This window comes from Heteronotia binoei, chromosome 6 (genome assembly GCF_032191835.1).
Source record: "Heteronotia binoei isolate CCM8104 ecotype False Entrance Well chromosome 6, APGP_CSIRO_Hbin_v1, whole genome shotgun sequence".
Classification (NCBI taxonomy): domain Eukaryota; kingdom Metazoa; phylum Chordata; class Lepidosauria; order Squamata; family Gekkonidae; genus Heteronotia; species Heteronotia binoei.
Window position 1 is genome coordinate 2,417,826 of NC_083228.1, and position 69,712 is coordinate 2,487,537.

Below are 69,712 nucleotides of genomic sequence, written 5' to 3' on the forward strand. Positions count from 1 at the left end.
ACTGTTTATTGTGCTTGTGCTAATTTGCTGCTCACCCTCTGCCTATATGTATGGACTGGGAACTCCCATTTCAATGTATCCGAAGAAGCGTGCATGCACACGAAAGCTTATCCCCAGCATTAAGCTTTGTTGGTCTTCAAGATGCCTGGCTGCACTCGAACTTTATTCTATTGCTTCGGCCCAACACAGAGACCCCACCTGAATTAATTAATTACCTATGCTGCTTATAAGGTGAAGTGAAATATTCTAAATACTCTAAATATTTCACTTCACCCTATAAGGTGAAGTCCTCCTCCCTCCCGCCCTGGAAACGCAAAGCGTTTGACTCAGGCAAGATATAAATAGAACAGACTCTGTGCTTGGAAGGCAGAATTAGCACAAGCAGCGCATACCATAGCATCCATGGCAGAAAGGCAAGAGACCCAAGAAATGATTATCGGACCATCTGAAGCAAAGACCAAAGAGAAGCATTATCCCATTAATCAGAGAGGACATAAAAATCACAGGACACCAGAAACAATTAACTGCCAGCTTCAGGAACCCCATTCAAGGCCTTGAGCACAGTTGACTCCAAGACTGGCGGTCCCTGACTGGACTCCAACTTTGTTCTGTTGCTTCAAATCAACACAGAGACCCAATTGTTATGTTTGGCATAAATTGGACATCAGAGCCACTCTAGTAAAGGACTGAGTAAAGTGTCTAATTGCAGGTGCTTTAACTCACAGGACATTTCCCTTCAACACAGGCTTTGGGTGTGTCCAGTCATTCAGCTTTTCTGGGAGGAAATAATTACTCATATCAATTTTGTATTAGAATGTTCACTGATTTTTGGAGATTTTAAACTATCTGCCTGTTTCTTGGAGGCTAACCAACGATCCACAAAAATGGAACCTCCATGCCCTTACTACAGCTAAAAGAAGTGTATTACAACATTTGGAACAATAAGTGCCCGTCTGCGATAAATCAATGGATTGAGGACCTTAGAACTCCTATCAGTATTTGAATTCATGGCTTATAGATGACAATTGCCTATGGACTTGGTTTTAGATACTTGGGAACCTTTTATAGAAATGTATGTGCAGATCTGCTACCACATTACATTTTTGTGCCCATTTTATACACACACACACACGGTTCAAATTACTTACTGGATTTTGAGTCATTTTTCCTTCTTGTTCTTTTTATCTGGGTTGTTTTTCAGGAGGTGGTGGGGTTGAAGGAAAGACATTTTTAAAATAGTGTCTCGACTTAAATGATTCTATACACTTGTCAGGGATGCTCCAGTCTAGGCTGATCCTGCATTGAGCAGGGGGCGTGGCCCCTTCCATTTTTGGGATTCTATACACAATACATCCTGCCCCAGGTGCTGACCAAAAGACATGTGCAGGGATCCCCAGGTAAAGTTTACCTTTCTGGCTTCTGGATCTGAAACAGCCTCAGAGAGGGGCAACTGGTGCCCAGGTGGGAAAACTGCCATGAATCTTCCATCTCTCCTCCTTTCCGTGTACCAGCAGGCATAAGGCATGTCTGACATGCTAAACATACATGCTGAATAGTTTCAGGCAGTAGGAAAGCTTCTAAATGGAAAGAGAAGATTGTCCTTAGGCCCAAACTTCCCTTTCTGTGGAGATTTCCTTCTCTTTGAAACTACTGGGGTGAATTATTACCATTTGCAGAATATGCATACACTAATCCAATTCACAGTTCCACTAAGCACTCACCCAAATTGTGCATGGCTTTGAAAGCAAACCACTACCTACCTTATCAGGGGGCACTACACAGAAACCTACAGAAAGCTTCTCTTCAGGAGAACGGCCACTCTTAGGGCAGCCATGAGACATCCTGGAGGATTAAAAAGTTCTCCCACTGGTTTCTCAGTATTCCAAATCTTAATGTCAGATTTATGTCCATTTATTCTTTTGCGTAATGTCTGGCCTGTTGGTACCAAGTGAAGACTTAGGATTTTTACCCCATTATAGATACCAATTTTCTGCATTTCCACTTCTGTGTGTAGCTCCTTGTTCTAACCAAGTGGATTACATGGTACCTCCACATCTGGATTCCAACTGCCCTTCTTGATAACCTGGAAAATTGAGTGGCCTCAAGGTGCTGCTGGATTTGAATGTTGTCCATCCTCTGGAAAGGCTCATCGCCAGAAAGTTCCTTTGCCGTAGCTGGCGAAAAAGGCCAAGATTATAGAACATAGAATTTGTTTCCTGGTCGCAGAATTCAGAATCCTTCTTATGTCGTTCAGTGGTTGAGCATCTGCTTGGCAGGCAGGAGATCCCAGCTTCAGTCCCCAGCAGCAGCATCTCCAGTGAAAAGGACCAGGCAGGAGATGATGGGAGAGGCCTTCCTCTGCCTGAGACCCTGGAGAGCAGCTGCCAGTCTGAGGAGACCAGACTGACCTTGATGGACCAGTGGCCTGGTTCAGTACAAGGCAGCTTCATATTCTGGGATAGCCCAGAATCAACCAGTGCCTGGGATCGCTCAGGGTGGTGTTTTTAACACACACAAGCCCAATAGGCTCAGGGGACAAATGTGAAGGAAGCAGATGCCAAAATGTGCCAAAATTGCAGCCACTGTAGCAGGAACTGCTCCCTGGGGCATCACAGCTGCTCTCCAGCTGCCACTCTTTTGGCAGGCCACTTTTTGCAGGTTGCCCACGTCTCTCTCTCTCTCTCTGCCCAAAGGAGATTGCTGGACTTGTGAGGAAGTAAGGGATGGCTCTGCTCGAGGAAAGAGAGGTGATTCTGCCTGCCGTAGGTGAAATATACCCAGCCAAGTTCCAAGGCTCAGCAGCACAATTTAAATTATTTTTTTCTGCACCACTCAACACTGTCTTATTATGGCCCATTAAACAGTGATAATTAAAACAAAATATATTGGAATTGTTTATCCTGGACTTTGTAAGGAAATGAGGTCCATAATAATGCTGAAGGGGAGAAAAAAAATTACACCAGGACTTGTAATTAGAATAACAATTAAGCAAAAGTCAGCTTTGGGGAGGGGAGAGACAGAGAAAGTGCTGCTTGCCAGTCACCTGATACACAAAAGCTAAAAATGAGCAGTTGTCAGTTCCTGGTGACATGCAAAGACTGAATGGGCCGCTGTATCTAGCAGGCTGCATGGAGAAGATCTGAAGCCAAGATTTGGGCTCTTGCTTGTCCCCAAGATCATTTCAACCGAACAAACTGGGACTGTCAGGCGTTTCCTCTGCTGTGTTGCCCCCCGCACCCCCCCCAACCTTTGCCTGACCTCAGAGACTGTCCCAGGTGATTGCTTTCATTGGAAAGTGCACCTTCAGACTTCTGGCCCTCCTCCAGTCTATATTGGAACTTAGGCATGTTACCTGGCAGAAAGTGGATGAGTGGAGAGTGAGCTGAGGATGGAAGTGTGGAGTAGTGGTTAGCGAGGAGACCCAGGTTCGAGTCCTCTCTTGAGGCCATCTAGGGCCAGCCACTCTCTCTCCTCATGGGCAGGGAGCCTTGAGCTTGATGGGGGAGGAGGGGTGGCAGCTGGAAAGCCTCTGGCAACAACTGTCTTGTGAACTCTTTTCTCTTCCACTTGCCAGAGCGGAGAGTCCTGCAGAAGCGTCAAGCTTGCCCTTATGGTGGGGGAAGAGGAAGGGGGGGGGAATCACATGGCCTTCTTTTTGTTCCTTATTCTGGGGGACCAAAGTATCGAGAAGAGCACTTGTGCCGGTCAGCATCCGGGCAGCCTGAAAGCATCTTCTTCACCTCCTGAATTGCTGCCTGAGAAAGTTCTTAGGGGGGGAGCAAACTGCCTATTTCTACAGCCCCCAATTTGAAGCAATGTGGCCACTGCCAAAACTCCACAGACCTGGATCTGGGGTGGGGGGAACCTCCGTCCACTGCCTGGCTGGAATCCCACAATGAAAGCTGCAATAGCCCCTAAATGCAGTTCTGCTGCAGACCTTTCTTACCTGCCTCTCCAGAAGCCAGACTGTGGTGCAGCATGAACCTCATGCACAAGGGTCCCTTCCGGGGGGGGGGGGTGTCTGTTCTTCTGTCTCATGTGTAACAGGGTGCACCCCAGAATATACTGTGCACTTTTTAAGAGGCAAAGCTTTTGCAAACATTCTGGTATGATGTGCAAAGCAGGCAATGCAAACATTGCTCAAGAATGCCATCCCCCCCTCCCCCCACAGGGCACCCTGTAAAGAAACACCCCCCCCACACACACCTGTTTTCTAAAGGTGCCTCTTGCCAGTTTTCAGCAGGTTAACCTGTATGGGGAAAGTGTTTTTGGGGCAGGGCTTCAATCTCAGAAAATGTGGTGGGGGGAGGTTTAAACTAGCCTGATGCTGAAGTTTCTGCCTGTCCAAAGGCCCAGCTACTCCTGGTGCCCATGACCCCACGGCCTGTGGTGCTTCATGGGGGAGGGGGCATCCCATTGAAAAGAAAGAAGAAGATAGAAGATATTGGATTTATATCCTGCCCTCCACTCCGAAGAGTGTCAGAGAAGTTCACAATCTCCTTTATCTTCTTCCCCCAAAACAGACACCCTGTGGGATGGGTGGGGCCTAGAGAGCTCTCACAGCAGCTGCCCTTTCAAGAACAGAGTCTCAGAACAGCTCACAATCTCTTTTATCTTCTTCGCCCACAACAGACATCCTGTGAGGTGGGTGGGGCTGAGAGAGCTCTCACAGCAGCTGCTCTTTCAAGGACAGAGTCTCAGAGCAGTTCACAATCTCCTTTATCTTCCTCCCCCACAACAGACACCCTGTGAGGTAGGTGGGGCTGAGAGGCTCTCACAGCAGCTGCCCTTTCAAGGACAATCTCTGCTAGAGCTATGGCTGACCCAAGGCCATTCCAGCAGGTGCAAGTGGAGGAGTGGAGAGTCAAACCCGGTTCTCCCAGATAAGAGTCCACACACTTAACCACGACACCAAACTGATTCTCCTAAAACTTCACCCCACCTTCATTTTCATTTCAGTCTTTCTGGGATTCCAAATGGCTTTTAGAACATTGTTCTCCCCTCCTCCATGTTCTAACAACAGCCTTGTGAGGCAGGCCAAGAGTTTTGTGAAGGAGCCATGGTCTCCTGACAAGCCTCCATGGTTGAGGTGGGGATTCAAACTCAGCTCGCCCTGGTCCTCGAGAGCCACTGTCTCCATGACACCACACTGGCTCTCATCTGAGCATGGGAGCATGAGAGGAACAAAGCCACATCCTCACTCTCTCCTTTTAATCCAGCAGGAGGCTGAAGCTCCAGGCCCAGAGGGAAAACTGCCCTGGGGGCTGCCCCCAAAGGAAAGTGGTTTCCCTTTTGCCTCAGAAACACCTCCTCCACTTTCAGGCATTCCAGGCCCTGTATTGCTTGGAGGTGGTGGGCAAGACGCGCCAGGCTTGTGGGGTGGGCTGGGAGCCTGAGCAACCCACTTCTCCCCTGGAAGCTCTCCGAGTGCCCGTGCCCCCCCCCGCCTGCAGGGTTGTTGCGGGGCAATGGGGGAAGGGAGAAGACTGCTCAGGCCACTTTGGGGCCCAGCTGGAGAGCAAGAGAGGCATCAGTGAGGGGGAGGGGAAGAGCCTTGTGCCCTCTTGTGCTCCAGGGAGTGAGCAGGAGGCTCAGCCCAGGCCAGGCAGGGCCTCCCTCTCAGGCAGCCTCCTCCGGCCTGGCTGGGGGGGGGAGCAGTTCTCGGCCTGGTTTGAATTTGGGGAAGGGGAGAGATCAGGGCTTTCTTCTTTTTTTTGTAGCAGGAGCTCCTTTGCATCTGAGGCCAGAGCCCCCTGCTGCAGCCGGCCCTCCAAGAGCTGAGAGCGGGCCCTGCAAGAAGAGCCCTGGAAGCAAATTCTCTGCTGCAGCTCAGGGGAGTCTCTTGGGAAGGCCACACCTTCCTTCCCGCCAAGACCCAGAGCCGCCTCTGGCCAAGAAAACGTTGCTGTGGAGGCCAGCAGTTACAACCGGGTCCATTGCAAGAGCCTTTCTTCTCCGCTTGAAACTCGGCTGGGCAGCCGGCAGCTGGATTCCCTGCCCCCAGGTATGCCAATAGAGGACAGGCTGCTTGTAGGCGAAATCTGCCCCCTGCCCAGTGGCTGCTGGCCCAGGGGGCAAGAGGGGAGACTGGAGAAAGCTTAGCCCCATTTGCCCTCTGCTCCTCAGCAGGGGCGGCCATGCTCCGTCCTGGGATGGGAGACGGGTTGCTAGGCACAGGAAGGAGCAGCCCACCACCTCTGCTCAGCTCTAGCATGGAACTCCCATGGGAAGAGTTGCCCGGGGTCAGGTGGCAGTCGGAAACATGTTCTACCAGGAAGAGGAAGGGGAAGGCAAAGGGAGGGGGGGAGGGAGGTTGGTTCCCATTGAGGTGGGCGGAGGAATCCCTAGAGAGGGGGGGGGGGGAGGCCATAAGTGCCCCGTCTTCCAGCCCCGGGGTCGTGAGGCCCACTCCCCCAGCCTTGGGTCTCTTGCCTGCCCGGCAGGTTCCTGCGAGGGAGCGGGAGTGTTGCGGGAGTTCTGCGGGCGGCAGGTGTGACGGGGCGGCCTCTGGGCTTGGGCCGCGCCTCCTGCAGTCCCCCGCTTGCTGCCCCGGCCGCCGGGCCTTTCTGCTCCCCTGGCGGGCACAGCTGCCGCTAGCCGGGAGGCGCTTCCAGGGCGGCCGCCGGGATGCAGCAGGTGGTGCAGGCCCGCGTCGCTCGGGGGGCAGCTGCAGAGGGGGTCCCCGCGCTCCTTGCAGGGCTGCTGTGGAGAGGGGAAGCGCTTGCTGCTGCCTGGAGCGCGGAGGCCCGGCCCGGCCCGGCGCTTCCCCGTCCCCCCGCAGCTCCCCCCCCCCCCAACCCTCGCCGGGGGCTGCTCCGGGAAGGTTCCCCGGGCGGGAGGGGCGGGCTGGGCTGGGGGCTGCCGGGAGGGCCCTTCTGCTTCGCCCTGCTCCCTCCTCCCCCCCGGGCTCAGGCGCAGGGTCAGACCGGGAGCGCGCAGCCCGCGAAAGGGGAGGGCAGCCGCCCTGTGGCCCCACCGATGCCCGTGCGGGGGGGGGGGGAGCCTGGCCTCCGGGGCCCCCACCAGGGACTGCTGCCTGCACGGCCGTCGGCGCGAGGGGTCCCCCGGGCTCTGGGCCTGGGCGGCTGCCCGCGAGGAGTGGGGCATTTGGGGCAGGGCGGGAGAAGGCGCCTTCTGGGGGGGGGGGACGTGGGGCTGCTTGCCCAAGAGGCGCATTCGGAAGCCCCCCCGTCTCTTTCGGGGCTGCGTGAGCGGCGGAGAGGGGGCCGGGCGGGGGGGGCCAGCTTTCGCCTCAGGCCAGCCCGGGTTCCCCTGGAGGTGGGAGGGGGGGAGTCCTTTCTGGTTAGCTCTGCGAAGTCCCGCAGCCGCGTCGGTACCTCGACGGGGCGCCCTCTGCGGGCCCCTGGCCAAGGCTGGTGTGCGGCTCCTTCCCTACCTCCCGGGGCCGGCGGGGGCGTGGGGGGAAGGCGGCGTCGGAGCGAGAGATGGGCCGGATCCCGCCCCCTTCTCTGCCCGGCCGCCAGCCGGCTCCGCTCGCCTCCTCTTGGGGGGAGGGCTGGGGGGCAACATCCTTCTCCTGCACTGACTGCCCACATCTCCCCCCAGCTCGAGGCAGGACACCTCCTCTGCTTTCGCAAGGGCCTTCCTTCCTTACAAATGACTCGCAGATGATGATATTGGATTTATACCTCGCCCTCCACCCTGAAGCTCAGCGTCTCAGAGCGGCTCACAAGCTCCTTTCCCTTCCTCCCCCACAACAGACATCCTGTGAGGTGGGTGGGGCTGAGAGAGCTCTCACAGCAGCTGCCCTTTCTAGGACAACTCTTGCTAACCCAAGGCCATTCCAGCAGGTGCAAGTGGAGGAGTGGGGAATGAAACCCGGTTCCCCCGGATAAGAGTCCGCACACTTCACCACTACACCAAGCTGGCTCTTTTCGGTGCCCTTTTTCGGTGCTGCAAGAAGGAATTCCTTGTAACTTCGCCACTCCGCATCCCGTTGGGGCTCTGAGGAAATCTGCACCCCCAACCAAGGTTCCCTCTCAGCTGCAGAGGCCTGGGAGCAGAAACTCTACTTTGCGAGCTCCTGGCGTTAGAGCTGGGAGCTGCTGCACCAATGAGTGCGCCCCGGGGCCATCCTTCTTGAACTAAGACAAAAATGTGTGAACTGGAGGCTACAAATCTGTGAGCATCCGGCTCACACTAACTCCGCTTAGAGGGAACACTGTCCCCAGCCCCACAGCCCCAGCCCAGGCTCCGGGGGTCGGCGCTTCCTGGCCCCGCTGGGGCTCTGGGCGGCCAACGAAGGTGGCGGGACTTGGTTTCCAAACCTCTTCAGGAGGCGCAGCAGCGCTCCGTCGGCTCGCTCCGGTTCTCAGGCTGCTGGAGGCCGGCCGCGCTTGCCCTCCGCTGCCCCACCCCGCGCCTCCTTTGCACTCAGGACCGCGCCTCCCCTGCTGGCAAGCGCCCGCGCGACAAACCCCCAGGCCCGGGGAGGGGGGGCACCTGCCTTCCCCCCTTCAGAGCCAGCCAGGCCTTCTCCCTCCCCTCCCCTCCCCACCCCGCCCGTCGGGGATGCCGCTTGGGACAAGTGGGGGCTTCTTGCTCCCTGGCTCTCCACCCGCCCCCCTGCAGCGCCTTTCCGGCCGCCCCGCCCCAGCTCGGCTCTCTCACCTCGGGGTCGCCCACATGCAGCGGTGTGTGTGTGTGTGGGGGGGGGAATTCCCGCCTGGGGGCCCCGCTCTTGCCTCGCCTTTCCCCCTCCCAGTGTGGCCCCCCCGCCGGCCCGCCTTCTCCCTCGGGTCAAAAGGGGCCTTTGGTCGGTGCCCCCCCCACCACCACCTTGCCGCCAGAAATGCCGGGCGACTCATTGGCCGCACCTCAGTAGTCAGAGAGCCAGTTTGGTGTAGTGGTGAACTGCGCGGACTCTTATCTGGGAGAACCGGGTTTGATTCCCCACTCCTCCACCCGCACCTGCTGGAATGGCCTTGGGTCAGCCGTAGCTCTCTTATCTGGGAGAACTGGGTTTGATTCCACACTCCTCTACTTGCACCTGCTAGCATGGCCTTGGGTCAGCCAGAGCTCTGGCAGAGGTTGTCCTTGAAAGGGCAGCCCTCTCCAGCCCCACCCACCTCACAGGGTGTCTGTTGTGGGGGAGGAAGGGAAAGGAGATTGTGAGCCGCTCTGAGATTCGGAGAGGAGGGCGAGTTATAAATCCAATATCATCATCTTCTTCTTCTTCTTCTTCTTCTTCTTCTTCTTCTTCTTCTTCTTCTTCTTCTTCTTCTTCTTCTTCTTCTTCTTCTTCTTCTTCTTCTTCTTCTTCTACCATCAGTCACCCCAAAATCAAAGACAGCTCCCCCAGGCACACCCCCACTCCGCATTGCAAAGTAGTGAAGGGGGCAGCTGGAGAGAGTTGGGGGGGAGGGAATGGCGCGACTTCTCCTCACGGGTGGGGGTCTTGGGAGCCCCCCCGCCTGGAGAGGGCTGCTTGGCAGGGAAGGGCGGGGGGGATGCGAGGTGGGGAGGCTTCCAGGCGAGGCCGGGAGGGTCCCTCCGGGGCCGCAGAAAAAAGCCAGTTGTGAGGGATCTCCCGCCGGGAGCGGCGGGAGTGAAGAGGGCCGAGTTCTCCTCCTCGGGCTGGTGGGGGGGCGGCCCATTCTGCAGGCGAGCGCGGGCTGCGGACACGGAGGGCCATAAAGAACCCAGCGGCGGATTTATTCCTCCATGAAACTGCTGATCCGTGGGGGAAGCCAATTAAGGGGACGAGGCCTGCTGGGAGCCTGGGAGGGGGCTGCGGCGCAGTCACCTTGGGCTCCCCCGGGCGGGACTCGCCTTCCACCGCCATCCATTAGCGGCCTCTCCAAGCGGGACGGAGTGGGAAAGACATTGGACTGCAAAACGGCTTAAGGGGGAAGAGGAGCGACCCTGGAGACTGGAGGGGCCGCTTGAACCGCTCCCACCCGGCCGGGCCAGCCACCGGCTCCCCCCCCCGCCCCCCGCTCTCCGGCTCCGGGCCTCCCGCCCTGCCGCGCCTTCTCCCGCCCGGCTCCTTCTTGCGCGCAGAAAGTGGAGCCCTTTCGTGCATTAAAGTGGGAGACACGAAGACCCCCACCCCCCTGACGAACTCGGATGCAGTAGGGAGAGACGGGGGCTCAGTGGCAGAGCACCTGCTTGGTAAGCAGAAGGTCCCAGGTTCAATCCCCGGCATCTCCAACTCAAAAGGGTCCAAGCAAAAAGGTGTGAAAAACCTCAGCTGGAGACCCTGGGGAGCCGCTGCGAGCCTGAGCAGACAAGAGTGACTTTGGTGGACCCAGGGCGGCCTGACTCAGTGGGGCAGCTGCAGATGCTCCTGTGCCGCCAGACGGAATTCTTTCTGAGGCCCCGCCGGGACCTAATCCAAGGAGCGCCCAGTCGCTCGCCTTCCCTTGCGTTGCCCCCAGACCCCCTGCCCTCCGCTGCCGGCCCCCACCCTCTTCCTCCCGCTCTCCCGCGGGAGGCTGTTCGGCCTCTGGAAAGGGCCCTGATGCCACTTCTCCCGAGGGGCCGGGAAATTCTTCCAGCAGGGGACTTTCCCGCCAGGATTAGCGCTCTTTCCCTCCCTGGTCCTCTGCCTGCCTGCCTGTCTGCCTGTCTGCCTGTCTGCCTGCCTGCCTGTCTGTCTGTCTGTCCCTGCGAAGAAGGCTCCCGGCGGCTTACAACAATAAATAGATAATAAGCAATTTCGTTAAAAACCAAGTCCAGATTTTTAAAAAGCAAAGCAACAAAAACCACCACTCCTTGGGAGTCAGCCAGTCTCAGGGTGCGCATAGCTAACGGCTCCGATCCTGAGCTGCAAGGGGACCGGCCTGGCTGCCTGGAGAGCCCGCAGGTGCGGAGAAGCAGCGGCTGGCGGTGCCCAGGGGCGGGGGGAGGGGACCGCGGCGTGACTCCCGCGGAAGCAGCACCCCAAGCAGGCAGCTCCGGCTTCCTCGGGAGCCAGACCTCTTGTTTGGCGCGGCAGGGCTGCGGCTTCCTTCCGAGTGCGGGCTCCGAGCTTTGCGCGCGGGAAGCCCTGCTGCTGTCCGCGGTGCTGAAGCTGAAGGCTGGGTTGGGAAGAGGGACCCGATCCCGCGCTCGCTTCTGGGGGGGGGGGGTAGCCCCGGAAGCCTCAGAAGGGCCGTCTCCTGCTGGAGGGGACCTCTGGCGCCCCAGTCCCAGGAGGGGGAGGCGGGTGGGGTGGGGGGCGAAGTGGCCATTCTGCTCTGAGGCTTCCGAGGCCGAGGTCTCCTCGCTGCCCGACGGAGGGGGGGCGGGGGGGCTGCTTCCAGGCAAGGGGGGGCTGGGCCCAGCAGGGAGGGGGGAGTCTCGGGCCGGAGGCGCTGGGCGTTGCCACTTCTTCGCTTGCGGATCGCGCTGAGGAGCCCTCCTCGTCGTCCTCCGTTTTCCTGCTGCAGGCGTCCTGCGGGTCTCGGAGGGTCCCTGCCGCCCCTGCCAATCTCTGCGCCCCCTCCCGCCCCCCTGCTGTGCTTGGCCAGGGAGTCAAGAGCCGCCTCTCTTCCCAGGGCAGCTTTGGGGGGACCGGCGGCAAAGACGCGAAGGGAGGCAGGGACCCGCAGGCCGGCCAGTCTCCGTCCGAAGCACTCGGGAGGACCACGGGGAGCCGGAGTCCTTGCTCCCCATTTCTGCAGAAGGGAAGGGAAGGGAAGGGAAGGGAAGGCCTTTCTGCAGCGAGGCTCCGGCTCTCTCTCTGCCTGCCACGGGCCGGTTCTCCCCCCGGGGCAGCAGGGCGAGGGGCTTCACCGGGAAGGGGAGGGCTCCAAAGCGGGTCCTCGTGGCAACAGTTGGGCGCTTCGCCCCTGCCGCCGCCGCCGCCTCCGGAGTGGGTCCCAATCCCGACTTCATTTGCAGCGGCGCATAAATTAATTACACGCATTTAATAACCCCAATATTCCCCCTTTAATATCGGCGAGGCTTGGCGGGCTCTCGGGCAGCCCCTGCCTGAGGGCCGCGGGGGGAGGGGGCTGCTGCGGGGCTGGCCCGCCCGTCTCCGATGCGCTTTAAAAGTAATTGCGCCGGTCCCAGCGCATCTCATTTGCAGACGGGAAGCGAGCGGCAGCCCGAGACCCCCCGCCGCGAACAAAATCAAACTTCGCCTCGGCAAGGCGAGGCGGCCCATTAGCGGGCGGGGGGGGCGGGGCGGGCAGGCAGCCAGACGGGACCCAGCGCCAGCGGCAGCGCCTCCCTCCCCTCCCCTCCCCTCCCCACTCGGCGCGGGGCAGGCAGCGGCGGGGCTTGGTGCTGCAGCCTGCTCTGGCCCGGGGCGCGGGGCGCGGGCTGGTCCCCCCGGACGGGAGGCGCACCACGTGGCTGCGGGCGGGGCGGGCCCAGCAGACCTATCCAAGTTCCCCGCCGCAGCCGGCGCGGCAAATAATCCGATTAAGGCCAATTACGCGTGAGATTATAAAAGGCAGCGCGGCGCGGGCGACAGAGAGGCTGGCCAAGGCGGGCCCGGCGGCACCGGCGAGGGGGGAAGGAGAGCGGCCGCTTCGCCTGCAGCTGCCGGTTGGGCGCGGCGCTTGGCCGGAGGCGGCTGGAGCCAGGCGGGCCCAGCGGGGCTGGAAACTTTCGGGCTGCCACGTGCCCAGCCCCGGCCCGCCCTTCCGCAGGCGACGTGCCCGGAGACTCTGCCCGGCTCTCTCGGCCGCCCTCCCCAGCCCCACCAGCCCTTGCCGGAGCTGCCCTCCGCGGCCTCCTGCCGCCGCCGCCGCCGCCGCCATGTTCTACTTCCACTGCCCGCCGCAGCTGGAGGGTGAGTGTCGCCGGGTGGGCGGGAGGCTCCCGCCGGGACTTGGGCTGGCTGGCTGGAGCAGGCGGGGAGGAGGGGCTTGGCCTCGGGGTCGCCGCTGCCTCCTCCCCGGGCCCCTCGGCCACCTGCCTCTGCTCTTGGGCTGGCAGCGCCGCGGGCGCGCAGATGGTCCCGTTCCGCCTCTAATCGGCCCCCTCGCCCGGGGGCAGCGGCAGCCCCTTCCCTTCCCTTCCCTTCCCCAGCGGGGCTGGCCGAGGGGAGCGGGGGAGCCGCCCAGGCAGAGGCCTGCAGGCTGCAGGGCTGCGCCTGGCTCCGTCCCGTCGGTCGAGGCAGTTTCAGAAAGTTTGGGTCACTTTCCGCCAGCCGCTGAGCGGGCCTGGCAGCGAGAAGTGCCAACGGGGGCACCAAAACCCACCCGAGCCGGCGGCCAGCGGCTCCGCACCGCCAAGCAGCTGCGGGCGGGCGGCGGCGGCGGGTGCTTGCTCGGGAGCGGGGCTGCTGCGCTCGTCCTCACCCGGTTGGAGGCTGCAGGGGAGAAGCCAGGAGTTCGGGGGCGGGGGGGGGATCTGGGCCCTGCTTCCCTCCCCCGGCCATCCACCCCCCCCCCACCCACCGAGGTAGCGCCGGGCCCGATTCGCCTGGGGAGCCAGCCCTGGAGGTCCCGGAGCCTGAAGCCGCCGCAGCTCCGGCGAAGCCACAACCGCTCTTCAGCGCTGAGAGGTGTCAAGCGGGAGTCGAGCCCGCTGCCCCGAGCGCCCTTTCCTGCCGAGCAAGCAGCCGCTCCCCCGCGCCGGACCGTCAAGGGCTCCTTCTGTTTCCAGGGCACCGGGCGCCTTACTCCCAAGTAGCAGGCGTGGATCGGGACGGCGGGCCTTGTGAATTCGTTGTTGGATACCGAAGGCAGCGGCCCGCGAAGGCTTCTGCCCGCCAGCCCGCGCTCCTGTCCCCGAAGGCGCCTTCTTGGCGGAAGGCTGCTCTGGGCAGGTTCCTCGTGCGGGGCGGCCCGCCGCACACCTTGGATTGGGCTACTCTGGAGTCAGTGGCGGGGCCTCGCACTTAAGATTCGCGGCAGTTTGCGGGGAACCTTCTGCAGCGGGTGGAGCCCCGGAAACAGCAGAGGGCCTCCGTTTTGTGCCGGTGCAGGAAAGGAGGGGGCGAGCCAGGCGCGCCCCGAGCCCCGCCCAAGACCTGCCCGGGCCTGGCAAATGCAACGGGCTTCTCCCTTCTGCTCGCAGCAATGGCTCCCCCCCCCCCCCGCGAGCGCGCCCCTTCGGGTCCAGGCGGGCGGCTGAGGCTTGTGCGCCCTGCTGGAGTCGAGGGGACCGGAGCAGTGGGGTGGGGGCGCCGGGGCCGGGCGGATCTCTCTGCCCCCCTTCCCGCCTGGGCTCCAGCCGCGAGGGCAGCCCTCCTCCTCCCCGCACCGTCCTGACTGACACCTTCGGGGCTTCCTCGCTCTTTTGGAGGGCCGCGGACGGACGTGCCCGCCTCGATCTGTGGCGGGGGCGGGGGGGGGATCCTGGCAGTCGTTTGGATTGGGGGGCGGCGAGGAGCGAAGGGCCCCCCCTCGTCCACCAGGCCGCTCCGGCAAAAGGGCTTCGGCTGGAAGCTGCGCTGGAGGCCGCGGGGCTGGCGAGGGGCTCCGCTCCCTGCCTGCGGGTCCCCTGGGTGGGCGGCCCTCGCTGCCTTCGAAGCCCTGGGGCCTCCGCTTCGGCTCTTGGGGGGGGGCACAAAAGGGCCGGAGTCGGGAGTGCAGATCCTCGCCAGGCTCGAGGCCTTTGCTGTTCCGAGAAGGCCGCGGGAGGCCAGGCGGGCCCTGCTGCTCCCAGCCCCGGTGCGGAGCGGCCCAGATGCGCCTGTTGCCGAAGGCCCCCCCAGCCCGCGAAGGGCGAGGAGGGGGAGGGAGGGAGGCCGGGAGCGCCTGCCGGGCTGGGGCCGTCGGGGCTGGGCCTGGGCCTTGACTTGAGGTACTGCTGCTTCTCCGCCTGGCCGCAGGTGCCGCGCCCTTCGGGGGCCCTTCGACGACCGACTTCGACGACGGCTTCTTGCGCAGGAAGCAGCGGCGGAACCGAACCACCTTCACCCTGCAGCAGGTACCTCCGCCCCCCGCCCCTTCCCCCCCCAGCGGCTCCTGGCTTCCTCACCCCCCCATGCCTGAAGCTGCCCGGGGCTGGAGAAGATGGCTGGGCCGCGGGAGGGGTTCTGCGGCCTTCTGGGGGCCCTTCCTCCCTCCCCAAATCCCCCGGACTGCCCCCGCCTGGAGTTGGCCACCCTCCCCCTAGGAAGCCTGCCCTCCCTCGGCCTCCCGGCTGATTCCCGCCCCCTCGCGCAGCTGGAAGCGCTGGAGGCCGTCTTCGCGCAGACCCACTACCCGGACGTCTTCACCCGCGAGGAGCTGGCCATGAAGATCAACCTGACCGAGGCCCGCGTCCAGGTGAGGGCCCCCCCCCCCCCCGCCCTGCTTGCTGGCCCCGCCTCCCGGGAGCGGGGGGGGGCGGGAGGCTTTTTGCACATTTGGCCCCAGCCGGCAAATGAAGCCGATCTGTCATTTTCATGATGCACTTTAATAACATCAACATAATGTGGAATATTAGATTAGGTTGATTAATCGGTCATTCATAATTAACCAGTGATAATGTTCTACACTAATTTGTCCGCGTCTCTACGGTCCTAAATTACATCAATGCGCATCCATTTCCTTGGGCCGGGGAGGGGGGGGGGGAGGGGGGAGGAAGCCCAGCCAGCAGGCAGGCCGGCCGAGGGGGGGAGGGGGCGCTGGGAAGGGCTGCGGCTCCGGCCCGGCCTGGCAAGAGGGCGAGGGGGGGGGGTTGCCCCGCTGCCAGGAAGGAAGGAAGGAAGTGAAGCCCCCCTCCCCCACTGCGGCGCTGCTGCTTCTCCTGCCTCGCGGGGGCGGCCCTTAGGCCGGCCCGACTCCTCTGGCTCCTGGGGGGCACAGGCAATCTGGCATCCGGGGGGAGGGGGGGTCCTTCTGCCGCGAGGGGAGGCATCTCCCGCCGACAGGCCCGGGGCTTCCTCGGGAAAGAAGACGGCGGCGGGAAGCGATTCTTCCATTTGGCAGTCTGATGACCGAAGCTGACTTCCAAGCCCGCCCGCCCGCCTCTGGGCTCCACCGGGACCAGCAGCCTTGCCCAGATTGCGGGCGCCCCCTCCCTTCTGCAGGGCCCCTCCCGCTGCCGGGCCCTCGGCTCCTCCTTCTCCGGCCGCCTCTCCAGCGGGGCGGAGGGGAAGGCCTGGCTCCGTCCTCCCCCGGCCCAGCCGACAGCCCTCGACGCCCGCACTGGCGCGGACTCCCCCTCCCCGACTGCTGCAGCCGCCCCCGCGCCCCACCCGTCGGACCCCGGGAGAGAGAGGCCTGCTGCTGTGGAGGGGCGGCCAGCCTGCCCTGTTTCTGCCCCTCGGACTGCGGCAGCAGCGGAGAGGGCGGGGCGGGGCGGGGGGGCAGCCGGCTTCCCTCCAGGCTGAGTGAGTGTGAGCCTCCCGGCAGCTCACACATTTCTGTCTCAGCTCAGGAAGGAGGGCCCCGACCACCCTCTGGCACGGCGGCAGCAGCAGCTTCCCCAGCAGGGTTTTTGCTCCGCAGGCGCTGCAGCTGAGAGGGGATGGGGGCAGGCAGCCCCTCCCCCACACGGGCGGGCTGGGGTCCCGGGGGGGGCGGGCCTCGGCGGCGGGAAGCGCGGGGGTGGGGTGGGGGCTCCAGGCACCGAGCCCCCCTTGGGCAGAGCTAGCCGCGGGAGGGATTCTCGGGGTTGTGGGGGGCGGGGGGGGCGCCTTTTCTCGCCCGCCGCTCCGGTCTCCTTTTTCTGGGGTTAAGACGATGCAAAGATCTAATTGTTGGAAATACAATCGCGGGCCCTTTTCTTCCCCTGGGTCATGTTAGCATCTCTTAAAACCCAGCGGCTAAAGAGAGATAATGGAATTCACCGCAGTAAATTGGGGATTGTAAACAAATTATTCCTTCTCTAATCAGATTATGCAAGCCTGATTATTAAATCTGAACATGAATCATTGGTCATGTGCAGGGGAAATTAAACTGATTATTATTATTGTTATTATGGTTATGATTATTGGGACATTCAAATCTCCTTTTTGCCTGCGCGCAGGAGGTGAGCGCTGGGGGGTTTCTGCCCCCCTCCCGCCGCCTGCCTTAAAATGCCATTTTAGCAATTGGTGCCTAAAGACTGAGCTGCAAATTGAGATAAATGGGACAATTATTGGGCATTCAGAAGTGGGAGATCATAACTTCTCGCGGAAAGGTGCAAGGGCGAGATAGGGGTGGGCAGAATGGGCGCCTTCGGCCTATTATGCGGGCAGACAATGGGTGCGGGGGGGGGAGGCTGCTTGGGCGGCTTTCCTGCCGGGCCGGGGGGGGCGGGGGCCCGTGTTTACACTGCTGCCCCTTCCTCATTCAAATATGATTAATGTGCCGGGAAGCTGCGTCTTAATCGAAGATGATGTTGTCAAACAAAAACTAAATAGGGAAATAAACGACTTCATCAGGCTGCCTTCCTCAGAAGCCGGGAAACTGTCATGACGAAGTCATTAAAATATGATAATGAAAAATAGCTCAATTAAATGTTGTTATAGCTGTGACCTTCATTCAATTAAGACACAAGGAAGGCTCAGCAATTGGCTTTGCATTTCACTCTCCTAAATTTAGAATGCAGATACGATCGTTATTCAGCCTTTGCTGATACGTGCAATTAAAAGCCCGCGAAATAATAATAATAATCATACAAAAACCCCAAATGGTAAATTGCCGAAATGACAATGCAGAGCAACGTTGTAATCCTCTCTTCGACGGGCCTTTGCTCCACCGCCGCTCTCTCTGCAACTCGCGACGCCTTCGGGCCCCTTGCGCGGCGGCGGCTCTTCTTGCAGCCGCCAAGTCAGAAGCGCTGCTGAGGAGGAGACGGGTCCAAGCCCGGCCATGTGCACCGAACCCCACCCACCCGGGGGCCCAAATGGGCGGGACGCCTGGTGCTTGCTGGGTCCTTGTCTGGACAGGATTCGTGGGCAGAAATTTTGAACAAATCTCTCCATCAGCTGTGCCAGCTAACCAAATAAATGATGTGACAGAGAGATTTTTAAAATAGACTTTTATGCAGGGCTTTTTAATCTAGTGGATGTTGCTGAGCTAGTTGAAGGAAGAGCTCTGGCTGGAGTGGCTGAAGGTGGCCCCGTCTGGAGCTGGTCCTTGGATGGAGATCCCCAAGAAGGCCAGGCCCGCCGCGGGAGGCAGGGGGGGGGGGGCGCACCCTCCCAGGCTTCCAATATGCAGCCTTTAGCAGAGCAACGCAGAGTAAACTACAAAACAGCCAGGCACACCATTTAGCTTTAAACAAAGTGATTTTTACTTGTTTGCTGAGGGGAGGGAATAGCTTGGAGCTCTACAAAACAAGAGAGGCTCTGACATCCTGTCTGTCTGCTCTAACTGACATGTTGACTCTCTCAGGTCTAAGCAGCAACTGCATGGAGATCTGAGGGCTTAAGACTAAGAGACATAAATGGTAACCTAAAGCTTTCCCTCAGACCAACCCCAAAAGTATGGATTACCCAATTAGGGCTTTCCCTTAGGAGTCACGATGCCTGTTGACACCTGGCCTCTTCGGGAAACACATGAAGACATTCTGGTAGGTCCTTTCAACTCACTGGCGAAATATCAGCATGCATTAAAAACCCATTAACTCATGACTCCAAAACCCCAACCCCAATCTCCTCTCAAAATCGCCACTTCTGGACTGATCCTTCTCAATTGCCCCCCCCCCCCCTTCTGCCTCCCTTTGTGACAGACACGTGACTCCCGGGACTGGTTGTTTACAGAACAACAGAAGCCAAAGCTCCGACCATCGGGCAAGATTTTTAAGAAGTGTACATGTGATTTAGCCATAATTATCTATGCAGTTACAAATTACTTATAAAGTACTCTGACATGTCTGAGAGGCTGTTAAGTTACAGAGAAAGGAACCCAGTTTGATCTCACGCGGACCCACCTTTTCTCCCCATCCCCGGCCACCCCTCCCCCCCCCCCCCGCCCCATGCATCTCAGCGGGAAGAAGCGTCTCCTGTGACCCATTGCACAAAGGCCTGGAGGAGGCGCAGAGATTCTGGCGGCAGCTCTTTGACCCGTCTGGGCCTGCCGCACAGAACAGGGCTCACTCCACACAGGGACCCTGGAGACCACAAGCCAGGCTGCCTCTTGCTGCTCTTCTTCCCGACTCAGGTCTGGTTCCAGAACAGGAGGGCGAAGTGGAGGAAAACCGAGCGAGGCGCTTCGGACCAGGAAGGGCCCAAGGAGACCATCGCGGAGGTGACCCCCCCTGGAAGGAACTTGAACTCCCCCTCCCCAGCGGACCAAGCCAGGAATAAGAAGGAAACCCTGGAGATTCAACAGAGGTAAGACTCCGAGAACTTCTGCTTCACCCTCAGCAATGTGGAGCAGTAAAGGATGCTGGGAGTCGGGAGGCTTATGGGACATCTCCTGAATCCTAAACATATCGCATGGGAGTCAATCCGATTCCTCCCGTCTACTAATGCTGGCCTGATGATGAGATAGAGGGGATGCCAGAACAGGGGAAGGTCTCCGGAGGCTGCAAAGCCAAGACCCTGCAAAAGAAGTGGGCAGGCTTGTGGGGGAAGGCAGGCAGCCAGCCACTGGAGGATTTCCCAGAAGGGCCAAAGATACAAAAGGTAGAATAGAAAGGAAATTGGGGAGCAGGAAGGATAGCAACTGAGTCCACACAGAATAGGTAGAGTTAGAAAGGACATGGGGGAATGGAATCTTGAGCTGGGGCAATAAAGGTGCAATAACTGTATGGGCAAAGAGCTCCAGAAGGGCAGTAAATGTGCAATAGTTGTGCAGTTATGTCACAATAAATGTGCAATAACTCTGTGGGTGAAGAGATCCAAAAGGTTTGCTGTGATTGTCTGTGGCAATGACCAGTATTGAGTCAGGGGACTAAAGCCCACTTCCTCAGACGTGCGAGTTGTTAGCCTCCATTTCCAGATACGGGCATAAGTGGTTACATGGAAAAAACCCGCAAGCGAAGGAATGGAGAGGTTGCAGCAGCTCTGCAGCGTGTGCCCTGTAAGCGGAGGGAGTGTGGGCGAAGTGGCAACACAGCATATGACAGAAGGAAACAAGCGACAGCAGCTGTGTACAGAAACAATAGAGAATTTATAAACGAATCTGGATAAATCTCTGTTGGTTCTTCAATGATACCTCATACACAGTACAAAAATATATTTCAAAGGGGAAAAGGTTCCACAGCAGGAGTATTTTCCATCCAATTTCATCAAAGGAAATCCAGTCCGTGTGCAGAAATGTTCATAAGAGGCATACAATCAATTGCAGTCCTTCACAATTTTACTGCGTGGAATCAGGTCCCTTAAAGATATTGGCTCTTAAAAATAGTCCCCTTTGAAATATATTTTTGCTCTGTGCCTGAAGCAGCACTGAAGAACAAGCAGACACTTTTCAAGATTTGTTTATAAATTCTTTGCTGTTTCTCTACCCAGTTGCTGTTGCTCGTTTCCTTCTGAGTGAGGGTGAGGCAGCTCACAATTCTTTAGCCTCCAGAGCACACCTTTTTGTCTCAGCTCAGGGAAAATGGCCTCAGAGCAAACTAATTGATGCAGGAGCTCACAGCTTTAATGCCAGGAGCTCCCAAAGCAGAATTGTTGCTCACAAGACCCCGCAGTTGAGAGGGAACGTGGGTCTGCAGAGGCTCAAGGAAGAAAAGCAAAGGCAGGAATCAGGGCCACACCGTCTGCCTTTCTAGCCACGCTCTGCTGATGTGATGTGACCCTTTTAGAGAGCGAAAGGAGCCCACAAGCCTGACTGATCCCAGATGGCCCAGGGGGAGCCCACTGCAGGTGTGGGAGTTCCCTTGCTGCATGCAGCACCTCCCTTTGGGTGCTGGTTCTGGACGACAGGGCTGCTCCATGTACCTGGATTGGGCTCCTTTGTTCAACCGCTGGGTCAGTGCAGACAGGCACCTCAGTGTGCACGCTGGAGCATGCCCGTTGCCTCCTTCAGAGATGATGCGGCAGATGTGGTGGTCAGGAATAGACACTCATCTTTGGTGAATCTTCCCTGAGGTCCAAATGTGTCACAGTGGCCAGGAAGGAGAACCCTGGGATAGTGGGAATAATGACCCCAAGGTGATGGACGTCCCAGGGCTTCCTGCAGGAGCAGACTGGGAAGGGAAAGCAGAGAGTGAAGCGGTGCTACAAACTGGTCCTGTAGGGATGCTGGGGGGGGGGGGGCGGGTTAGCTCTCCCAGGGCAACCTCCGACCTCTCCCAAAGAGGAAGCAGCGCGGGAGGAGACATTGGGGAGTGGCCACAGGGTGAGGAGGGGTGGTGGCCAAGCAGCTCCTGAGGCTCAGGCGGGGTGGGGGCGGGGCTTGGCTGTGCTTGCTCGTGCCCAGCGGGAGATTTCCTTGTCAGTGAAATGGGCAGCCCACCCTTGGCTGAGTGAATGCCCTCCAGTGACCCAGGCAGGGAGGTTCTAGGCTGCCAGGGGTCACAGCCTCAGAGTCGCCCCCGTGGGCAAGGGGATGTCTCCTGAGCTCTGGCCAACTTGCTTGCTTGTTGCCTTGTAAATGATGTAAAATACTGACTTTTTCATCCACCTAAAGCTCCCAAACTATCAATCAAGCAATTGAAACTGTCAGCTGAACCCAGTTTGTTGCAGCCGTCCAAACAGAAGGGCTAGACAGAATTCTGTGCCTCTAAAGGGAGATATCAGTCTCTTGAGAGTGGGGATTCCGTCAGGTAGGGGCCATGACAGCAAAGGCACTGCTCCCAGCTAGCATGGGACAGGGTGGCCCCTGAAAATGGATCTCTGGCTGATCAGTGGAGCCTAGCAGGGTGTCAGTAACTTTGAAGGTGAACTCCAGAAATCCGGAATGGAAAAGAGCTGAGCACCAGCATGGCTGTCTTGCGATGCCCTCGTCCACATTCTCCTGAAGGGCAGCCCCACAAAGAAGGTGCCATCGCTGGTAGCAGCAGCCACACTCTTCCTTACCTGGTAGGCATGAGCCTGGACCCCCTGAGCCAAGGCAGGATGAGCAGGTCCAGGGCCTCCTAACCCTCTTCCTCCTTCTCCTCACAGCCTCAGCAGAGCCGTCGGCCCTTCCGGGCCCTTCTTCCCCTCGTGCCTGCCTGGGACCCTCCTCAACACGGCCACCTATGCCCAGGCCCTCTCCCACGTGGCCTCCCTCAAAGGTAAGGAACGGCTCTCTTGAATCACAGATTATTGAGAAGGGGGCTGTCCTATTTCCCCTGGAGACAAAGAGGGGGGCAATTGGGCTAAGCCCCAGCCCACTCATTTCAGTGCCAGAGGCAGGGCGGGTTGGGGGGGGGGGAGGCTCTGTTTGGCGTTCGGCTGCCAAGGTCTCTTTCTAATGTAACTTTTTGCTTTCCCCTTCTGGCTGGCTGGCTGCTTGCTTGGTTCATTACATTTATTGCTATGAATGGTGCATTTATTGCAGATTTATTGTTGCAAATGGTGGTCCTCATCAGGAGTGAGTTTTTGGAGGCAAAACCACAACCTGACAGCTGGTTAGCCTTAGGGTTGCCAGCTTTGGGTTGGGAAATACCCAGAGATTTGGGGATGGAGCCTGGGGAGGGGGGACTGTATGGGGATATGACTGCATGGCAGTGGGGTATAATGCCATACGACTGACCCCCCAAAAGCAGCCGTTTTCTCCAGGGGAACTGACCTCTGTAGTCTGGGGGTCAGCTCTAATTCTGGGGAGATCTCCAGACCCCACCTGGAGGTTGGCAACCCTAGTTAGGCCTTGCAGAGGGAGTCTTTGGTCAGTCTAAAGTAGCGATGCTTCAGAATTGGGCTGTTGGCTTGCAATTCCCAGCATTTATTCCAGGGGGAGCCAAAGCTGCCTCCTGCAGCCCCCCTTCTCAGACCCCCCAGCCTCCTTCTGCGCCTGCCTGCCTGCCCTGGGAGAGGCCTCCTTAGCCCTGCTCACGTGTGAACAGTGAACACGCATGGCATCCTGCATGTATGTGCAAGCACCTATTACTCATAAGAAAGGGTCAACATGCATTCGCTTTACAACTGAAACCAGGAATCAGTACCTGGATCCATGTGCTAGGAATGCCAGCAGCCTCTAGGTGGGGCCTGGGCATTCCCTGGAATTGCAGTTCATCTCCAGACTGTTGGTTCCCTCTGGAGAGGATGGCTGCTTTGGAGGGGGAGGGGGCTCTGTAGGGCCCCTGAAGTCCTTGTTGTGCTCCATCCCCAAATCTCCCGGAGTTTTCCAACCTGGGGCTGGCAGGCCTCCATCCTATCACAGTGGGAGGGTGGTGGGGGACTGGCAACCCTATAAAATGTGTTGGGACATAACATGAGAATTATTCAACTTGTGTCAAAAGAGAAATCAAGCGTCGGCTGTGAACAGGGCTCTTCTCACTGAGCCAAAAGGTATCGGGGAGGGAGGGTTTTTTTTGGCAAAATGGCTTCCCCTTCTGCCAGGGCCGGCTTTGCTTTTGGGGGCAGCAGCAGCAGCGTTCATGCTCCAAAACCAGCTTGAGCAGAATCTCTCTTGGGACATGTAGAAGCGTTTCCTTGCAGGCAGTGAGGGTACATAGATCCAGGTGGGCAGCTGTGTTGGTCTGAAGCAGTAGAACAAAGGAGGAGTCAAGTTCACCTTTAAGACCAACAAAGTTTTGTTCAGAATGAGTGTACATTGCCTATGGAGGCCTGGGGAATCAGGCAGGGTGGCCCTGCTTGCTGGGAGCTACTTCTTCTTGCTGCTTGGAAACTCACACGGGATGTTCTGTGTCCTTCCAGACTTCTCCTGGGAACCTCAGAGAGGGAGGTTCTGCAATGTCTCTCAGGAGCTGGGCTGTGCCCTTCTTGTCAAGAGCCCTTCTTGTCCCTCCCCCCCCCCCCATTTGACCTAACTCTGCCGGTCAGTTCTGTGGAAGTATCATGTCTTGGCCTTGTCTCAGTTGATCTCGTAAACAGTTGCTTCCTCTATCGTTTCCCTTCTGAGGATCTGGAAAGTGCCCTTTAGAAATCCCCTTAGAACAGATGTGCAAGAATTCCGGAGTCCCTTCCTCTGACTTGACTCAGTTTGGTGTGGTGGTTAAGTGTGCAGACTCTTAACTGGGAGAACTGGGTTTGATTCCCCACTCTTCCACTTGCAGCTGCTGGAAGGGCCTTAGCTCTTGTAGGAGTTGTCCTTGAAAGGGCAGCTGCTTTAAAAAAACCCCTCTCTCAGCCCCACCTACCTCACAGGGTGTCTGTTGTGAGGGGCGGGGGAAGGTAGAGGAGATTGTGACGACTCGGAGATTCAGAGTTTAGGGCGGGATATAAATCCAGTACCTTCTATCTTCTTCTCCTCGTCTCGGGTATTTCAGCGTCTTTCCCCTCTTGGGTCTCTTCTCCCTTTGTGGTGTAGTGGTCATAGCGCCAGGGGGCCCCAACCCTCTTGAGCCTGGGGGGGCACATTTGGAATTCTGGGCGGGAGTGGCAAGTGCCCCTCTCAAATGGCAACGTCAAGCGGAATAAATTGCCACTGAAATAATTAGCAAAAACGGGCCCAATCCATTGCACTTCCCTACAGCCGGTTTGCAGGGGGACAGAGACAGGCTCCGGCTCCTGCTCACTCATGAAGCTGCTTTGGCCCAGGAACAAGGCTGGGGACGGGGGAGAGGAAAGCTCAGAGGAAGGGGTGCCCCCCCCCATCACCAGCAGCAAGACAGGCTTTAGAGCGAATTTATAACCCATGAAATGGAAGAGATAAAAATGTAATATTTAAATTGTGCCCTCCATCTCATGCCTCAGTTGGGCTCCCTGAGACCAGGAAGGAGTTTTTGTAGCCACCAAAACATCTGGTAAATGCCACACCCCCCCCCTGCACACTGTTCCTGGAGGTCCTTCCCTGGGCTGTGCTAGAGGGAGAGAAAAGGGGCTGCGTGGAGGCTGGCCTTCTTGCTCTGAGGTCAGGTTGGAAGCAGCCCTTGGGAACAGTGGCACATCCTCCCAGAGTGTGCGGCTCGGTTCCTGTGATGGCACCACCGAGGTTGGTGGATTTAATGAAACAGAGAAGGTGCTGTCTTGCGGAGGCCTCTGTCTGAATGACGCAGGATCGTTTGCTTGAGGACTGGCTTGTTGTGTGTGAGGCAGGCCCTGCCTGGAGGGGAGCAGCTGCAGAAGGTCAGTGTGGGCTGGGGGGGGGGGTGTTCAGTGTTGCTCCAGGACCAGGGTTCAGACCACCCCTCTCCGCCACAGGGCTTGGGGGGGGAGTTGGGGCCAGAAATTCTCTCCCATCTTCTTGTCGTGCCTCATAGGCTTGTTGTGATGCTACAGTGGGGGAAGCAGGCCTGCTGCCTTGCGCTCCTTGGGGAGAGGGCCTGAGGAGAGGTTAACCTTGGCTGGGGTCACCAACTCTCCGGTGCCTGGTTTGTTCCAGGGCTTGGCCACCCCCCCCCCCCTTTCCAGTGCCAGGGCTCAGGGCAGGAATAACTGATGGGAGGGCCAATTCTCTCAGCATGGAGCAAGAAAGGAGGCTTCTGGGACCCAAAGGATTATGGGCAACAGGGTCCACACCTCTCCTGTTTTCAGAAATCAAGCCCTGGGCTGGGCAGGGGAGCTTGTGAGAGCAGAGCAGAGCTACTCCCTGAGAGCGGGCCATCCGCAGAGACGGTGCTCTTTCATTCGGCAAGTCTGTAGCAGTGGGCTCAAATAGATATTTGGCAGATCCTTGATTTCATTGGCAGTTTGTACATTTGTCTTGTCCCCCCCCCTGCAAAGTCTTTTTGTTTATTGAAGTATCTCATCCTGCTTTCATAAAACTCAAACAATACACAGCATATATAACATACATCAAATGCTTCTTTTTCCCCTTTTCCTTTTATTTCCCTCCCCTGCCTCAAAACGACCAGTAATAATACCTTATTTTATATCTGTAGCCATAAGCACACCTTTTGGAGTTTAACCAATATAGGCCCCTCCTGCTTTTACCCATCTTATATACTCAAACCACCTCTTCTTAACTTCCACAATCTTAGCCTCACCTAGCTTTTCCTGTTTTAATATCGATAATATGTCCGACTGGATCCATTCATATAAATATCAGTTCCATTCGTCTATAGTCCATTTTGTAGCATCTTTCCAGCCAAACGCTATAACCACATGGACAGCTAAAATCATAGCTTTAAATAGATCCTGATAGGATTTATCTATTTTATAGTTCCCCAAAAATAACACTTTCCCCGATAACTTTATGAGTCGTCTTGTTGTCTTCCTTTATAGCTGTGCTGGTCTTTGACCGTAATAAATATTGATGATGATGATGATGATGATGATGATGATGATGATGATGATGATATGCCAGACACAGGTTGGGTCACCCAACTCACAGCCAGAAGAATGTCAGGGGAGCCCACCTTCAGTGGTGCATGTTCCCTGGGGCCTGCAAGGAGGGAGGAGGAACTTCCGGCTTCCCTCCCACCCTGCAAAGGGGCTTTTCCGCTCCTTTCCTCTGTTTCCACTGGCAAAGGCGGGGGTGGGGAGGTGGGAGGGGAAACTGTCCAGAAGCGAATGAGTGTGGTTTAAGGTGAGTTCCCCTGTTGTGCACCCAGGACCTGAGATGCCCTGGGCCAGTGATGCCTCAACAGCCCTCATTGCACCAGCGTCTGGCCTGCCAGCCTGGGCCAAGTTCAGCTTTGTGCCTCCCTCTAGCCCGGCGGGCAGCAGCGTCCCCGAAGGGCATTCTCTCCCTGGTCTGGCAGGAGAGCCAAGGGCAAAGACAGTTCCAAAGGCTAGGGGAGGTGGGGGTGGGGAGGGGCACTTCGTCCAAACCACCCCACTCCCTTGAGGCTGAGAGGTGCAAAACCAACCCGGCCTGCAGATATTCTAGTTCTCCTTTTGGACATTGTTGAAATTAGTCTTTGGCTCCTCGCCTCTTGATCACGAAAGGGGATTTTTTGAAAACGGGCTAAACATCCTTCGCCCCTGCAAATGAGCCCTCCTGCTCATAATTGCAGCTGCCTGATGCTCCCCCCCCCCCCAAGATGTTTGCTGGTGAATCTTTCCCTCCTCGCCCGGAATATCAAGGCTATTCGTGTTGCTGCATTGTAGAACCTTTGATCGAATGCTGAATTACAAAGGGAAAATACCTTTGATTTATTTATGTGCCGGGCAAAATCAGCAAGCTTAAAAGCCAGAACCTCAGAGTGGCTTCTTAATGGACAAAGGCAGGAGTGCAATTTATTAATGGGGAGGAGATCATTAATGAGGTAAACAAGAACCTCCGCTTTTCCGTGGGATTACCTGCCGCTGTGGGGAGGGGGCTGAGGAACACCCCCTTGACTCATGCCGGGCTTCCTCAGGACCCTTCTTGCCCCAGGGCACCCTGCCAGGAGGGAAATCATTCCTCTTGCTCTGGAAGGACCGGCCTCCTTCCTCCCCACATGCTGCCCCCCCTCCTCCCACTGTGCTCCGGTACATTGAGCGGCCTGGGCCATTGATGGGAAAGCAGCGCTTGCATTATACATCAAGGTCCTGCGCTGGATCGATGAGGATCCTTCAGGGCTGCAGAAGGCAGCATTTTATGGAGGCTGAACTGGGGCAGGGCTCCAGGCGAGGGCTAGGGCTGCAGCAGTGGGCCTTGTGAGGGTTGGGAGTCCCTTGCCATCAGGACAGCAAGGCCGCTGGGGCCCTGAGGTACAAGTCATCCCCAGGGATCTGCTCCCCTGAGGAAAAGGTCAGTTTTGGAAGGCGGGCTGTAAGGCATCACGCCCTGCTGGGGTCCCTCCCCAAACTCCCCAGGTGCCAACCCCAAATCTCCCGGGATTTCCTGATGTGGACCTCAGTCCCCTCCCCCACAAACACACACACTGCAGTCACAATTCAGGCTCTCCAAGCCCTCTGCCCACCCAGAGAAGAATTCTTGTCAAGGAGGAGCTGCAGGGCCAGGATAGTCGTCTTGAGACATCTGTTTGTGGCTTGTTTGGATGGTCTGTGTTTTCACCTTGGGTTTGGGTTCTTTCACGCTAGATTTTAATATCTTTTCTTGTTTTTAAAATTATTTCTACTGATTCTGTTAACCATCTCAGGCAGGTTCTAGGAGAGGCAGCATCAACTTTTTCTAAATAAAGACAATGTTAATGTTTCGTTTTTTAAATTAGGGCCATGTCTTAGTGGCCTTGACTTAGTGTATGTTTCAAACACACGCAGCTCCCTGTTTGTTTGCTTTTTAAAAAATAGACAGCAGGTTTCCTAATAGTTCATTTAGGAGGAGTTTTCTTTTGCTGTGTGCCTCTCAGGCAAGAAGAAGCGGAGAACAGGCTGCAGGAGAGCAGAAAAGCAACTAATTCAACTACTTGTAAATACAAATGCGAGGCACAAACAGACCACCCCCACCCCCCTCCAGTCTCAGTAGGCCAAGTGAAGGTTGATGAAGGAAACAGGAGAGGCCTCCTATGAAAGTCATAACTGGTCCAGTTTCCTTATCAATTGTTCACCTTAAGAACATAAGAGAAGCCTCCTTGGATCAGGCCAGTGGCCCATCCAGTCCAACCCTCTGTGTCACACAGTGGCCAAAAACCCCAAGTGCCATCAGGAAGTCCACCAGTGAGGCAGTTACCTTGATCTTGCTGAGATACCTGGAGGCTGGCAGTCCTAGCTCACCTGGACTCCTAGAGTTGGGACGGACCTCCAGGGTCATCTAGTCCAACCCCCTGTACAATGCAGGAAACTCACAACCCCCTCCCCCTGAATTCACAGGATCTTCATAGAGTCCCTTTGATGCTGTTTGTTGGAGAGATCCCTCTTCAAGCAAGTCCCCTCCCCAGTCTCAGCCTTCTGAGCCACAGACTCTCCAGAGATTCTGCCATCTGATTTTCAGGGCTCGTCTAAAATGCAGCTTGTGAGAAACAAACAAGCTTGGTGGTCCTGGAAGGTGGTGAGAATTCGGGAAGGGACCATCTCCTCAAAGGGTCTGGATTCCCACTGGCTGCATCTGAACTGAAACTTCAGCATCTTTTGTAGGGTTAGGCCAGACTTGGATGCTGCTTAGACAGAGCTGCCCATCAAGAGAAACCAACCATCACCCTGGGAATTAGGAGGAAGGGTCTTCCCCAGAGAGCTCCTACCAAACATGCAGACTCTTCAAAGGCCAAAACGCAACAAAGAGATCCACAGTGATAATGAACTCTCTAAGGCAGGGGTGGCCAAACTGTGGCTCAGGAGCCACATGTGGTTCTTTATACATATTGTGTGGCTCTCAAAGCCCCCAACCTCAACCCCACTGGTTGGCTTGGAGAAGGCAGTTCTCTCTTGAAATCACTTCTGCAAGCCAAGCCAGCCAGTGGCTTGGAGAATGCATTTAGAGTTAAACTTGCTTACTTTTCACCTCTCTCTCTCCCCCTCCCCGCATCTATTTGCCTGCCTGCCTGCCTGCTTGCCTTCTTGTCTTGCAGCTCTCAAACACCCGACGTTTATCCACGTGGCTCTTATGTTAAGCAAGTTTAGCCCCCCCCCCCCCCGCACTCTAAGGCTTCCCTCAGGCTTCTGTTCAGTGGCAAAAATGAGTCCACTGGCAGGCCTGGTGCAAAAGTGGTGTTGTTAGCTGAAGTGTGGGGCCACAGCAGGACCTCTAGCCCAGCCACATGTGGAGCAGAGCAGAAAGGGCCCCCTGGCAGGAAGCGGCCTCTTAGCTGATGCCTCTCCTTCCCCAGGGGGCTGTGAGGACTGCAGTGGTGCCATCTTATGCTCCTCGAAGGGAGGGAGGGAGGGAGAGTCCAAGTGGGCCAGGGCTGGTTGTTTCCATCAAATGGGCAGAAGTCTGAACAGCCCAGACTGGCATGAATGCGCCAGAGCTTGGAAGACATGGAAGGCTGGCTGTGGTCAGTACTGGGCTGATTGGGTTGCCGGCTCTGGGTAGGAGAGTCCCTGGGGTTTGGGAAGAAGAGAGGCCTCAGGAGGGCATGATGCCACCACCCACCATCTTCTCCAGGGAAGCTGATCTCTGTCTCCCAGGCTCCCCCTGAAGGGGGCAATGCCAAGGGGAGATCCCAAGGGGAAGGCGATGCCAAATGGCCTCTGCTGCTCTCTTGCCATGAGAGGCTGCTGGCCAGGAACTGGCTGCAACTTGTGTTCTCGAGAAGGCAGCACCACCACGCGTGACGGTTCCAAGCAGCTGCCATGATCTGGTTCAAAAGGGGGCCCTCTTGTTTCCTGACACTACAGGGAAGTCAGTCTCTTCATCCATGGGCACTTGTTCCAATTCATGGGCACAGTCAGTTCATAAACCACTGCTGCCATAGCAACGGGAATGTGGCAGAGGCCCTGACTGGCCTTGGGGATCAGCGTCCCCTTGTTTAGGCTGAGCAGGTTTCTCTTGGCCCAACAGATCATCTCTCCTTCCCTCCCCCCGTCCTGAGCACTGAGGAACCATGAAGCATCTTCAGGAGGATCTGTTTCTTTTTAGTTGAGGGAGCTCCAGCAAAACTTTGAGCCTCTCTTGTCTGTTCTAAACATGGCACAGGGGAGCCAGTGAGGGGGGCGGCGGCAGAGAGCTGGAACAATCTCCTGGGGAACTGGGAGGACTCTGTCCCGCCTCTGCTGGAAAACTTGCTAGTTGACTTTGACCCAGTTGGACTCTCTCAGCCTCACAGGATTGCTGAAGGGTTGCCAACCACCAGGTGGGGCCTGGAGCTCCAATTACGAATTCAGGCACCCTGCAGAAAATGGGAGCTTCAGAAGGTGGGCTCTATAGCAAAGCCCCCTCCCCTCTCTTTCTTGGCTCCAGCCCTCATGGGGTTGCCAACCTCTAAGTGGCTCCTGGGGATCCCCTGATCTCCAGACAACAGAGACCAGTTCCCCTGGAGAAAACGGCTGTTCTGGAGGGTGGACTCTGTAGCGTTGTACTCTGCTGAGGTCCCTCCCTTCCCTAAACCCAGCCTTCCGCAGGCTGCACCCCCCAAACCTCAACTCCTAAGGGAGGACTGGGCCACATCCAGCTGATGATGCCCTGGACCACAATGCAAACAAATATAGGACAGTGCGCAGAGATGTGCATGAATGCAAGTCATGCAACTGATTGGATGCCAGGAAATGAATGAGGGTCTACATCTGAGGCTCCCCTTTGAGTGCAAAGGCCTGGCCCAGGCCGAGCAGCCCGCTGGACACTCCTTCTCCTTGGCCCCAAAGTCTCCAGGCCACAGCAGAAGAGCAGTGCAGGTGTGGCTGCAGGGCTGGGCCACGCCTGGGTGTTCAGTGGATGAGTGCACCACATCCGACGTGGAAGATACAACCATCAGAAAGCAAAAGCTCTACACTCAAATCCAGGTCAGTCATATTGCTCCTAAATTCTTGATACTGTAGGTACAAAACAAGGCTTCTGGGGGCTTGTGATATTTTATTTAGCTCATACATTTGTAAATGCTGCTAAGAACGGACAATGTCACACACGGGAAGTTTACCTCAGTTTTTTTCCTCACAACAATGCTGTGAAGTAGGTCAAGAATAACAGCTGGTGTAAAAGACTGGGGAAGGCAAGGGCAAACCACCCCATCAAAAGTCTGCTGTGAAAATGTTGTGAAAGCAGCGTCACCCCAGAGTCGGAAGCGACTGGTACTTGCGCAGGGGACCTTTCCTTTCCTTAAAATATCCCAGGGAGCTTCATGGGTGTAAAGCAGGCCCGTTTTCCTAGCCCGGCCAAGACCCCCAGGTGACAGTGAGAAAGATGTCCACAGAGTTTTTGGCAATGTCCAGAGCTACCCTTGTCACTTCCAGGCAGTTCTGGCAATCACTGGGGACTGTGTGGTCCAAATACTGTCTTCTAGCTTGACTTGTAACCTGTTCTTTTGGTCTTCAGTAAAGTTAGCTTCATGTGAAGCCAACAGAAGAGCTACTTCAGGGTCTGAAGACCTTCTGGAATGACAACTGTTCTTCTCCAGGCAACAGAGATCAGTTTGCCTGGAGAAAATGGCTGCTTTGGAGGATGAATTGGATGGGATTGTATTGTTCCCAGCTGAGGTCCCTCCCCTCCCAAACCCTGCCCCCCTCAGGCCTCACCCCCAAAATCTCCAGGCATTTCTCTACCCAGAGCTGGCAAACCCACCCTGCAGTTGCCCCCTCTTTGCGGAAGGAATCCCTCGGTGAAGCAGGGCTGCTGGGTCCCCCTTCGGATCGAGATGTGCTCTTGGCAGAGCACAGGCAGGACTAATTTAATTTTTCCTGTCAGTCTATCTCTAGCAGATCAATTAAACTGCCAAGTGGATCAAATATTTCAGACTGTATTTATTACATTAAGTATTTATGTCCCGGTCCAGCCTTTCAAGGATGAAGTCATGCACCAGAGGAAGGTGCTCCAGATCAATTCTGCAGAATCTGCTGTAACCTAATGGAGACCTAATTGTGTGTTTTAATTTAGGATACAAGAGACAGGGGGGGAGGGGGGAGCAGGGGGAGCATCTGGTCCTGCAAACGCCCAAGTCAGCGGCCAAGGGGGGGGGGCGGAGATACAGCAGACCGAGGAACTAAGGAAGCTTTTCCTTTGCAGCCAGAATCAGAGTTAGGGGTGCCAACTCCAGCTTGGAAAATTCATGAAGACTTGGGAGTGGAATGTGAAGGGGGGGTGTTGTTTGGGGAGGGACCTCAGTCGGCAGGTGGTGGGCAGAGATCTCCTGGAATTACCTCCGATCTCAAGGCTACAGAGATCAGTTCACAAGGGGGAAATGGTCGCTTTGGAGTGTGGACTCTAGGGCATTCTACCCCACTGAATGGGGTACTCCCTTACCCAAACCTCGCCCTCCTCGGGCTCTACTCTCAATATCTCCAGGTATTTCCCAACCCAAAGCTGGCAACCCTCTCAGCAGGTAATAAGGCCACAGGATCCAAAGCAGCCATTTTGTCCACATGAACTGATGTATGTTGTCTAGGAGACCTCAGGCCCCACCTCCTTGAGGTTAGTTTAGTCAGTGCTATGGGACAGGAGTAGGGTTGCCAGACTCCAGGTGGGGCCTGCTTTTACGACTGATCTCCAGCTGGCAGAGATCAGCTCCCCTGGAGAAAACGGCTGCTTGGAAGGGTGGTCTCTATAGCACTGTACCCTGCTGAGGCCCCTCCCCTCCCTTCCCCCCAAGCCCTGCCCTCTCCTGGACACCCCCCCCCCCAAAGTCTCCAGGTATTTCCCAACACAGACCTGGCAACCCTCGATTAGGGTTGCCAATCCCCAGGTGGGAGCAGGGGATCCCCCATTTTGGAGGCCCTCCCCCCGCTTCAGGGTCCTCAGAAAGTGGGGGGAGGGGAGGAAAATGTCTGCTGGGAACTCTGTTATTCCCTATGGAGATTTATTCCCATAGAAAATAATGGCAAATTGATCCACGGGTATCTGGGGCTCTTGGGGGCGGGCTGATTTTTGAGGTAGAGGCACCAAATTTTCAGTATAGAATCTAGTGCCTCTCCCCAAAATATCCCCCCAAGTTTCAAAACGATTGGACCAGGGGTCCAATTCTATGAGCCCCAAAAGAAGGTGCCCCTATCCTTCATTATTTCCTGTGGAAGGAAGGAATTGAAAAGGTGTGCCGTCCCTTTAAATGTGATGGCCAGAACTCCCTTTGGAGTTCAATTATGCTTGTCACAGCCTTGATCTTGGCTCCACCCCTAATGTCTCCTGGCTCCACCCCCAAAGTCCCCAGATATTTCTTAAAGTGGACTTGGCAACCCTACCCTTGTGGGACTTTTGCAAGGGATGTTGGGAGGCCAGCCTCTGGGTGGGGCCTGGGAATCTCCCACAATTACAGACCCCCTGCAGACGCCAGAGATCAGGTCCCCTGAAGAAAATGGCTGCTGGGGAGGGTGGACTTTGTGGGTTGCTGGGTCCCTCCTGGCCACTGGTGGGGGGTGGGGGGGTAGGGTTGCCAGATGCAGGCTGGGAAACTTCTGGAGATTTGGGGAGGGCAGGCCCTAGAGCCCACCCAACAAAGCAGCCATTTTCTCCAGCAGAACTGATCTCTGTAGTCTGAACTATAATTCCATGGGATCCCCAGACCTTGCCTGAAGGCTGACTTCCCCTACTCTGTGGTGTTGTCCCCCACTGAGCTTCCTGTACTCCGCAGGTCTCACGGCCAAATCTCCAGGAGTTCACAGCCTAAATCTAAATTACAGGCCAGTCAGTCTGACTTCAATTCCGGGAAAGTTGTTAGAAACCATTATCAAGGACAGAATGAGTAGGCACATTGATGAACACGGCTTATTGAGGAAGACTCAGCATGGGTTCTGTAAGGGAAGATCTTGCCTCACTAACCTGTTACATTTCTTTGAGGGGGTGAACAAACATGTGGACAAAGGAGACCCGATAGATGTTGTTTACCTTGACTTCCAGAAAGCTTTTGATAAAGTTCCTCATCAAAGGCTCCTTAGAAAGCTTGAGAGTCATGGAGTAAAAGGACAGGTCCTCTTGTGGATCAAAAACTGGCTGAGTAATAGGAAGCAGAGAGTGAGTATAAATGGGCAGTCTTTGCAGTGGAGGACGGTAAGCAGTGGGGTGTCGCAGGGCTCGGTACTGGATCTCATGCTCTTTAACTTGTTCATAAATGATTTAGAGTTAGGAGTGAGCAGTGAAGTGGCCAAGTTTGCAGATGACACTAAATTGTTCAGGGTGGTGAGAACCAGAGAGGATTATGAGGAACTCCAAAGGGATCTGTTGAGGCTGGCTGAGTGGGCGTCAACGTGGCAGATGCGGTTCAATGTGGCCAAGTGCAAAGTAATGCACATTGGGGCCAAGAATCCCAGCTACAAATACACGTTGATGGGGTGTGAACTGGCAGAGACTGACCAAGAGAAAGATCTTGGGGTCGTGGTAGATAACTCACTGAAAATGTCAAGACAGTGTGCGTTTGCAATAAAAAAGGCCAACGCCATGCTGGGAATTATTAGGAAGGGAATTGAAAACAAATCAGCCAGTATCATAATGCCCCTGTATAAATCGATGGTGCAGTCTCATTTGGAGTACTGTGTGCAGTTCTGGTCGCCGCACCTCAAAAAGGATATTATAGCATTGGAGAAAGTCCAGAGAAGGGCAACTAGAATGATTAAAGGGCTGGAACACTTTCCCTATGAAGAAAGGTTGAAACGCTTGGGACTCTTTAGCTTGGAGATACGTCGACTGCGGGGTGACATGATAGAGGTTTACAAGATAATGCATGGTATGGAGAAAGTAGAGAAAGAAGTACTTTTCTCCCTTTCTCACAATACAAGAACTCGTGGGCATTCGATGAAATTGCTGAGCAGACAGGTTAAAACGGATAAAAGGAAGTACTTCTTCACCCAAAGGGTGATTAACATGTGGAATTCACTGCCACAGGAGGTGGTGGCGGCCACAAGCATAGCCACCTTCAAGAGGGCTTTAGATAAAAATATGGAGCAAAGGTCCATCAGTGGCTATTAGCCACAGTGTGTGTGTATATATAAATTTTTTGCCACTGTGTGACACAGAGTGTTGGACTGGATGGGCCATTGGCCTGATCCAACATGGCTTCTCTTATGTTCTTATGTTCTTATCTGGCAACCCTACGCCCCCCACCAGTGGCCAGGGGGGCAGGACTTGGCCACCTAAGGAAGACAGAACTCTGAGAGCCACTTTGGTGTAGTGGTTAAGTGTGGGGACTCTTATCTGGGAGAACCAGGTTTGATTCCCCTCTCCTCCACTTGCAGCTGCTGGAATGACCTTGGGTCAGCCATAGCTCTGGCCAAGGTTGTCCTTGAAAGGGCAGCTGCTGGGGGAGCCCTCTCAGCCCCACCCACCTCACAGGGTGTCTGTTGTGGGGGAGGAAGATAAAGGAGATTGTGAGCCGCTCTGAGATGCTGAGGTTCAGGGTGGAGGGTGGAATATAAATCCAATGTCATCTTCTTCTTCCCAGTGATGTATTTATGTATATATTGTAATGGGACGGTCGGCTCTCTCGCTCGCATTGATTTGTGGGCACTGATTTAGTCTCATGGGGTGGAGTTCCTGCTGGTTTATCCTGTTTGTTAGTTAGAACCAGGGCTTTTTTTGAGCAGGAATGCACAGAAATGGAGTTCTGTCTGGCTTGGCATCAGGGGGTGTGGCCTAATATGCAAATGATACCTTGTCGGGCTTTTTCCACAAAAAAAGCCCTGAGTGAAGCAATGGTGATGTCAGGGGGTGTGGCCTAACATGCAAATGAGTCCCTGCTGGACTTTTCCTACCCACCCAGTTAGACTATAAATTGCCCAAGCTCCCTTCTGCTGAAATCAGTTGCCCTAAGTCCAGTTGGAGATACCCCCTGGAGAGCTTCATGTTTCTTCATGTATGAAGTCCTGCTTTAGGACCTAAGCTGTGCTTCTATGATGGGATGCCTTTCCCCCTCCTCCACTCTGGACTTTCAAAAGTGTCATCCCCCCCCCCTTTCTCTGGAAGGGCAGGAAGCCAGGTCAGTTCCCAGCCATCGTTATGCAAATGACCCTGAGAGCAAGGGCAACTGAGGGACTGGGTATCAGGAATTTCCAGGTGATTCCTGGAGATTTCCCAAAAGCCTCCTAGGAGGGCTCCCAGGATGCACCTGGGTGTCCCAGGGTCCACCTGTGTGACCTGGGCAGACCAATCAAAAAGGGGTGGAGAGAGTGATGTAAGTGGGTGAAGTCAGAGGTTTAATAAAAGTGCTTGCTCCAGGGATGGTCCTTGGAAGAGAACAGACAGCTGAGCTCTGGTCTGCAGGCCTGCAGCCATCTTTGACCAGACAGTCTGGGGAAGACCTGCAGAGTCCCAGAAGGTAATGAAAGAACTTTAGAGAATTTGTAGCTTTTTAAGGCTAGGTGCCTACCCTATTGTTAGCATCAGTTAGGGTATGTTTAGAGGAGAAGGAAAGAGGATGCATTTCTTTTGTACTGATTTGGGTGTGGTGCAAAAGCATGCTTGTCAGCATTTTCTTTTTCAATAAACATTTCCCTCTTTGATGCTGGTGATGATTCTTTGTACCACATAACCCCCCCCCCTCGAGCTGTTGTTGGACATGCTACAGTAAAAAGGGGGCCGTGCAGGGGAGAAAAGAGGTCAGGGTGCAAGTGGACACTCCCAGGAAAACCTAAAGCGACATTTGGTCCCTGTGGTAAACAGGCACTGGGTAGTGGGTAGGTGTACCAGTCCCCAGGTCCCAGCATGGGATCCCCAGGTTTTGCAACTTCCTCCCCACCACCAGACAGCTGGACAGTCGAAGGAAGCCCCGCCCCAACAACCACCATGTGCCCTTAAACCTCAGCAGGCTTAGAAGACACTTACAAGTGTTTGTGATTGGGCACATGTGTGTGCCTTTAAATCTCAGCAGCAGGAAAGCAGGGGGTAGGGCGAGCAGGCAGAGCTGTGAGAAAGCTGTTTTGAATTTGCTTCAGAAGTCGCTTCTATAATAAAATGGATAGGAAAGAGTTAGCTAGAGCCTGATTATGGGATGGAGGAAAACTCTACCCCCTAGGCTGCTCTCCTTTCCTGTTCCTGTCTGAAGAATCTGGTTGAAATACAGCAGATTGTTACATTCAGTAACTCCTGTGAGTAAATTGTCCTACAAGTGTGGTCTTGCAGAGTCTGTTTATTTTGGCTGCTTTGAGAGTTTGTGTGTGGGCCTCTTAAAAAAAAAAGCCATGCTTGGAAATGCTTCCAAAGCTTGACAAGGGGACTTGTGGGGAGGTATGATAGATTTCACTTTCATTTTATATGAAGGTCCACTGCCTGAAACTTTCAAGAGTTTCCTCCAGTCTGAGTGCACAATTTTTTTTTTTACCTTGGTGAACCAGTGGTGTGATTCAGGGGCCGAGGTCAGACGCACATATACTGACGAGATGGGCATGGATGAAAGCCAGATGCATGTCGGATTTTATGTGGTTGTCCAAACATCAGCATCTGGCAATGGTCATTGGCTCGTTCGTGTCCCGAACTGCCACGACTGAGATGCGGACTTTTTTGATAGTACATTAAATCCAAAATAAGAATGCTTCCGACGACTCCTGCGCTTACTTTCTATGTTTGAACGCTCCATTGTAGCCGACTCGTCGGAAGCGCACATCCGCTTCCCTGCGAGAGCCCACTCCAAATGATATCATTGCACCAGCAATTGTTGACTCAGCCTTCCAACCTTCTGAGGTCGGTAAAATATGTACCCAGCTTGCTGGGGGGGAAAGTGTAATGACCGGGGAAGGCAATGGCAAACCACCCCGTAAAAGGTCTGCCATGACAACTTTGTGAAAGCAGCATCACCCCAGAGTTGAAAACGACTGGTGCTTGCACAGGGGACCTTTCCTAAATGGGGGGGGGGAGGCAGATCGCCCACCTTTGCTGTCTTCCTGCCAGGGGAGGAAGATGACCCACTTTTGCCATCTCCCCGCCAGGCGGAGAGACAGCAAAGAGAGTTGCCGTGCTCCCCCCCCCATTGAAACACCACGTCGGGGTGTTTAAATGGGGGGGGGGAAGATGACCCATCTTTGCTGTCTCCCCACCAGGCGGAGAGACAGCAAAGAGAGTTGCCGTGCCCCCCCCATTTAAACACCACGTCGGAGTGTTTAAATGGGGGGGGGGGGAGGAAGATGACCCACCTTTGCTATCTCCCCACCAGGCAGAGAGACAGCAAAGAGAGTTGCCGTACTCCCCCCCCCCCATTTAAACACCACGTCAGGGTGTTTAAATGGGGGGGGAGGAAGATGACCCACCTTTGCCGTCTCCCCACCAGACGGAGAGACAGCAAAGAGAGTTGCTGTGTTCCCCCCCCCATTTAAACACCACGTCGGGGTGTTTAAATGGGGGGGAGGAAGATGACCCACCTTTGCTGTCTCCCCGCCAGTTGGAGAGACAGCAAAGAGAGTTGCTGTGCTCCCCTCCCATTTAAACACCACGTCGGAGTGTTTAAATGGGGGGGGGGAGGAAGATGACCCACCTTTGCTGTCTCCCCACCAGGCGGAGAGACAGCAAAGAGAACTCCTGGGCTTCCCCTTCCTTTCTGGGTGTTTAGATGGGGGGGGGGGCAGATCGCCCACCTTTTCTGGCACTTTTTTTAAAAAAACAAAAGCCAAGCACGATATCCCACGTACTGCTCTTGCGCGAGTGTGGAATGCCATCTCAAAAACTGAGGTCCGGTTGAGACCTCTGATCAACCAGCGACAGGACCAAGGCTGCTTAGAACTGAAGGATGGAGGGATGTCTGATCAGGAAATCCGTTGTAAAAAAGGTGCGGGGTATGATAGCGATGTGGGGGGGGGGGTTAGGGACGGATTTAATGGTGAGTGTGACCACGGCCAGGATGAGGCATCTTCATATGTGCACATGTCTGGATGCTGGTGGGTTGGCAACCTGCCTCATCCACACTTAGCAAGTGGGCAGGACCTTTGGATAATCATCTAATGTGTCTTTGGGGTTGAGGGTGGCAGCAGCATCAACCCACCCTAGTTGTGTTGCCGGTTCCATTGGCAGGTGGTGTTTTTGTCTTGTTCTCCTCCAGGCAGCCCACTGTGCTCCTGCTGTGTTCCCGACCACATGGGCCTCTCCTTCCTCCCTACTTACGGCTGCCAGAGTAATCGCACAGCAAGTGTGGCCGCCCTGCGAATGAAAGCCCGGGAGCATTCTGAGGCAGTGCTGCAGTCTGCTAACCTCCTGGTCTCCAGCAGTCCCAGCCCTGCCCCGGGGACGAAGCCTGGCTCAGAGACTGCCCTGGAGAACAAACCTCCTTCTGCCATGGACCAGAATGAAAGTGAGAATAATGTCTGAGGCCTCTCCTGCCCCAGAGCAATGACTCCAACGTCCCCATGGACCCCTCCCTCCAGAGCACCTCAGCGGACATCTGGGGAAAGACTTGGCGGTGGCTCTTCTTCCCCAAGAGACAAATGCTGCCTTCCTTGGCCTCTCTCTGCTGTTGTCTTGCTCAGGCTTCACCGAGTTCCTTGGATCCATATGACATTCTCTTTATCAAAAGTGCGTCTGGAGCCCTGCTGGAAAGATGCAAAAGAAACTTCACCTGTGTTAAAGCCCCTGGGAAGAGGGTTCCCTCACATTAAATAGGGTTGCCAACCTCCAGGTGGCATTTGGAGACCTTCCACTATATCATGATCTCCAGACAACCAAGGTCAATCGCCCTGCAGAAAATGGCTGCTTTGGAGGGCAATTGTACCTTGCTGAAGTCCCCAAACACCGCTCACCTCCCAAATCTCCAGGTATTTCCCAACCCAGAATTGGCAACCCTATTAAGAGAAGATGCAGACAGTCAAAGGGGCAGATGGGGAGCTCCTTCAAGGAGGGGATGGCCCCCCCTGCGGCTGCACACCAAACTGCGGGCTTTCAGGCTGGAGGCTGAGATTTCAGGAGGGACTTTCAGAGGTTCAGAAAGATGTTGCTCTTGCTAAGGCTGAGGAAGGCCCACACAGTGTGTGTGTGTGCAGGTGTGTGTGTGATCCTTTGCCTCAGACACTCCCTGCAGAGATCTTGTAGTTCACCACCCATTTCTCACACTCTTACACATAGTATCCACAAAGCCCAAGAGGGCTTTGTCTTTGATTGGCGAGTAGCACTGACTTCTTAGCTCATATGGTTTGTGTCAGAGAGATGGGGCACATTGCTCCTGGGGCCGTTTTCTCCATTAGGTGGAGAATGTTTATGAATCGGAGTCACCTCCATGTTTCCCATGGTATCTTGTACTGTAAGCTTCACAATTCATTCTCTTCCCTCCATCTGATCTGGGACTAAAGAAGAGGCTGCCGTCTCTGAGGCCACTCAATGCATTTCTAGTGGAATTGTTGACGTTTGGGTGCTGATTCCAGGCAACACTTCTCTTTCTGAGGTAAACGTTTTAGCTACTTTTTTGGGACCCTGAACATGTTCCGAAGAGTTCACATTGGTTTAATAAACACAGCAGACAAGACCCTGGACTGGGGTCCCCAACTTTTTTGAGCCTGTGGGCACCTTTGGAATTTTGACACAGTGTGATGGGCACAGGCACAAAATGGCTGCTGCAGGAGGTGTAGCCAGCCACACAATGGCTGCCACAGTTTACCTTCAGTCTCACAGTGCAGATTCTTGTGCTGTGGTGATAGCTGCTGCCAAAGCAACATTTTAACAAATCTGCATAGCCCATCAAATTTTCAATGGCCAGTCAGAAGCCTTGCTGGGTAAAAGGATCCCCTGGCCCTGCCTACTTTAAAAAAACTATTGGTGGTTTCCAGGAAAGGTGTCAGTGGTCACCATGGCACCCACATATACCACGATGAGGATCCCTGAGCAAGACAATGAATAGATTGGGGGGGGGGGTCATTCATTAGATTACTTGGCATGGGTGTCACCTAATAAAAGGTGACAAGATTTCTGGCCTGGCTCTCGTTGGCCCTGGAACTGTGCCACCCTCTTGACCTGCTCTGTCTACCACCCTCAGAGTCCTTTCTGCGTCCCTTCCCCTCCCGTCCCTTCCCCTCCCGTCCCTTCCCCTCCACAGTTTGGTGTAGTGGTTAAGTGCATGGACTCTTATCTGGGAGAACCGGGTTTGATTCCCCTCTCCTCCACTTGCACCTGCTAGCATGGCCTTGGGTCAGCCATAGCTCTGGCAGAGGTTGTCCTTGAAAGGGCAGCTGCTGTGAGAGCCCTCTCCAGCCCCACCCACCTCACAGGGTGTCTGTTGTGGGGGAGGAAGGTAAAGGAGATTGTGAGCTGCTCTGAGACTCTTCGGAGTGGAGGGCAGGATATAAATCCAATATCTTCTTCTTCTTCTCCCTCATCGCAGAGAAACTGGAATGCCAGACTTGCCCATGAGGCTCCAACTGCCAGTCAGTGGGGGTTGCTTCCATCATCATCCCCTCAGTCTCAGTTGTGGAGCAAAAGCAGGAAAAGCTGTGCGACCCACTGTGGCTGCAGGGCAGACCCACAGAGCCTCTCGGCTCCCCTGAAATACCCTTTTTCATGATTAAGAAAGACAGCCATGTCAGACATCTGAAGTTAGTTCAGAGCTGTCCACAGATACAGGAGTTCTTTTGAGGTTGGTGACGGCACCCTGTTTTTCATAATATGGGGTTTTCCTAGTGACCCCAAACACAGGGAGGGGACATTCCAAGAGGACTCATTGTGAACAAGTGCCCAAGCTAGCCCCATCCTGTCAGATCTTGGCCCCGAATCAGAGACCACCAGGGAAGTCCAGCCAGTGGGGCGGAGGCAGGCAACGGAGTCAGAAGGGTCACCATATCTCGACTGTGGCTTGACGGCACTTTCCGTCACCAGAGCTGAAGAAGCGGAAGTGGGCAAGCCTGGCGAGATCCCTGTGGAGCTGGGGGTCCAGCCAGGATCCTGTTCTCCTTGGGCACTCAAGCATCTATCTGCACATCAACAAGACGAGCACTCCTTGCCAGCAAAGCACCCTGGGAAGAAAAGGCCCCCTCCCTCCTGCTCATCATTTGGACTTTCATCCCTCTGTTTCCGAAAACACCACCACTCAAAGGCTTTGCCAAAGAGAGGCAATCTCAGCTTTGTTTCAGCATAATTACCGATCATTCAGGTGAACTTGGCCCTTCCATCCACTGACTCTTCTATTCTAATGGTTTGATTAAACTCATTTTTCCTCCAGAAAGGTACATAAATAAGTGAACTGTTGAGCAAATTAAGAATACTTAACAGCATTGCATCTGAAAAGTAGTTATGCTGATTAAATTTTCTGTCCTTGAGGATTTTCAGGAAATTACTTTTGATCGTCAATAACACAATTAAGTAAACTACACACACATTAGCATGAATAATTGATAAGAAATTATGTATTACCACGAAGCGCTGATTTAATAATTCATGGCGCGACACTCTAGTGACTGTGCAGAACTGGAGCCCCTTTGCAAAGCCTGCTGGAACTGGAGCCGCTGCCCGCCCAGGCCCGCCCCAGCCCCCAGCCCCACCCCCGCTGGAGGAGGAGGAAGAGGAATACCTGCTGCATGATGTCTTTTCTGTTGGTTTAATAAATGACACATTTAGAGAAAAACAAAACCGCCTGCGGGGGAGAAGGTGTTCTTTTTTCAGCCTATTTGCCTCCTGACATGAGTCCCCTTTTCTTGTTTTGCAGAAATGTCCGACAGACGGGGTGGGGTGGCAGGAGGGAGGGACTGTCATGATCCCTGAACAGATTTCTGCCATGGCTTCCATTCGGGGGGGGGGGGATAAATCATACTTGAAAGATCTGAGTTATTACACAGTTCAGGAGGAAGTCATTGATCACGGGAATCCGAGTTTAGACACTTGGAGTGAAAATATTGGACAGAAGCCAGGGAGGGGTCAATGGGAAAAACGTGGGCAAAATGCTTGTGATTTGAATTTTCATGAGAAATGGCTGAAGCCCCTTCCAAATAAGAAAGTAACCCTCAGCCTCTTGGTTGCAGCTGCCATTTCCTGGGGCAAAGCCTGGCTCTGTCCAGCCCAGCTCTATCCTTTCTGACCAGGGGTGTCAGCTCCAGGTTGGGAAATACCTAGAGATTTTTTTTTTGGGGGGGGGAGATTATGATGTTTGTGAGGGGAGGGGCCTTAGTGGATAGAATGCCATAGAGCCCACACTCCAAAGCAGCCATTTTCTCCTGGGGAACTGATCTCTAGTCTGGAGATCAACTGTAATTCTGGGAGATCTCCAGGCTCCACCTGGAGGTTGGCAACCCCCATTCTGACGGACATGGTCTAGGGCAGAACGAGCTTCTTCCAGGCCTGCTGCAGAAGTCTCCTGTGCCAGAGAGGGAGGGCCAGAAGTTCTGGAATTCCCATTGATCTCCAGATGCCAGAGATCAATTCCCCAGCAGAGAATGGCAGCTTTAGAGGGGGAGGATTCCCTTCTGAGCTCCCCTCTTCCCAAACTCCACCCTTCCCAGGCTTCACTCCAAATCTCCAGGAATTTCCCCGCAACTCAGAGCTGAGAACCCTAAATTCCTGGAGCCTTCTGCCTGCGAAGCCAGCCCTCTGTTGCTTAGGGGGAAAAGGCAGAAATGTTCAATTTGATGTGAACAAGCTATCAGACAAGGATGCGCCATTCCCTGAGCATGAGTAGTAGGCGGAGGGCGATGTTCCCTCTACGCTGCAGAGTCTTGTGAGCAATTGTACTTCGTGAACTACTGGCTTTAAAGTTGTGAGCTACTGCATAAATTAGTGTGCTCTGGGGTCATCCTTCCTGAGCTAAGACAAAAATGGGTGAGCTGGAGGCTACAAATCTGTGAGCTAGCTCACACTAATTCAGCTTAGAGGGAACACTGGTGGAGGGGGGGGGGACAATAATTGCACTTATTTTAGTGCTCCTTCTTCTCCCCCCGCCCCAAGGGAACTTGCCTTCCCATGCAAAATCAAATGACTCCCAGATGTAGTACAGGGTCAAAATGGAGGGGGGGATTCCTGAATGATTCCACAGATCTGGATGAAGACCTGCTGGGTCTCTAAACCATGTTAAATGGAAGAGTCTCAATAGCATTAACCAAAATGGCCGTGATGCTAACATTTAACTTCAGTAATTGTCTCCATTTTGAGGTCCCCAAACTGCAGCTGGTTTCTGGTTGGATCTAGATACAATTTCCCTCAAACAGGAGGGGGATCAATAGCTGCAGATCCCACTTTCCTACTGCAGACACCCCCCCAAAAAAAACAATTTAGATTGTGTGCTGGTCCCTGTCCTTTTTGGGGTTGCCAGCTGCCAGGTGAGGCCTGGAGTCTGGGTATCTCCTAGAATTGCAAGTGATCCCCAGAGACAAGGAAGAGACAAGTAGAGTTCAAGATCTTTATTCCAGCATCATGGGCATACACAGGCGTTGTCGGAACTGGCTCTCCCGCCAGCTCCTGTGCTTATAAACCTCTGCCCTGACCATTATAATTCAAGCCAAAGTGCGCCAAGCTAAAGCAGGGGTTTGCGCGGGTTCTCTATTAAGCTCTCATCACCCCAGGTGGTGTTATCAGTTCTTGGGTTACATCTCCTCCAGCTTCTGACCTTGGTTGTGCAGTAACTAGCCAGTTCCCAGACATGCCACCCTCCCTCCAGATAAACTGCAAGCAACGGGATTCTTCAAAGGCAGCATAGCAAAGCACAAACATTAGCATTGTATAATTTGGATACATATGGCAAAAGGAGCAGAATGGAGTGAATATGTATGGCAAGAGGAACAAAATGGAGTGACTCTTGACACCCAGATGACAGAGATCTGTTCCCCTGGAGAAAATGGCTGCTTTGCAAGATGGATTGTTTGGCACTATATGCTGCTGAGGTCCCTCCCCTCCACAAACTTCACCCTCCTCAGACCCCACTCTCCAAATCTCCAGGAATTTCCATGCCCAGAGTTGGCAGCACTACCCCCAGAAGCAGCATTTTTGGGAAATTGGTGGTGGTGAGGGTTGGCAGGAAAGTTCTGTTCTGCTGGGGTAAGTGTCTTCCACTTGTGGAAAAAACTGATCTGGGCCCAAACTTCAGCTTGTTTTCCCCCGCCAGAGCTGATAAAAATGGGGCTGGGGGGGTTAAAGTCCGGCCTGTGGCCTCCAAAGACTGCTATTGAAGAACAGCTGGACTCTGGGACCCACCAGACTTTTCTCTCTCTCAGCTCCGCAGGGCCTCTTCAGGTGGGAAACAGCCAAGTTTCAGCCGAGGCTTGACTGTGGAAGATGCTGATGATCCCCAGGTCAGAGCACCATGGAGGCCCTGCCTCTGCAGCCCAGGAGAGAGAAGCCAGCCAAGAGAAGCTCCCAAAGGGTGGATGACAGGAGCCCTCCTCACTTTCTCTGCCTGTCTGTAGGACAGACTGGGCCACAGTTCAAGGAGGGCTTCCAGCCTCTGGCTGGGCCTGAAGATCTCCTAGGATTACAACTGATCTCCAGGAGGAAATGGCTACTTTGGAAGGCCCTCCCCTCCCTAAGCCCCACAGCTAGGGTGGTCATGTCTAACTCAAAAGATATTTGGGGACTCTGAGGGTGGAGCCAGGGGACTTTCACATTCCCTCAAATAAATAAGTAAAAATACAGCAGTGCAGTTCCCCTGAATACAGTCTTCATTTCCAAGCAGCTGCAGGTCCCCCACACACACACAGAGGTCAAAATACAGTTTGCAAACCCACACTTATGTGGTCCCATTGGGGCAATTTACTCACAAGTTGTTGAAGTTCCAGGTTCTTTAGACTAACACAGGGAAACCAAAGGTTCTAGTTTATCTTTTACTAGGCAAACAACTTCTGAAAAGATTGTAAAACAAACTGAGGGTCTGGGCTGCTTTCCATTTCTTTCTTACAGCTTCACAGCTCACTGGGAGCAGCCACATTGTTCTGCTGTGTCACCCTGCCCCCATTCAGTCTGGCTCCTACAGATTTAAAGACACAGATGCACCATCTAAAATGTAAGCCTTTCCAAGTTTCTTCTAGCCTTCAGAAGTGGAAAGGTACATGATGGCTGTTGGAGCAGGGCTTCCCCCTGCTGGCCTCCTGACTGGGGGCAGGAAGGAGCCTGCAAAACCAGAGCATCCCCCGGTTGGGACCTGGGGATTGCCAAGCCTACCCACATCTCCAAATCTCCCAACCTGCAGATTGGCAACCCTAAGCAAAAAGAGGACCAGACCAGTTCCAGCTGTACATCTTGGGCAAACGAGCATTTCCTCTCTGGTGATCTGACCTTTCATTTGCAAAGCATTTTTAACATCAAGAACTGTGGAAAGGTGGTTCTGACTGCAGGAGAACCCAGAGCAAAGTCTGGGCAAACTGATGGTCTAATTCCTGTCTTGGCCATAAGCCATGAGCAGCTCTTATTAGCAAACTGGATATTCAAATAATTATGTTCCTTAGTGTGGTTGGAGTTTCTTTTTTGTTCCTTACATTTTTAGTGGCCACGCATCCATGTGCCTAAGGCAGTTTTCTTATTTACAAAAGGATACTGGTGGGCGCCTAGAGCAGATTGGTGGGTTCACACTGCCAATCTGCCTCGCTTTCAAAGCATGTTGGGGAGGCGCTGTGACTCAGTGGCAGAGCAACTGCCTGGCATGCAGGGGGTCCCAGGTTCAATCCCCAGCATCTCCAGTTAAGAGGAGCAGGCAGCAGGTGATGGGAGAGGCCTTTCTCTGCCTGAGACCCTGGAGAGCTGCTGTCAGTCTGAGGAGACAGGACTGGCTTGATGGACCAGCGGCCTGGTTCAGTACAAGGCAGCTTCATGTAGTCACGTGTTCCTGTCTCACATCATGTGCTAGCATGACTTCACACGGGTCTCCCCTGCACAGCTGGAAGGATCCCAGACAGAGCATCTTTAGTGAACATCTGGCCAGGGCCCCAAGGGAAGGCTTCCCTGAAAGAAAAGCCTGGATGTGAATATTAGAAATACAGGATCGGACCTAACACAGGGATACATGAGAGAAAAGTTTTCCCTCTCCATAGACAAGTAGAAATTGGCTGGGTACACACAGGCAACTTCGAGCACACCAGAGGCGCCCCCAACTGGAGCAGATGTTCCTGCGCAAGTCACCTGTATCTCGCACGAGGGACGCTTCAGTGCAGTCAGACGATTGTTGCGCACCATCCTCTTAGTGTGGTTGGAGTTTCTTTTTTTGTTCCTTACATTTTTAGTGGCCACGCATCCAGGTGCCTAAGGCAGTTTTCTTATTTACAAAAGGATACTGGTGGGCACCTAGAGCAGATTGGTGGGTTCACGCTTGCACTCTCTGGCGTTCAGATGCCCGAAAAGGTGGATGGCATGCGGCAAAAGAATCCTAAGTGCTAGCTTTTTGAGCTGCCTCAGGGCCACCAGAGGACACAGTGAGTATGGGAGCCAGGCGGGAGGCAGATGTGCACGTTTGGATTTGATTTTTTAATCTGTCTGTGAGCCGTCCCTGTATTGACTTAAACTGCTGGTCTGGACCCAGCCATAATGCCTCAGTTTCCTGTGAGGAATCAACAGGAAGGCCCTTACAAAGACACAGCAGTAGCTCTGGCATCGCGTCTTCCATATCACCCTCCTTCTCATAGAATCAGATACCCATCTGAAGAAGAAGATTGTAGATTTATACCCCACCCTTCTCTCTGAATCAGAGTCTCAGAGCGGCTCACAATCTCCTATATCTTCTTCCCCCACAACAGACACCCTGTGAGGTGGGTGGGGCCGAGAGAGCTCTCACAGCAGCTACTTTTCAAGGACAACTTTGAAAGAGCTATAGCTGACCCAAGGCCATTCCAGCAGCTGCAAGTGGAGGAGTGGGGAATCAAACCTGGTTCTCCCAGATAAGAGTCTGCACACCTAACCACTACACCAAACTGGCTTTCTGAAGGTTACGATCACTGATGCAGGGAACACCAAAGAATCTGAAGTTTTTGCTGCTGTTGCAACAGTCTTCGGGGCTTTCACTCATTCCAAACTGAGAACAATGGTTTGAGCTTGGAGCTGAGAGCCATCTCCAACCACATGTTCCACTGATACTTCCCTACCAGTATGCTAAACTGTTTCCTTGTGCCATGGGTACTTCACAGGATGGGATACAGTTTGTCTTCTCAGATGAAGGGCAGAAAACTTCATAGAAGATGCAGAGGAGAGTTTGGGAAGACAGTTGTGTCCCCATAAGGGTCCTATCCTGACCTGGATGGCCCAGGCCAGCCGGATCTCATCAGAGCTCAGAAGCCGAGCAGGCTCAGCCCTGGTCAGTCCTTGGACGGGAAGCCAGCAAGGGGGTCCTGGATTTCTACACAAGCAGGCAGTGGCAAGCCCCTCTAAATGACCCTTGCCTTGAAAACCCTGTCAGCTGTGATTTTATGGCACTTCTCATCACCATAAAGAACATCTCATCTTTGCTTCAGTTTGACATTTTGTAGGGAAATGCCAAGGAACGCAGAGGCAGATATTATTTGCGTGGGAGAACTGAACCACAGAATCCTGCCAAAGTCAGGTCACTCAAAAAACAAAACCAAACCAAAACAACCACTGCTTTGTGGTCCAGCATGTGAAGGAATGATAATAATAAGCGCTGTCGGGTTGCAGTCAATTTACGGTAATCCAACTTGGTGTTTTCACACCAAAAGAGGCCCAGAGATGGCTTCCATTGCCTGCTTGGACTTCCTGGGTGGTCTTCCGTCCACGTACTGATCAGGGCCACCCTGCTCACCTTCTGAGATCTGAGGACATCAGATTAGTTCTGCACACTCAAGGAAGAATCGCCTGACTACTAACCCTCAGCTCCAGATTGTATGGCTGGAGATGGTACCCAAGGAACAGTCGAACCTAAAGCCTCTCTCAAAGCCAGCTTGGTGGCTTTGAGTGATTAAGTGTGAAGACTCTTATCTGGGAGAACTGGGTTTGATTCCCCACTCCTCCACTTGCAGCTGCTGGAATGGCCTTGGGTCAGCCAGAGCTCTTGCAAGAGTTGTCCTTGAAGGGGCAGCTTCTGTCAGAGCTCTCTCAGCCCCACCCATCTCACAGGGTGTCTGCTGTGGGGGGAGTATAGAAGATTGTAAGCCACTCTGATTCAGAGAGAAGGACGGGGTATAAATCTGCAAACCTCTCCTCCTCCTCTTCCTATCAGCACATGTGGTCAAGAATTGGGGACTGCCTACGCAGGAAAAGATGCATGGTGAGTGCTGGAGAGCATGCACTTTGCTGTAGGCTGGTCCCTTCTCTTTATTTATTCATATTTTCAATTTTTCACCTGCCCTCCCCACAAATGGGGATGAGTGTGGGATGATGAATGAATGTGAGAGAACATCTTGAGTCTACATTGTCTCCCGGCTGCAGCCCCTAAAGGAACTGAAGGAGCTGCTTCCAAGTCTTTAGGGGACCCTCCAGAAATAATATGAAATGCGTGAGGAGTGGGGAGGGGGGATCTCAGGGGACCCCTGTGTGGGAGCAGCTGTCTCTTTCAGCAAGATCTTGATGGATTTGCCAAATCGTTCCAAGACTACATTTCCCCCCTTTGGGTGGTTGTTTTAAATTTTCTAAAACTTTAATGAAGATTGACAACACCCTATTTGAAAATTAAACTTTTCTTTCTTGCAAAACATGCAGTTTCCTACATGGGCAGAATGGATGGATGCTGTGGTCCCATACGGGGTATAACTTCATTTCTAACAGAACTTATTTGAAACTAATGTTCTTCCAGAGCTGTGATGACCATTTTTGATCCCAGCAGGTCTTCAAACCTGTTGAAATAGCAGACTCTAAAAGTAAAATCCTGTGCACAGTTGCTCCGGTCTACGGAAACAAATGAGTTTGGGTGGGAGTTACTGCACAGGATCACATCCTCAATGTGCTGAGAGCCCTGCTAGAGGTGTGACCCTTGTATGGCTTCAGAAAATCCTGAGCACAGTTGTGGTGTGCTCTGCTATGGGGACCAAATATCCCATTGATGTCTTATGATATAGATTCTATATATATAATATCTAATATAAATAAATAAAGTGGATGGATTGGCTCTTCCCTCCCAAAATCGCAGCTCAGTGAAGTCACCAGGAAGGCTCCAAACATTTCTCTCCACCCCCACCTCGAGATCTCCCCTCCCTTTCCTTGCAGGATCCTAAAGCTGCCACCTTACGTGGCCCCCCTCCTATTGTTCTAGCCTGGAGGGGAAACTCAAGGGTGCCACTTTTTCTGATGCCTGCCAAGAAAGTGGGCAGGGCCAAGTGGGGCTTTTGCCCAGCAAAGCTTCTGATTGGCCACTGGATGTTTTAAACCTTGCTTTGACTGCAGCTGCCAGCACAGCACCAGGGTCTTCACTGGGTGACTGAAGGTCAGCTGCAGCAGCCATTTTGTGGCTGGATCTACTACTTGGCAGCCATTTTATGGCTGTTCCTACCACCCTGTGTCAGAACTCCAAAGGTGTCTGCAGGCTCAGAAGGGTTGTGGGCCACTGCCCCAACCTCAGGCAGAGTAGCTGAAGCCAGTCCTTGCCCTTCCTTCACTTGCGTGTTTTTGGGGTTAAACTCCTGTTCTCCTTGATGCAGTTTTAACCCTACAAGGGACTTTTGCCTTGTGAGCAGAAAAGTCCCATTTCTATTGCATGTGAGCCTCTCTGCTGCTCTTCTGCCTGGTTTGGTTGAGTTGGCTGCCTGGACACTGGAATTGTTTCTGCCAGATAAGCAGGTATCAGTTCCACTCTCCTTTACTGGCTTTTGCATTCCCTTCTTGTGCAAGGGACTCTTTGCATCTCAGTGTGGGCATTTAGTGTGCTAATTATGCCAATCAATAAGCTAGTTCCATTGCTTGGATTCTGAGTATTTCTTTTGGGGTCTGCCGAGCGGAGGAGCTACTCCAGTTTGTAGGATGGCATCAAACATGGGCCAGGTTGGGGCACCCCATAAACCAGGTGCAGAACTTAAACCAGACACTTCTTTAATTAGGATTGCCAACTCTGTGTTGGGAAATTCCTGGAGATTTGGGGGCAGAGCCTTGGGAAGGTGGAGTTTGAGGAGAGGAGAGAGGGAGTGTCCACCTCCTGAAGCCCTCATTTTCTCAAGAAATTTTGCCTTCCACAGACTGGAGATCAGTTGTAATTCTAGCAGAACTCCAGCTCCCACCTGGAGGCTGGCAACCATATCTTCAGTACAGGATCCATAGGCAGCAAAACATCAAGAAAGGGTTTCTTGCCATTGATCTTGTGTCATCTGATCTCCAATACTGATATTTGATTCTGGAAATATGCAAAATGATTTTGCCTGTTTTAATATCACTTGTTGTTTAGTTATAATTTTGCCTTGCTGTATAACATATGTAATTAATAGAGTGCACAGTTGATATACTGAGAGTTGCAGCATTTGCTGTCTGTGACCTTGGGAGACAGGTGCTTATCTGAATGGCTTTTAAGGGAAAGACATTTAGCAGTGGGTGGGGATGGGCAATTATATTCAAAGGCTTTTTGTCAGGGTTTTTTCTCGCACCTTGAACGGCTTATGTCATTAACAGCCATGCACAGTGTATAAGTAACTGACCCTCCCCTTGGAAGTCAGTTCTAACAAGAAATGTCTTCCTGTGAACATGTATCTTTTCAATAAACTCCTCATTTGGATTCAAATCAAAGAGGCTGAGTTGATGAATGTTGCATAGAACCTGACACAAATCAGTGGTTTTTAGTGTGAATTAAGGCTCAAACTGTGGGGAGGGATGCCTCCCAATGTTACTCTATAAGGTAAGGTTAGGGTCTCCCTAGCCATATATGGTACCAACTGGAAGTACTTCCTGAAGTCTTCCCCAGAATGTTGTCCCTCTTAACAGCAGACTGCGCTTGGGACCTTCCAGCCTCTTCTGAGCTATGGCCATGCCCTGTTGCTCCCCTTTCTCATAGGCTTGCCAGGTCCCCTCATCATTCCAGCGGGGGGATTTGGGGGGCATTCTGGGGGGGTGAGTGGGAACATTGCACAGGGGATGCTCTAGATTTTGGTCAAACTCTATGGTAAAATTGGGCTTAAACCACAGAATTTTGTCCAAAAACCAGAGCATCCTCACACGATGTCCCTGTTCAGGGACAGGGTTTCCCCCTCTGGCCAGCTGGCTCATGGACAGAGAAGCCCCCCAAACTGGGGGATCCCTCGCTGGAACCTGGCGGCTGGCGATCTTCATTGAGAGAGCCTGTTTGGTGTTGTGGTTAAGAGTGTGGACTCTAATCTGGAAGAACCGGGTTTGGAGACATTTGGTCCCTATGTGAATTGGTTTTGAATACTTGGTATTTGTTATCGTTTGTCATTGTGGAATATCCCTTGTTGCTCAAGGACTGAAGTAGGCGTGGCAGAAGTCTGGGGATTTTTCCTTCCCACTATTGCCAGAGATTGTTCCTTTCTACCATTGAGCAATATGGGGGAATCATCAATTTTGAAGAGTTTCAGTACATTCTGGATTTACTTGGTTCCCTTTGGGAAATGGACTTTATTCATGATAACCATTATAGATGTTGCTAAGGCTTTTTGTTCATGTAGGAGTGTACATTACACTATTATATAATATATTACATGTTATTTTGTCACTATAACCTTACGGTTGTGCTTTATTACTTACTCTAGAGCGACTTCTCTCCTTGTCAATTTCCTGTTGTGGTTGTTGAGGTGGCAGCCAGGGATGTCGTAGCTGGGGCCTCCTGACTGAGATGCAACTTGGATTCAGGGCAGGGCCAGCTGATGCCCTGAGCCCAGCCCAGCAGGAGCAGTACTGCTCCTAGTCAGGTAGATAGCTGCCTAGGGCACCACCTGGCCGAGGGCGCCCCTCCCCCTCCCTGTTCACACCTCCGAGGCAAGCAAATGCGCCATGCACCACCCCTGTCTAGCTCTCCTGGGTCTGTGTAGAAACACAGACCCTGGAGGGCGGGGTGGAGGCAGTGCACAGCGTGTTCAGTCACCTCAGAGGCATTCAGAGCAGCTCTGAACGCCTCTGAGGCGAGCAAATGCACTGCGTTCCACCCTAGCCCAGCCCCTTCTGGGTCTGGGCCAAAGATCTGGAAGGGGCTGAGTGGGGTGGTGGGGTGGCGCATGCCCCTTGTCTGAGGCACCGCTGCTGACAAGACACTAAGACTCAGTAAGTGCTGAAGGTGCAATAAGAGATTAAAAATTCAGTTTTCTTCCAGGCCAGACCTCAGAACTATATTAAACACAAACTTTTATTGATCTGTTTATTTAACACTAAATAGTCTGCAATATAAGCAAGAGCCCCCTCTGTGGTGCCCCCTTCCCTTGAGGCCTGCCTGAAGCACCGGCTTCTTTGGCTGAATGCTCCATCCAGGGCTGGCTCAGGGGGGCATCTCCTTCCTGGGGGGTATCTGGCCAAAGGAGTTTTGCATCTTGAGAGCTCATTCCCCCCCACCCCCCAAAAAAATCTTGTTGGTCTTTAAAGTGCTGCAGGCCTCAAATCTCATTCCACTGCAAAGTGCAGACTGGCATGGCTGCCCCCTGAAACTGGGCCGGAGGGCTCGGCTAGCTGAATAAGCTTGTCTTGTTCCATCATAAGCAGCTGGGACCAGCTAGGGTTGCCAAGTCCCCCACAGCCTCTGGTGGGGGACTGTGGGGAACTCTAGGTACCATAGAGTTTTCCCTCTCAAATTTCTAGAGCGTAGGGTTGCCAAGTCCAATTAAAGAAAAATCTGGGTACTTTGGGGGCGGAGCCAGGAGACATTGGGGGTGGAGCCAGGAACAAGGATGTGACAAGCATAATTGAACTCCAAGGGAGTTTTGGCCATCACATTTAAAGGGACAGCACGCCTTTTTAAATGCCTTTCTTCCATAGGAAATAATTAAGGATAGGGGCACCATCTTTTGGGGCTCATAGAATTGGACCCTCTGGTCCAATCGTTTTGAAACTTGGGGGGTATTTTGGGGAGAGGCACTAGCTGCTATACTAAAAATCTGGTGCATCTACCTCAAAAAATAGCCCCCCCAGAGCCCCCAATACCCATGGATCAATTCCCTATTATTCTCTATGGGAATCGTTCTCCATAGGGAATAATAGAGTGCCTAGTAGACATTTCCCTCCCCCCACGCTTTCTAAAGGGGGGGGGCCTCCATACCAGGGAATCCCCCCTCCCTGTCCCCTCCCTCTCTCTCTCTCTCTCACACACACAAATACTTACCGTACTTGGTCTTCTTCCAGCAGAATGTGCTTGCTGTGAAAACGAAAGCAAGGCTGCACAGGAAAAGAAAGGGAGGGGCCGTTCCTGTTTCCTGTGCAGCCTTAAAGGGACACATTTTAAAAACGGATCCCAAGCTGTAAAACAACATGATGCCTACAGGTATGTTCTCTCTCCCCCCCTGCCCCCAGATTTTTTAAGAGCGGGGGAGGAGGCTGAAAATTCGGGGGTGCCCCGCCAGGGCGGGAGGGTTGGGAAGCCTACTAGAGTGTCCGGGAAAACCATAGAGTTTTCCCAGAAGTTCCTAGAGCGGCTGGCACGCGATGTCGCCGGTGTGATGATGTCACTGCGAGTGACATCATCGCACCAGTGACATCAGGGGAGGATCCCCCCTGCCGGCCCAATGTGGGTTGGGAACCTTTGGGGCAGGGGAACCCCCACCCGGCCTGGGAACTTGACAGCCAAAGGATCAGCTCTTTGGGGGACCTGGAGTGATCTGCCCAAGTTCCCCTTAGAACAAGCAACTGCTTCTGGTCTCTTCTGGTATGCCCATAATGCACCTGGGGGGCTTCTCCTCCTTCCTGTTTCTGGCAGTGGATTTACGCGGAGGGTTTTGGCTGCTTGGCTGATGATTCATCTCCTTGTCTCTCTTTCGGGCTTTTTAGCAGCTACCCTGCCCTCCATTTGCTGCTTTCCCTTTCCTTCCCCCCCTTTCCTTCTTACCCTACCTATCCTCTCTTTGCCATATTGCTACCGTACCTCAGTGGTTTCTTAGGCCATATGGCACTCTAAGATAGGGTTGCCAAGTCCAATTCAAGAAATATCTGGGGACTTTGGGGGTGGAGCCAGGAGACATTGGGGCGGAGCCAGGAACAAGAGTGTGACAAGCATAATTGAACTCCAAGAGAGTTCTGGCCATCACATTTAAAGGGACAGCACACCTTTTTAAATGTCTTCCTTCCATAGGAAATAATGAAGGATAAGGGCACCTTCTTTTGGGGCTCATAGAATTGGACCCCCTGGTCCAATCGTTTTGAAATTTGGGGGATACTTTGGGGAGAGGCACTAGATACTATATTGAAAATTTGGTGCCTCTACCTCAAAAAACAGCTCCCCCAGAGCCCCCGAAACCTCCAGATCAATTCCCCATTATACCCTATGAGAAGACGTTTCCCTCTCCACCCCCCTCCACCCCCCCCCCCCCGTTTCTGGCAAATCTGATGCAGGGGACTCTGTACTCACGAGTTGCTGCCAGCTTCTCACAGCAACACAGGCACACCAGCTGGGCACTTTATGGCATGGAATAGGAAGCCGGCAGAACTCACTCACCTCCGGAGGTGCAAAGGCACATGGTCCTTTGGGGGCGTGGCTGGCCTCCCCTCCCTTCACCGGCCAGCTGACTGGGGGCGGGAAGCAGCCTGAGAAAACGGAAGAGCTCTGGCTGCTGCGATCGGGGCTGGGTGGGAAGGGCTGCCGTTCTCCCCCTCCCCTCCCCCCCGCTTTCCCTTTTATGGCCAGCGGGGGGAGGAGGCTCCAAATCAGGGGTCTCTAGGCCTAGCGGGGGATTTGGGAACCCTACTCTAAGACAGGAGCCAAGCAAGCTAAGATAGCTAACTCTGGTTTGGGAAATTCCTGGGCATGTTTAGCCTGGAGAGGATCACCATCTTCAAGTCCTTGAAGGGCTGTCATATAGAGGATGGTGTGGAATTGTTTTCTGTGGCCCCAGAAGGTAGGACCAGAACCAAAGGGTTGAAATTAAATCAAAAGAGTTTCCGTCTCAACATTAGGAAGAACTTCCTGACCGTTAGAGGAATTTCTCAGTGGAATAGGCTTCCTCGGGAGGTGGTGGGCTCTCCTTCCTTGGAGGTTTTTCAACAGAGGCTAGGTGGCCATCTCACAGCAATGAAGATCCTGTGAATTTAGGTGGAGGTGTTTGTGAGTTTCCTGCATTGTGCAGGGGGTTGGACTAGATGACCCTGGGGGGTCCCTCCCAACTCTATGATCCTGCCTGAGCTAAGACAAAAATGTGTGAGCTAGAGGCTCAAAATCTGTGAGCTAGCTCACGCTAACTCAGCTTAGAGGGAACACTGATGGTGGAAACAGACTGGTGCTGTTTGGGTGTTGATGGGCCACTGTGGTGCTGGAGCGTCAGACAACAGAGCCCAAGCTCAGAGAAAAGCTCAGCCCTGCAACTTTGCTAATGGATTCTTTATGATCCCGACAGGTACAAAAGGGAATTGCCCATTTTAATAGTCTCTGCTGCTCTTCTTTCTCGCCTTCTTTTCTAATTAAGCTGGATTTGCTTTGTCATCTGAACTGGTCCTCCTTCCTTCCAGCCCTTCTTCCTCAGAACTACCCTTTATTGAAATTCAGCATCTTGCTGGCCCCCTGAGACTCCCTGATCTGCAGCTCGAGGACATGGAAGACTTCTCCCAGGCAGTGCCTGGCTTTCTGGCCCCCCTGGCACTGTGGAGGCCCAAGTTCTTTTATAGGCCTTGCATTCAGGATCTTGGCTGCGTAAGGTGGGGGGCGTTAAACAGCAGGGCCCCTGGTCTCCTGTAACAAGCCGTGTGTGCCTCCTGCATTCATTCTCTCCACCCACATTCTTTTCTCTCCTTCTTTTTGGTAATAAGGATTTTCTACATGACAAATTTAAGTTACTTTTGAATGGAATTCGATTTAGAGCCATGTCTTGCAGCATCTACATACAGAGAAGCTGCCTTAGCTCTGGTCCACACAACTCAAAAAGTGTTGTTGTCTTGTGAGGAGATTGGCAGAGGAAACCTACACACTCCATGGTGTGGTGCCTCCATCTTCCCTTGGAAACACTTTGGTCCTGGTGAGGAGGAGGCAGGTGCACCTGGGTCTCCTCGGGCCAGGAAGAGGGTCTCCAGGTGTTCCTCCTTTAGCCAAGTGGGATCTCCTCTCTCCCGGGGGAGTCTCTGGAGCCAGCCAGCCAGCTGGGACTCTGGGCCCTGGCGCCATTGCATCCATTGCTGGGGTAAAGCACTTCAGCTCCTGCCTCTGTCTGCTGCTGCAGCTCCGAATGTCTGGCCAGTGCAGCATAGCCAAAGGGCCTGCAGAGGACCAGAAGGGGCGAATGATGGGGGTGGCTGAAGGTGGTGGGAGGCAGGTGGCACAGGTGCTGGGGCAGGCCATCACCAAGCACCCCCTTAGGAATGCCAGCCTCCCCGCCCCCCATTCCAGCTCATCTCCAGACAACAGAAACCAGTTCTCCTGGAGAAAAGGAAAGATTTGGAGGGTGGACTCTGTGGCCTTGTCCTCCCCTGGCCCCATCCCCAGATCTCCAGGAGTTTCTCAGCCTGGAGCTGGCAGGGGGACCTCGCAACCTGGATGGGGGAAGGGGGCTGTGGGCCTTGAGTGGCCCCTCTGCAATGCGCATCTTCTAGTTGAAAAATCCTGCACCTCTTAGCATAAATTTACCTTCAAGAGGTATCCCAAAGGGCATGACGGGATTTAATCTATGATTCTATGAGGTATAGGATAAAAAAAACCCCACCCAGCAGGATCCTGCTTCTCTTTTGCAATCACTTCAGTTTCTCCTTCACCATTGCTGGTTTGACTAAGCAGCCTCTGTCACATTCCTAGTGCTCATTTTGCAAGATGCACCAGCAGATTAGAGGAGGTTCTTGGCTCTTGGGAATCTCAAAAACTGTCCAATGAAACATTTCTGTCATTGTTTTCTCTCTGTGAGTTGCTTTGAACAGGTCCCTGAAGAAGCAGTACATATGTTTTCTGAACAATACTAAATACATAGGAAAGTTGTCTCTTACCTACTTATCCCCTAGTGCAAGTGGGGGAAGAGGTCACTTTTGACTCAGAGATTGTGGGAACTATGATGACGAAAGCCACGGGGACCAGACCAGAGGACTGAGTTGGAATGCAATGGATGCTTTCGGATCCTGTGCTGGGCTGAATACAACCCCACATTCTGTAGGAAGGTTTAACTGCCTCCTCTTGAAATATACTTCAGGGCTTCTTAAAAACCTAACTTAAAAAATTACGATTGTACTCTTCAAAGCATCTCTAAACTCAGAAACCTTTGGTATGTAAATCAGAATTGTTTTCAGGACCCCAATTCCAATATATGACTGAATATCAGGTATGATGACAACATCTGCTACGCCCTCAGATAAGTGGAGGCTTTTGGAACCCATTCAACCCAACCTTAGGGCTTTTCTAGAGATTAGCCATGAGATCTGCTCTCTTTATTATGCCTCCTAAGCATCTGACGGAGGACAGTTAGGGGGGCAGCCATTTTCCTGGGAGAGTCCTTGCCTGATAGCCAGGGCTCTTTTTTGTAGCAGGAACTCCTTTGCATATTAGGCCACACACCCCTGATGTAGCCAAGAGCTTGCAGAAGGCCCTGTACTAAGAGACCTGTAAGCTCTTGGAGGATTGGCTACATCAGGGGGTGTGGCCTAATATGCAAAGGAATTCCTGCTTATAGCAAAGATGCCCCCCTCAAGTTGATACTACCCGTGATAGGGAAAATGGGAAGGAATCAGTGCCATAACCCCTCCCCTCACACATACGGATAATAGCAGCAAAGAGTTGGAAAGTTTCGTGAAATCCTCAGTCCTCTGAGTGCGCTTTCAAGAAAAGGCTGGTAGATCGTAAATCAAACCATGAAATTCATTGGTACTGCCTATTTGTTTCTTGGCACCATTCATGGATCCCAGCCTCGAAGGCCCAGGCAACCCTGGTCTCATCAGCTCTCAGAAATTAAGCAGGGTTGGCCCGGGGAGTAGTCGGATGGGAGGAAGTCCAGGGTTGCTGAGCAGCGGCAGGCAATGGCAACCCATCTCCGCGCTTATCTTGCCTTCAAAAACTGCACATTTTTTGAACTTGACAGGAGTTTTCACCATTCACGGACCTTTGAAATCCTTCACCTGCATATCTGGGTTACTATCTCTCCCTATACAGGGCCACCTGCCCTTTTAGACTGGCCCAATCCCTCCTGCCTCCTCAAAAGTAGGCTGGATGACCCTGATCATGTGGACATGTTGCAGTCTAGCTTCTGTTTCACTGGATGAGACAGAATGCTGGATTAGATGGACCTTCACTGGCATGATCCTGCAGGGCTCTTCTGATGTTTTTATGAAAGTCTCAGCCTCCATGCCCTGTTGTTGGACCTCCAGAGGAACTGGTTGGCCTCTGTGTGAGACAGGATGCTGGACTAAATGGACCCTCACTGGTCTGATCCAGCACGGCTCTTCTGATGTTAGTCTCAGGGAAGGCCCCGGCCTCTGTGCCCTGTTGTTGGCCCTCCAGAGGAAGTGACTGGCCCCTGTGTGAGACAGGATGCTGGACTAGATGAACCCTCACTGGCCTGATCCAGCAGGGCCCTTCTTATGTTCTTATGGAGGAGGGAGCTATTATTGCTTGTTTGGTTCCTAACTCCCTCTCCTGGTCTTTGCCAAGCAGAATTCCAGTTTCAAGTGTATGTACCAGCTGCTGAAGACACTCAAGAAGTTGAGGTGTCTCATTCATTGTGCTGTCTATCAGCCTGTGGTCTTGAACTCCTAGAGATGGTCTCAGGCTTGGCACTGCAGTTTTAATACTGAGAAGCTTCCCTTCTTCAGCCCCCCTCTCCCCTGCCAGCATTGTTGGGGACATGTCAGCCTCCATAGCTACCACGAGACTGTTCCAGAACATCTTAGATTCCATCCCTATGGCAGCTCATGTGTTCAGTTTGGTTTTCTGTATTGACCAAGTGCAATGTCATTCAGGAATGGAAGAAATCTCCAAGATTTATTGTGGACAAACAATGAGACGGTGAGGTATGACTACTAGATACTTGAGCACATGAAGCTGCCTTGTACTGAGACAGATCCCTGGCCCTCAAAATCACATGGTCTACTTGGACTGGCAGCAGCCCTCCAAGGTCTCAGGCAGAGACCTGGTCCTTCCCTCGGGATGCTGCCAGGGATCAAATTTTGGACCTTCAGCCTGCAAAGCAGATGCTGTGACACTGAACCATGGCCCCTCCCCTACGTGAAACCTATGCAGGGTTGGGGGGCTGATTATGATGGGTCCACTTTTGAAGGCAAACCTCTCAGTCAGGTTAGAATGGATAAAAGGAAGTCCTTCACCCAAAGGGTGATTAACATGTGGAATTCACTGCCACAGGAGGTGGCAGCAGCTACAGGCATAGCCAGCTTCAAGAGGGGATTGGATAAACATCTGGAGCAGAGGTCCATCAGTGGCTATTAGCCACAGTGTATGGATGGAACTCTCTGTCTGGGGCAGTGATGCTCTGTATTTTGGTGCTTGGGGGGACACAGTGGGAGGGCTTCTAGTGTCCTGGCCCCACTGATGGACCTCCTGATGGCACCTGGGTATTGTGGCCACTGTGTGACACAGAGTGTTGGACTGGGTGGGCCATTGGCCTGATCCATTATGGCTTCTCTTATGTTCTCCTTATAGAGGAGGGGAATGGGCTGTTGAGTACTTACCAAGAAGGGTCCCTCTCCTCTGGTGAGCGATTCCCACCCTCCATACAGGGAGGCAGGGACCCTTTCATTTACAAACTCTTTAATTTACAGGGCAAGACTGAAGTCACTTGGACCTCTCTGTTCTCCTAGACCACTTTTTGGAGGTAGAGCTCAGTGATCAATCCTTTTGCCCTGCTGTTTCCATAGGGTGGGACTGGGGGAAGCTGCTCCACCCCTCACTGCCTCTGCTCCTCAGCTGCCCCGTTCTGCCCCATCTGACAGCAAGAGAGGCCTCTGCAACTCCCAAGAACTTGGCTGGATCTCAAATTGCAGAACACCATCTCCCAGTCAAATAGTCTGACTTTGACAATTCATAACAATAACTAGAACCATAATAATTAATAAAGAGGGTGGCCACATTGGTCTGCAGCAGAACAGCTAGACTTGGACCCAGCAGCATCTTAGAAATACCAACAAGAGTTCTGGGATGTGGGCCTTTGAGAGTCAAAACTCCTCCACCCCCCATCAGATATCTGACTCTCAGAAGTCCATGCCTTGAAGATCTTGCTGGTCCCTAAGGTGCTACAGGACTTGGTGATGGCGATGATGATGATGATGATATTGGATTTATATCCTGCCCTCTACTCTGAATCTCAGAGTGGCTCACAATCTCCTTTATCTCCTTTTCCCACAACAGACACTCTGTGAGGTGGGTGGGGCTGAGATGGCTCTTACAGCAGCTGCCCTTTCAAGGACAGAGTCTCAGAGCAGCTCACAATCTCCTTTATCTTCCTCCCTCACAACAGACATCCTGTGAGGTGGGTGGGGCTGAGAGAGCTCTTACAGCAGCTGCCCTTTCAACGACAACTCCTACAACAGCTATGGCTGACCCAAGGCCATTCGAGCAGCTGCAAGTGGAGGCGTGGGGAATCAAACCCGGTTCTCCCAGATAAGAATCCATACACTTTACCACTATACCAAACTGGCTTTCAAACTGACTTGAATAATTTGGCTATAGCAATTAGGACTCTGGGTTTTTTTTTCCCTTCCTCACTAATATTTGGATGTTTTAAGCCCAAACACATCTCAAGCTGCTGAGGAATATTGATGAGTGTCAGCATTTTTGAGAAACCGCAGTATTGGCAGGGGTGAAGCCACAAACCATGAGTGGGCAGACACTAGGAGTAAGGTAGACAGAGGGGGAGGAGCATGTGTGGAGCAGGTGCGCTTGAGAATTTGGTGCCCTGGATCTTTGCCCAGGTACTTCTTTCATCTTCTCAAATGCATCGCTGCTAGCTTGAGGGATAGAAATTGGCTTTATTTAAAAATGAAAACTGAGGCTAGCCAAGGCTATCACAAAGGTAGTACAGTGATTCTTTCCACAGAGGTGCTATTATGAGTAAGATCCACAGTTCAGGAGAGCAAGACAGCTTCCGTGACAGGAGAAAAAGACTTCTTGGGAAACTTTTGCAGATTCTGCATTCTGTATGAAGTTCTTGACAGATGGGTGTGTGGAAAGCAAACAGGCCTCTCAGGTATCTTGAAAGGATACTCCTATAACTCTTTTCTAAAACAGTTGTGCTCCCCCAAGAGATTTAATTATCAAGATTCAATCTGATCTCCAGCGTGGTGAAGTGTATGACTAGCAAGATCCATCCCCCTGCCATAAATTCCACAGTGATGTTGGACCGATTGCTCTCAGCCTAGCCTACCTCAAAGGGCTGTTGTGAATCTAAAACAGAGGAGGGAAGATCCGTCTATGCTGCCAGTCCTTGGAGGGACAGTGGGATAGAACTGTGGCAGACTGAGAGTTGTTTGGGACAGAACCCAAATGAAGGAGCATCTCCAAGGAACTGTGTCCTTTGAGAACCCCACCACCTGCCTTCTACGCAAGAGTGTCCATTGGCTCCAAAAAGCTGTTCCTGGAGTCTGCCCACCCACTTTGCCACACCAACCAAATTGCTGGATCCTCACAGTTGGGTGACCAGATGGAAGATGTGTGTTTTTAAATGGCCTTGAATGAAGTCTGGAACTCCTTGCTTCCAGCGACACCTTTTCTGTTGTGCTTTCGTAATTCCCATCAATTGCTTTGTTGCTTGCATTTTAAAGGCACAAAACTGTTACTTTATGAAAACAAAGCAGCCAGAGCTAGTTTTCTGCCTCCCCAGAGTGCTGCCACCATAAAAGCAGCGGAAAACAGCAGTGAAATGTTCACATGCCACAGGGAAAACATAGCAATCAGACTTCGTTCAGCTGTTCAGTTTCAAAATCAAAGTCACCCAGAGTGATCAGTCTGAGGATGAGCCTGCCAGGAAATGTGAGCTGTAGAACTGACAATCCATCACAATCAAACTTGCCAGCAGCATTTCACAAAACATTGTGCAAACAGACTTGTCTCTTGCATAGCCAAGCCAAGGTGTTTCTGGATTGAACCCTCTAAGGCTCTAGATTAGGGTTCTGCAATTACTAACAAGGTAAAAGAGCCCCATGGTGCAGAGTGGTAAAGCTGCAATACTGCAGTCGGAGCCCTCTGCTCATGATCTGAGTTTGATCCCAGCAGAAGCTGGTTCAGGTAGCTGGCTCCAGGTTGACTCAGCCTTCCATCCTTCCGAGGTCGGTCAAATGAGTGCCCAGATTGCTGGGGGGAAAGTGTAGATGACTGGGGAAGGCAATGGCAAACCACCCTGTAAAAAGTCTGCCATGAAAACGTGAAAGCAACGTCACCCCAGAGTCGGAAATGACTGGTGCTTGCACAGGGGACTACCTTTACCTTTTTAATTACTAACAAATTTGGGTTTGGAGACTCAAATGCTTGATTCTCATGGCCATTCACCTTCCAACTGTTAATGCTGTGCCAAGTTGAAGTCCCCACCTGGCTGCTCCCCCCCCCCTCCAAAAAAAGGAATCTGCCTCTCTGTCACACATCACACAGTCACATCAGCGCCAGCAAAGGGACCTTAATATTGTCCATATTCTCTCTGGATTTTTCGTTTGTTCCATCAGCAAATGTCACTAAAAACAGCAGCTCAGTTTTCCTTCTAACATAAATCACACTCAGATCCATCCTTTTAAAGCATGTCAATTAATGAGGGTGTGTTGTGTTGGTGGGTGTCTATTTTTCAAAAAGAACAGCGATAGTTCTCACGATATCCCTTCAATGGCGAAATCTTCAATGGCACCAAGTGAAATAATGTCCGTCTTGTCCCGTTCAAAGCTAAAGGGTGGCCCGTCAGCTTCTTGAGTGGGATCCTCAGGTGCAACAGACGCCAGGTAATGCTGGCTGTTCAGGGATGCTGGATGGCAGCCCTCTTGCTGCCAATCTGAAGCGGATTCTGAGAGGGCTCCTTGCACAAGTGAAGCGGGTTCAGAAAGCTGTGAAGGAGAGGCCCTAGCTGGGACAGATGAAACTCTGAGGGGGAGAACATTGGGGTACAGGACATAAGGAGGAGCAAGGGCCTCTGAAGATGGTGTTTGTGACAAGTTTCGTTTGGAAGAGGGAAGTGAGACTTGAATGTATCTGCCACTCTCTGGATCAAACAAAGTCTTGAACTGGGTGGGCAGATCTACCATGAAATACTCTCCCGAGTCCGGATCCTGGAGGAGTTTACGTTGAGTTGCAGGAGAAGGCAGGGGGCTTGAGGGGATGGGGGGTAATGCCACCTGGTTAGATTTGGAGGGCATCACAGGTGAACTAAGGCGCGTTGGTAAGAGTGGAGTTTGGGCCAGCGGCACAGGTGTGATATCATCACAGGGTGGCAGAGATTCAGCTGTAGGCTTTTTCTGCTGTGTTTCTTTTTTCCTTCTGCTTGCCAGTTTCTTTGCCCGTCGTAATGCCTTCTCTGTTTTGGGTGGCACAGCAGGGGGTTTGGCTGCTGTCTTCACCATTTGCCTTATCAGCTGAGTTCTCTCACTTGTCACAGAAGAGCCATCAGTGTGTCCGGAGAGCTGACTCATCTGCATTGGCTCAGATGTTTCTGCCGCAGAAGGGGCATCTTCTCTGTACATCCCCCTGGGCAGTGAAGAGGAGGCGGCTGTTTTCTCAGTGCTGCAGGTTGCAGCTGCGTCTGACATGGGACTTGTGAAGGCCGACTGCATGGTGCTGTCTGACCTTGGGCTTGGGGCAGTGGAGCTCGATAGGCTAGTGGCACACAGGCTGTCTCTGAATGCATCGCTGAAGGCAGGAGAATAGGCCTGGATCTCTGAGGCCGTGGGAGATCTTGACTCTCGAGTGATCACTTTTTTCTCACAAGAGCCACTTCTGCGTTTGGACAAGAGATTATTCTTATAATAATTTGCCTTCTCCCTTGTCGGGGACGGGGTCTCGTTTCGTGCAAAGTCACCGTCAAGATGTAACTGACTGGCAGAACTCGGCCTCGGTTTCCTGGTTCTGGCTTTTTCTTTGTCCCCTCTCAGTCGTTTCTCATGGTCTTTATGCTTGTTTTGTCCTGTCCCTTGGGGAACAGCCATTCCTTCATCATCTTCCACCGGCTGCTGCTCATAAAAGCTGCTCAGTGGTTCCTGAAGAGTAGACTCTGCCACCAGTTTGCCTTCCCCTGCCCTTTGGCCGCCCACTCGTGCTGGGCTCTCTCCTGACTCCTCCCCTTCCCTGGCTGTTGCAGCTGCTGCCCTCCATGTCCTCTGCTGCCTTCTGTTTCTTGGCAAAGGCCAGTCGGTCTCTTGAATCACTGGAGTGGTTTGGAATGGTCCACAGGCCAGCCTTTCGCTCTCCCTGGAGCCCCCTGCAATGGCCCCGTCACAGGACAACGACCTGAACAGAGGCAGCCGAACTGCTTTTATCACTGGGGGGGACTTGAATGTGTTGTCTTTGATCTTGAACAAATGGGGCTTGAATGAGCTGGATGAAGTGGGTGTCAGCGGCTCTTCCAACCTGCCTTCTGAAGCCGAATCCAGGCTCTGCCCTTTGCCTTCTCTCCTCTCCCCCCACAGGCGTTCCTGCACCGTTTCCTCCTCCACTTGGCTCTGCTCCACCTTCCCATCACTCTTTCCATCTGGGCTCAGGTCATCGTTGCTGAGGTCCTGTGAGGCCTCCTCTTGCCTGCCGGACTTCTCTTCTTCTTCCTTGTTGCTGGGCTTCTCCTCCACACTTCCCTTGTCCATATTCCTCTGGCTCTCTTGAAGGCACGCTTTCTGGAAGAGCTGCATCAGAGAGAAGGACTCCTCGTGAGATGGCTGGTCTATGATGGAGACAAAGGATTGTTCAGAAGAGCTGCTGCTCCTTTTGTCCTTATGCTCAGTCCCACTTTCTGGGCAGGCCCTATTTTCACTGTCGTTCATGTTTTCTTCAGCTGTGAAAAACAAGCTGGGGGACTCTTGGGGTCCCACATCCACACCATGACTTTGAGTACCTTTTTTGTTTTGGGGATCCCGTAAGCTGGCATTTTGCAGGTGCCTGTCCTGCTCCGATCTGGGTGAAGGAGGATCACGAGCTGGGCTGTGATCCTTTGGGGGGAACTCCACGACAGTGACCAACTCCCCATCCTCAAAATCCATTAAATTCTCCTGCTGCAAATGATTTCTCTTTTGATCCCCTGAGGGGTCTGCCTTTGACGGTGGTGAACTCAAAGTCCGGTGGTTGCCCGGCAGATGCCCCTTTAAGAGGGCGGCCCTTGCCTTTCCCTGGGCGCTGCCCATTTCCCCAGAAGGCTTCTGGTTGGCTTCATCATTTTCTGCTGATTTTGAACTGCTTTCTTCCAGCAGATTTTTCACACTTGCTTTTAGGCCGTCTGGTTCTTTGATCTTCTTGTCTTCAAAGGCCTTCCGGAGAGGAGAGGGGCTGTAAGTGCTTTTGACACGTTTTCGAATATCCTTCAGGTTGAATAACAGACTTGATGCTTTAGACTTGTAATTGTTTTGAGAACTGTGAAGCGCTCTCTCCTCAGGTTCTTTGGCTGCTTCAGCTGCAGGAAGGGGAGGGGTCGCCATTTCAGGGGGCTCTTTCTCCTGCTTGGGAGGGATGAGGGGCGTTAGGAGTTGTGTGATGTTGAAGGATGGACTGGAGGCATCAGACAAGGTGACATGGAAATCAGCAGTGGCCACATCAGCTGAAGAAGGGGCATCTGAGGAGTTGCCTTGTACAGAATCTTTTATCTCAAGACCTTCATGGGCTACAGCTGCTGCCTCCTCCATTTCCCCGAGGACTGTCCTCTGTCTCCTCCAAGGAGGGCAAACCTTCCCCAGTTCTGGATCACGTCCCAAGTGGTTTTTCTTCTCTGGATGCAAAGTGGCTTGTGGCCTGTGTGTGCCAGCATTGTGGGAGTTGGCCTCTGATGGAAGAGGGGGCTGAGGCACATAGAGGAGTGGAATGGGAGCCTTGGCCGTTGCTACTGGAGAAGGAACCACCTGGGGGCTCAGCACTCGAGGGAAAGGGGCTTTGAAGGGGAGGGATGGTGGTGTGGGGATCCTGTCTACAGCCATTGCGATGCCAGAAGAAGGAGGTGGTGATGGCGGTTGTGCAAGAGGGTCTCTGGCTGTAGAGAGTGGGAGACACGGGCTCTGGCATAGAGAGACTGGAGAAAGGGAGATTAGGGACAAAGGTTTTTGTGGAAATGCATCTGATGATACATCCTGCTCTAGAACGACAGAATTGGCAGTCTCTAGGGGGGACGGCTGGCAGTCAAGCATGTAGGACTCTTTGAAGCAAGGCGTGTCTTCCAAATATGCAAGATTCTCTTCCGCCGGCATCCATTCAGTAGATCCCCTCATCCCAGCCAGCTTTTTGTGGTGTGCATTCCAGGATTCGAAAGCACTGTTCTCGCTGTGGAGAAAACTGCCCCTCCCGGCTGGCTCTTTTGCCTTTCCTATTCTCTTTTGCATGATCTTTTTAGAGAATGTGGAGATGTTGGAGTGCGGTATGTGGGAAGTGACTGCCAGAACAGGATGGAAATGAGGTGGGCCTGGACAGAGCAGATCCATTGGGTTGTGATGTCTTTTGTGCATCTCATGCCTGGTAGGCCCATCTCCCACATGTTGGCCTGCCCCTGAAAATCCAGAGAGCTCTTTTGGGAAGTTCAGAATCATTTTGCTCCCCCAAAGGGCCATGCTGGCTCCACAAACTGGCGGGCATTTTGGCAAATGGTTTTTAACTGGCTGTGCTGCTTGGGCAGGTGCCTCCTGGTTCTCCCCCTTGTCAAAGGTCTTTATCAGAGAGGACACTTTTGAGGTATGTTTGCAATGGCGCAAATTGGGCACCGGCAAGCCCAGCTTCCTCCTGATGTTTGGGATGCTGTTTGCCACAGCCCCTTTCTCTTCTTGCGTGTCCTTTGGTAGCTGCTGGAATGTTGAATGCTCTTCAGTTTGGGGCAACAGCTTGTTAGGAGCAATGTGCTTCTTGAGGGCATGGTTCCGGGGGCCTTGGAAGTATTTGCTGGAGAATGGATGCTGAATGCCGGGTGAAACAACCGGACCTGCCTCGGTGTAGGACAATTCCAATTCATCCAGGCAGAGACTTTTGAAGGCCCGGTCTGTGAGGCTGCAGACCTCTCGGTCTGTCTCGTCCAGGAGGCTGCCAATACTGGAGGAGTCACTTTGTCCGTCTGTGTGTTTCTTATTCCCCTGCATTGTTCATATCATTGAAACAGTTATGCCACGAGTAAAATAGGTATGTGATTCTCTGGGCTACAGAGTCGCAGTCATTTTCAATGTCTCTGGGTGAATGTTTCTTCTAGAACGGGCTTTTTAAAATTTGTTTCTCATTTCGTTTCACAAAACGGGGCATCTGCTCTGCAAAATAAACACATATAAAATCATTTCAGAGGGCAGCCAGGTCGGTCAGCAGTAGAACAGTCAGATTAGAGTTCAGTTGCATTTTTGGGACCAACAAGATTTTGAGGGTGTGTGCTGTCAAGAGTCAGAGCTGCTGGACTAGAGTCTAGCTGTTCACATATAAAATAATGCATTGCGGTTTTAAAAAAGATTTTTACATTTTATCTCAAATAAGAAGAAAATATTAGACAGACATTTAAAAATATAATATGAACATATATAATACACTTCCAGCCATTCCCAGAAAATAACAAAACAACCCCCCACACACACCCCTAAATAGGGTGGGGATCCTAGTGCTGCTGTTCTGGCAGGTGCACAAAGCACGTGTGATGCAATGACAGCACTCACAACTGACGTCATTGCATCACTGATGCCATGCGTGATGCTCTAGGACGGTCTTAGGCAAAAACTCTTTGACCCATTTCCCACAAGCCTTATGCTGCTCTCCTCTTCTCCCGCGGGGCTTCTGTCCGATTTCACACTATCTGCCCTCGGGCTGCAACTCCCCACACCTCTTTCATGGAGCAAACAAGATTCGTTAAAAAACAGTTTCTGTTTGCCACATGAAACAGACGAACCTGGGCAGATAGTGTGAAATCCGACGGAAGCCCCGTGGAGAAGAGGAGGGTGAGAGCGGCATAAGGTGAGTGGTACAAAACCACAGAGTTTGCCCAAAACACAGAGCATCACTGTGTGAGATGGGCAACACAATGATGTCCTTTCTGAGTGCCAAGGACATTACACTAGGATGCCCCTGTTTGGCGGTGGGGGTTCCCCTGCCAGCCAGCTGGGGGGGGGTGGCAGACTGGAGCCTCCCAGACTGGGGGATCCCTTGCCCAGACTGGGGGGGGGGGTGTCTGGCAATCCAACCCCTAAATGATAATTTGTCCATATTTCAAACAAGATTTAACCATCACTATTAATCCCCACCCTCCAAAGCATCCAGGGAAACTGAGTTCTGTTATCTGGAGCTCAGTTGTAAATTCAGGAGAATTCCAGGCCTCAGCGGTGCTTGTGCAACACAATACCAAGAGATATCATAACCCCAAATAATGAGAAGTACTATGCAAACTCTATAGAATTATAAAATGATTTTTCAAATATATGCCAAAGCATCTCATAAGACATATTCCAATATTACAAACAATTACAGTCCGCAATAAAGAGCAGAAATCATCACTGTATGTTTCCTG

The 69,712-nt window shown here is 53.3% G+C and overlaps 2 protein-coding genes across 2 annotated transcripts; one reads left to right on the top strand and one right to left on the bottom strand.

Moving 5' to 3' along the window:
* The first annotated feature begins 12,687 nt into the window (after positions 1 to 12,687).
* DRGX (dorsal root ganglia homeobox) lies at positions 12,688 to 39,509 on the top strand. The gene is made up of 6 exons (XM_060240776.1): positions 12,688 to 12,748; positions 14,738 to 14,835; positions 15,075 to 15,176; positions 18,984 to 19,156; positions 21,878 to 21,990; positions 39,244 to 39,509. The coding sequence occupies exons 1-6, from the start codon at positions 12,715 to 12,717 to the stop codon at positions 39,507 to 39,509; spliced, it is 786 nt and encodes a 261-aa protein (XP_060096759.1). The 5' UTR covers positions 12,688 to 12,714.
* A 24,366-nt stretch (positions 39,510 to 63,875) lies between these two features.
* C6H10orf71 (chromosome 6 C10orf71 homolog) lies at positions 63,876 to 68,314 on the bottom strand. Its single transcript, XM_060240777.1, has one exon. The coding sequence runs from the start codon at positions 68,310 to 68,312 to the stop codon at positions 63,876 to 63,878; it is 4,437 nt and encodes a 1,478-aa protein (XP_060096760.1). The 5' UTR covers positions 68,313 to 68,314.
* Between the last annotated feature and the right edge of the window lie 1,398 nt (positions 68,315 to 69,712).

What these genes read in the sequence shown, in the direction of transcription:
- DRGX (XM_060240776.1), top strand. Translation starts at nt 12,715, where the DNA reads ATGTTCTACTTCCACTGCCCGCCGCAGCTGGAGG. An exon ending in CCACCTTCACCCTGCAGCAG is followed by an intron (nt 14,836 to 15,074) that starts GTACCTCCGCCC and finishes CCCCTCGCGCAG; the next exon opens with CTGGAAGCGCTGGAGGCCGT. An exon ending in ACCCTGGAGATTCAACAGAG is followed by an intron (nt 19,157 to 21,877) that starts GTAAGACTCCGA and finishes TTCTCCTCACAG; the next exon opens with CCTCAGCAGAGCCGTCGGCC.
- C6H10orf71 (XM_060240777.1), bottom strand. Translation starts at nt 68,312, where the DNA reads ATGCAGGGGAATAAGAAACACACAGACGGACAAAGTGACTCCTCCAGT.